At 36.3% G+C, this 60,948-nt stretch overlaps 2 protein-coding genes across 2 annotated transcripts; both read left to right on the forward strand.

Moving 5' to 3' along the window:
• Window positions 1-7,147: 7,147 nt before the first annotated feature.
• LOC144257008 (aldo-keto reductase family 1 member C1-like) lies at window positions 7,148-22,261 on the forward strand. The gene is made up of 9 exons (XM_077802931.1): window positions 7,148-7,231; window positions 7,845-8,010; window positions 9,354-9,472; window positions 10,165-10,242; window positions 10,680-10,802; window positions 13,350-13,456; window positions 13,973-14,138; window positions 20,408-20,493; window positions 22,219-22,261. The coding sequence occupies exons 1-9, from the start codon at window positions 7,148-7,150 to the stop codon at window positions 22,259-22,261; spliced, it is 972 nt and encodes a 323-aa protein (XP_077659057.1).
• A 21,030-nt stretch (window positions 22,262-43,291) lies between these two features.
• LOC144256813 (aldo-keto reductase family 1 member C4-like) lies at window positions 43,292-57,985 on the forward strand. The gene is made up of 9 exons (XM_077802267.1): window positions 43,292-43,408; window positions 48,040-48,207; window positions 49,030-49,146; window positions 50,008-50,085; window positions 50,506-50,628; window positions 53,651-53,760; window positions 54,017-54,182; window positions 56,517-56,599; window positions 57,795-57,985. Exons 1-9 carry the CDS (start codon window positions 43,325-43,327, stop codon window positions 57,835-57,837), a joined length of 972 nt encoding a protein of 323 aa, XP_077658393.1. The 5' UTR covers window positions 43,292-43,324; the 3' UTR covers window positions 57,838-57,985.
• The last annotated feature ends 2,963 nt before the right edge of the window (window positions 57,986-60,948 follow it).

Here is a 60,948-nt window from a genome sequence, read left to right on the forward strand (position 1 = left end):
GACAGGGCTATCAACTTCTTTCCTGAAAGCAAATTAACTCTACTACAAGTCACTGCATCTTATCTGGTCACAGACTTTGGAAGATACCAGTTAGCAAAGCTGTGCTTATCATCTCTAAGACACCTTGCCTTGGCATGCAGTGTAACCTCAAAAACGGTTGCTGAAATTAGACAACACACCTCAGCAGATCAGAGAGGTGACTTGTTCCTCATAGTGCAGCAAACATACCATATCTCTTAGACAGGTTTACTCCCACAACAAAAAGGCCAGAGGAAGAATAAGCTCTGGGTATTTTTCACATGAGTCTAGAAGTTCTCCCATCCACTCTTGGACCTTCCCTCTTCTCTGTGTTGACATCTTTAGGCTGGGAGCAGAGCACCCAGCACAGCAGCACAATATCCAATTTAGGAAAGGAGACAGCTCTTATTAAAATTGCCTTCTTAAACCAGAGGGATACTTGCAGAGAAGCCTCTAGCAGGATCCATCTCATGTGGCATTGACTAGGACTGGGTCACGCTCCCTTTGAAACAATGATCACATGTTAATGCCAATGGAATTAACATGACTGACTCACAAATAATCTGGGTGAAAGAGATGTTGGAAAGAACACAATCTCAGTTACTGAAGTCATAATGAAAGAGCAATGATTTATTTAGGTTTCTTTTTTTTTTTTTTTACCAGAATTGCCTAGACTTTGAATTGCTTGGGAAACTTAAAATCTTGTGATAGCTTAAGTTTTAATTCAACCCAATGTGTATGAGTCTTTTGGTTGAAGACTTAGGTTTAAGTGAATTGGTCTATATAAATAGATATGAAATGATTATTTCTCATTATAGATATGTTTCTCCCAGATAGTTAGTACAAGGACAGATCAATAGGTGAACAGGACAGGCCAGCAGTAGGTCTGTTAAAGGAGAAATGTAAGAGAGTGAGAAGAGTTTTCCAACTTTCATTTACTCTATTATTTTGTTTTCTAAATTTTTAAATTTTTTTTAATGAGTTATAGATGACATTAGAATGCATTTATGCACTTTGATATATCATGCATAGATGGAATATAATTTATTATTTTTCCTGAGTATACATGTTGCAGAATCATATCCGTCATGTAGTCACATGTATACATACAGTAATGATGTCTGTTTCATTCTTCTAACTTTCCTATCCTCACATCCCCTAACCTTCCCTCCCATCACTCCCCCTACCTAATCTAAGGTAATGCTGTTCTTCCCTAGTGCCCCCAGCTTTATTGTGAATTAGAATCTGCATATTAGAGAAAACATTCGGCCTTTTGTTTTGTGGGATTGGCTTATTTTGCTTAGCATGATATTCTCCAGCTCCAATCATTTACTTGCAAATGCCATGATTTCACTCTTCTTTAAATATTATTAAAATATTTAAATAATATTTCATTGAGTATATATACCACATTTTCTTAACCCAATCAATAAACGGGCTAAGGAACTGAACAGACACTTCACAGAAGAAGAAATACAATTGGTCAACAAATATATGAAAAACTATTCAACATCTCTAGAAATTAGAGAAAGGCAAATGCAAATCAAAACTACTGTAAGATTTTATCTCATTCCTGTCAGAATGGCAATTATCAAGAATATAGGCAACAATAAATGTTAGTGAGGATGTGGTGAAAAAGACACACTCATACATTGCTGGTGGGACAGCAAATCGGTGCAACCACTATACAAAGCAGTATGGAGATATCTCAGAAAAATGGGAATGGAACCACCATATGACCCAGCTATTCCACTCTTTGGTTTATATCTAAAAGACTTAAAAATCAGCATACTATAGTGACACAGCCACATCAATGTTTATAGCAGCTCAAATCACAATAGCTAGACTATGGAGCCAACCTAGGTATCCTTCAATAGATGAATATTATTTAGCTCAATGTTAACACTTCAGATTGTATGAGAACTTCTCAGAGGAAAGAAGAGAGACCCAAAGACTGTTGTAATTCACATGGGTCACAAATTGATGCTTGGAAACCTAGTAGAAGCCACAGAGCAAGCAACCTGCTTAACATGGCATGGTTACAGTTAAGATTTTACCTAGGTTACCCCAAGTATATTCTAGGCCTGAGTAGAAATTCTTAGGAAAAAGCCAAACAACTGGGGAGCTTCTGGTGTCTGCATGAAGAAGGACAGGTGATGTCACATATCTAGGGCAGAAATTTAAACTGAGAGAATGAAAGGAGTGTACCAAGAAGTGGGTAAGGCAACAAAGTCAAGATGATGGCAGCCAGAGAGGATTGCATTTTTACAGACGTGGTTTCCACTTGGAGTCTGAGATAGAAGATTTGTGTTTCTAGACATCATGATATAGATATTGAAAGTCTCTATGAAAAAGTAGAAAGATCTTCAATAAATGACCTAGTACTACACTTTCCCATATTACCTATATATTATATCAATATTCCTAATAGAATCATTAGGAATCCAATTGTTTATTGCCCCCAAATTAGTGATCTGCATCAATTTCCTCAAACTTTCAAACAAGTTGAGTTAAATTTTCTATTTCTTACAACAGAGCTGAAAACATCAGAACTCAGCAATTTTCAGTATTACACTCTTCAACACCTTATGCAACAAAAATAAAAGCAGCTTGTGCCTTTTTGGTTATTGATCTGTGTAATGTCAAACATTGTTCTCATCTGGAGTTCTAAGCTTTCATAAACTTAATATTTTCTTGTTGTTGGATATTTACATTTATGACAGAAAACTTCCATAGTATGGAGAATAAGAAAAAAAGCCTGCTACTTTCAGACTTTTCTGCAGCATAGTTACAACCTGACACCTGCCCTACATTTCAGACAAATTGTGATAAGCCTGAGTTAATAATTTGTTTTTGTATATTCCCTGTTAGACATTGAAATCCTAAGGTAGGAGTCATCTGTTTTCCCCTTGGAGCCCTTGTTAAGCCGCTGGGATTATCATCATGGATGTGCACAGCAGGCCAACCTCAATGGATCAGAGAATTTGGGAAAACTATGTCTCAGTGGAATCTGGGACTGGTGACCAGAGAGGCCACCCAAGGTCTTACCTATCAACTGTGAGATTTCTGATTCTTCTTTTCATATCTGCCAAACATTATAAAAGATACCATAGTCTCAATATAATTACTTATAAAAAAGAAAGAGCTGAGCTCACTTCTCACCTGATTTTTTGATGCAAATATATGCATATAATAGAGGAATGACTCTTTTCGTTCTCAGATTTAATAGCATAGAGGTTTATTCCAGGATAGAGTAAAATATCTCTCAATGCAGGATTGGCCAGATATATTTTAGACACAGAAGAGCTCTTTAAAATTTGTCATTTGAAGATCCAAAAATTGTTTATGACTGTTATAAACTCTTTATATAATAGATATTTACATATGGTCATAACATTTTATTTCTGTAATCTTGTCATTTCACTTTTTCTGTGATTTAAATTTGCCTGCAACGTCTCAAAAACAAAAATGAAAAAAACAAAACAAAACAAGATTCTATAAAGAAACAGAGTTGACCACGGATGTTGGTGAGTCGTTGACTAGCAAGGTGCAGTGGATGTGGAGCAAAGGTATTGTGATTCTATGTCCAGGACATCCAGGTAGAGTCTTAGGCACGTGGTACCATGTCCAAGTAGACCAACTATAGACTAGGATGAGTGCCAAAGAACATTCTGATCTCAGAGAGAACAGTGCTTGTGACAATGTCCAGGTATTGCAATCCAGAAAAGGTCAGGAGAGACCGTATCCCAAGTTTGCAAGGCAGAATTTTAATAGTAAATGGAATCATAACAGACAAGACTGGGGGCTCTCAGTGAGGTTTGTGGTACTGAGCAAAAACACTTTTAGCGAGGGCTGGTTTTCTGCCAGGAAATTCCTTTCTCTTCAATTTTCAGGGTCAGAGCTTCTCACCTTCTATAAGTACATACTTTTCTTAGAATACAAAAGTGAAACGATAATTGTAACAAACTGAAAAACAAACTGAGCAATCACTCAGGGCCCTCTTTTCAGAAAGACCCTATGGCTTCTGTTGCATCTTGCAAAATAATGTCCTAGAGCTCTCAGTTAATTTGCCTTCACTAAGCAATGTGACTTGGCACCTTTTCAGTGCACACTTTTCAGGATTGCACATTCATCAACAATGGACATTTTTATTAGAAAGCAAAATAAGAAGATTCAGAGTATATTTTGCAAATGAGAATGCTATTTTTTAAAAAATTTTCACCTGTAATGCTTTCTGTGAGGATCAAAATTTGATAGATGCTCAACTGTCCTTTTAAATTCTGTATATTTGCTTCTGTGTGGAGTAAGATAGTTCGTTTTTTCAAATAATGGGTGATTGAGAAAGGGCTTATCTTAATAAAATCAAAACCACAAGAAAATAGGATCTGTGTTAAAGGCAGGGCTTTTCAATATATACAATAAATCATGTTTTCAAATTATGATCGTGACAAAAAAAGTCAGGTCATTAAAATGCATGTAGGACATCCAGCCTATTCTCACTACTCAAAGAGAATGAGTACTTATAGTTTGTAGTCTTTCCTTTTGTATCATGCATATTTTATACACTTATTATGTTGTTGATTACATTCCCTGCTCTTTTAACTTAATTAAGAGTCCTTATTCCTATATTTCATAATTTATATTAATAAACATTCATGTTTGATTTTTAATTTATTAAAATATTCCTCTTCATCAGTGCATCAATATTTATACAACTATTCCAAAATTTATATTAATTTAATGTTATTCCAGTTTTTTTTTTCTTTTTGGGAAAATGTTGAACAAGGACATAAATCATATAAAGCGTCTAAATTCTGCATCATGCATATTAATGGTTTTCTCAAAGTTACCTAACAGGTTAAAGGTATGCAGTGAACTTTAGTCTCTGGTTACCTAGTGCATACTGACTTCCTGTGACTGTAATAATTTGTCTTCCACTGAGCAGAATGTCACAGTGAGTGCAGATGTTACTGCACACTTGTCAGGACTGCATCCTCTTGGGATGTGGTAGAAAAATTATGGAAACATTTTAACAGTCCTTTCAACATTTGGTTAATATGAGGCTTCAATAATTGTTCCATAATCCTTTTTAAAAATTCTTTGTGTGCATGTTCATGATTCATTCATCATATCCCATAACTGTGATCAAGAAGGGGCTTCAATGTGAGAAAAAATTCCCAAACCAGAACCAATCAAAATAAAAAAGAAGAGGGATGAGAGGTTTCCAGGCTAACAGATAGTCAATATGGTTCCATCTCTTATCATAATGCATGATAATATTTTAAGGAGAAAATTTATTAAAAACAAACTTGCTTTTATTACTGTGTAGTAGATCATTTAAAATTTTTCCATATGAAATAATGGACAGCAAGTATTGGATAACCATTAGACAGGCAGTTGGGGATGAGAATCCTATTATTTATTGCCATGTGAAGGCAGAAGAAGAAGCAGAATTTAGGCTGAGGAGTGAAAGGCAAAGAATTCCAAACATCAGTATGTGGAGCTCAATGATGGTCACTTCATTTCTGGACAGGGCTTTGGCACCTATAAATCTCAAGAGGTAACAGTAGGGTATTGCATTAAGGGTTCCAAAGAAAGTAGACAAAGGATGAATGGAATCCAATCTGGGTTGTCAAGGTACTTGCTTCCTATGTGACTCTGGGGGGCTTATATGGTTCTCTGTTTCTGTAGGCAAGAGATATTCCATGTGTGGGAGAAACAATGATCAGACATTTCTGTACATCACTGATGGTGTGGTCCCCTACTGAGTATTTATCAATTTGCTAGAATGATGGATTTTAGCAATTGGTTTTCACTGGGTCTGGTTTCTCTATTTTTATACTTTGCAATTTTTTTCCTTCCAAGAAAGCAAGGTTCACAATAATCTATGTAGCAAAAGGTACTTGACAGGAGAAGCACAGAATAAATGATGCTGATAACTTCCTTCCACTGTGAAGAAGTCTTCAGCATCTCACAGAAAATGCTGCACCTTGGCTGAATAGATTTTTTTCATGTGCTCTCAACTGCAGGGAATTTAGCTGAATGTATAATATAACATCTTGAGAAGTCAAGTGGCACATAAGAAAGATATTTCCAATTATTGGTCATCATTTATGTGTGCTGTATTGACAAATTACAATCTGAAGAGGAGTGAGCTAAGTTCACTAGAGTGGAACTAATTTTGTACTTTGGAAACTTAATTGTGTGATAAGCGATTAGTCTTTGGATATAGTATTTTTCTTCTGCATGACTTAAGGAAACATCCAGAGACATGAGAGGACATGTTTACATTGTAGGGCAAAGTGGCATAAAGTGGACCACTAGGGCTTCAGCTGTACTTCACGTGCCCTGACACTTAGGAAATTCAGGGCTAGTATCAGCAGAGGGTGGGTAGGACACAGGATCACATTCAGTTTGATTTCATGGAAAAAGAAATCTTCTGAAAAATTTAAGAAGAGAAAAGAATGTGTTTGATTTGCCTTTTTATTCTTTAACAAATGAACTTTCAAATCATTATCCAACCTTTGTAGACCATGAAATATTGTCATTTTCACTCTTATTATATCTTCCACAAATAGTGTGAATTAACTTTAAGGGCTCACACTAATGTGATTAATCCCTTACAACATGAGTACATTTTCTTATTTGTAAATCTATATCCTCACCCTATACATATTTTTCCAGCCAGTGTTTAGATCCATCATATATAGTTACAGGTGTGGGCCAGAGGTTACACAGCACATTGCTCTTTGTTCAAGAGCCTGTTATCAATCTGGCCCCTGGTTGGCATTTGGGAACTTTGATTTTTCAGTTTTTAATAACACACAAAGATCGTGAAGGTTCCTAAATGGCATGAAGATTGCAGTTTATCTAGGCATTCTTCAGTCATGTTCATAGTCCTCTTGTGCCAGGGCAGTGGGATAGGTTACCAAAAGACCAGAGAAAATACCTGGAGACTCCATATAGGCAAAAGTCCTTATTGAGAAATGCTTACAGGGAGGGTCCTGCAGTGACAGGCTGAACAGACAGCACCTGCCTCTCTCACATTGGTCCATGTAAATAGAAGCAGAGTGATTACTTCCAATTATAGGCATGTTTGTCCTAGAGAGTTGGTAAAGAAGTGAAAAAAATGAATTCCAAACATCAGTATGTGGAGTTCAATGATGGTCACTTCATTCCTGGATGGGGCTTTGGCACCTATAAACCTCAAGAGGTAACAGTAAGGGGTTGGGTTGAGGGTTCATAAGAAAGTAGACACAAGATAAATGGAATCCAATCTATGTTGTCAAGTTAGTTGTTCCTTATGTGACTCTGAAGGACTCACATGTTCTCTCTTTCTTCAAGCTAGAGCTATTCCATGTACTTGTTGACTGTACCTCTTCTTTTGAAATTTCAGCTCCTTTGTTGATTTTTGTTATTGTTGTGAAACTTTTTGAGTTCATTGTACATTTTTCAAATTATCATTTTATCTGCAGTGTGGGTGGCATAGATTTTTTGTCATTAACTAGGAGAATCCCAGACAAAGTAGATTTGAGGACATTACTACAACTATAGCACTAACACAAGACATGGGCAAAATTTGAGATTTGAGAGGATACTCCTTCTGCATATGACATTAAAAATCAATCTTTAGCTATTTCCTTAAATCTTACATATTAGAAGAATGGGCATTCAAAGTTCAGGTACTAGCTCCTTATCACATAATTAAGTAGTACGAAGAACACATTGGACTATAAAATAACTTCCTTCTAATAAATTCTCCACTTTACTCACTATAAGTTACTTCTCATAATATGATTCTCAAATACTTTTGTTTGTTCCTCTAGGTTCCTAATAGTAAGACAATAGAGGCCACTAAAATAGCTATAGAAGCTGGGTTCTGCCATATTGATTGTGCTTATGCATACCAAGTAGAAGAGGAGGTAGGACTGGCCATTAGAAGCAAGATTGCAGATGGCACTGTGAAGAGAGAAGACATATTCTATACTTCAAAGGAATTGTGTATACACGGTAAAAATTATTGCAATGTGATATAAAGAACGGAAAATTACATTGGGTGATCAGTTGTTGTGGAAAGTGATTATTTGTACAAAGTTTATTCACATAAAAAATAGAGTATCAAAAGCAGAGAAAGGGGGCTGAGGTTGTGTCTCAGTGGTAGAGAGCTTGCCTCACATGTGTGAGGCACTGGGTTTGATTCTCAGAACAGCATATAATAAATGAATAAAATAAAAGTCCATGAACAATTGAAAACAATTTTTTTAAAAAGCAGAGAAATATTATGTATTCCTACTCAGAGTCTACAAATTTATGACTTTAAAGTTCTTTAAATTTCTGACTCTCCAATCAGCAGTATGATTTTGTATTCCTTATGGAATCAGAATTATGATCAGATTATGGACTCATTATCTTCTGATTGACTTTTAAATTTTTTTCATCATTCTGAATATCAACATTTCATTTGTCATTATAAAATAACAATGTAGGAAATTTCTATTTGTAGTAAACAAGATATAGCTAAAGTATCTTGTCTATTAAGATGTTCAAAATGTGTTTCTCTTCAGTTCTTTAAATAAAAAATACTAATTCTTATTTTATGAAGTGAATGCATGAGTTACACTAAAAATAGCTTTGTAATATCTATGAACATAAATCAGAGATTAAATAATGCTATTATCTGATAAAAATTTTATGTCATTTGTAATTTCTTCCATATTTCAATTGATTGACTAATAATAGACAAAAATACAATCCAGTTTACATGAATAGGTCTGATTGATGGAAACCCAAGTTTTTTAGAGACTGTCTTTCTTGAGATCACCATTTTCAATGCATAGATACATGCATGTTCTAAACAGTTTCCTCAACTCTATAAATAAAAAGGATACAAATTCTTCTCCATCTGGTAGAATAACTAAGATATTTAGAATGTTTGTGTACTATTTTTGTAACTCAATCAAACATAATTTACATAATGGGCATTGTTATTTGAGAAAGAACTTTATCTCTTGGATCACTTCATTCTTTGTTCAGTAGGTATATGGAAAATAGCCAAATAGTAAGGTTTATATGTTCAAGACAGATGAAAAGAAACAAAGGAAAGAAGACAGTTATATTTCCCTCATGGCCATCAGTTTCCAACCAGAAGAAAATTGTCTCTGCATTAGGTAAAAGAAAACTCATGCATTTGTCAACAAATATGCCATAAATAATTGCTAAAAGAAAAACTGTAAAGAAATACCAACAAACCTGCTGGTATTGATGTCTAGATGAGAAAACTTTGTCAACAAAACTGGCTAGAGTATTAATTCCAAATTTCATTCTTTAACCTCTGCAGCTTTGGTCCACTTTTCATAAGCCAGATTTAGTCCGACCATCCTTGGAACAGTCACTGAAAAAACTTCAGCTGGACTATGTTGACCTCCTTCTCATTCATTTCCCTCTACCTTTGCAGGTAAGGGGTTTGGGTGTAACTTGTTTCCTTTCCACCTTCCCTTATCCCTGCATTCCAACACATTGGCTTCATTTTCATCTCATCATTTTTCATTGGTAAAAAATAATGCCTTGGGGCAGTTTAAGACTCATTGACGGTAACATTTGAGAGTTACTTTGGCTTTCTGACACCCATATTAATCTCAAAAAAAACCCCACCAAGATACTGACCCTGCTTGGTTCATATGCATGCTCCTGGACCATAGTATGTCGAGGGGCATAAGGATTTCTGATCTTTTCACCTGGGTCATGAACACAAGCCATTTATCACTGGATATCGAGGCTATGTTATTATTTATGGCCTTTCCCAATGAAGGAGAAGTGTTTTCCAGAGGAAAGTATAGGGGCTAAAAAAAATTAACAGAAGTTGTATGAAACCCCCACCAGGACCTGGGAAAATAGTATTTATTATACACATGAAAGATCTAAAGGATTAAGGGAATACCTGTCTCCAAAGGACATTCCTTTGACTTTAAAGTTCTTTAATTTTAAATGCAAAATATTTTACAAATACCAGGATCTAGAATATAGCTCCACCTACCTTATGAAAACTTAATGTCCCATGCACACACCCCCACCAAAAGTACCTGGCAGCATAGTTAATTGTTGCAACACAATTTGGTGAAATCTCTAAAATGATGGCTTCTATTCCAGTCTGGGATGTCATTATTACCCAAAGATGAACAAGGAAAAGCAATATCTGAAGCAGTGGATCTCTGTGACACATGGGAGGTGAGTACTTGGAGGAGAGAGTGCGGAGGAGCAAATTGGTAGAGGAAGAGTCAGGTCTGACCTGCACCTCTGACAATGGGATATACACCGCTGGACTTCCACATCCACGGCCTTCATGAGGGCTGTTCTGATGCAGTGGTTGGGAGGAAAGCATTACTGGAGAGTAATAGGGAGAAATGGTGAAGGAGTGAGGAGTGTGGGGATGGGCATCTCTTTCTGTCCATAGTCAGTAATCTCTACCATTTTCTAAAGAGGACACAGGGATTCTCTCTTGTGTCATTATGTTTTTCTCCCATTTTCTTGGCAAAGTTTCCTCATCTAGACATCAATACCAGTGGCTTTGTTGGTATTTCTTCACAGTTTTCCTCTTAGCAATTCTTTCTGGCATATTTGTTGACAACTTCAAGAGCTATTCTTCATAACACCTTCCTCCCCAGGCCATGGAGAAGTGTAAGGATGCAGGGTTGACAAAGTCCATTGGGGTGTCTAATTTTAATTGCCAACATCTGGAGATGATCCTGAACAAACCAGGGCTCAAATACAAGACTGTCTGCAACCAGGTGAGCACCCTCCGGCTTCTCTCCTTCTGTTCTTCCTGTGCTACTGCCGGGCTTCCATTGGCCAGCCTGTCCTGTGCGTGGTACCTTTGTGGACTAGAAGATTCTGCAGACAGAGCCTCTGTCTGTATGGGCTTACAGGATGCTTAGTTATGACTCTCCTTGACAATACCTTAGCGAAACGCTGGGAACATCTTGGGAGAAGCTGTGTTTATGAAGTCAAGAGAGGTAAAGGTGAAGGGAGGTAGAAGTTATTCAGACTTGGAGTGGTGGTCTTAACCTGAGCTACGAAGGATGACCAACCACAGTGTAGACAGAAGGGCTGTGGAGAGCACCATGTATAGAAAGAAATGGCATGAAAACATGGAGTGGGGCAGTTTTAAGGACACCGGAAATAAAGGCAGAGCAATGGAAAAGGTTCTTTCCTAGGGGGTTCGGATGTGTAATTTACATCATTTGGCTTAGAAGGAGCAGTTGTGGGGATACTAATAGTGGATGAAATCAACCCTGAGGGATTTTGAGCAGAACATAGACCTGACCCTGTGCCTGACCACATTTAGTTTCTCCTTCTTTCTTTCTGACATCAAATCAGCTATTTAAGCACATCTATTCTGTTCCTGGTTCTGTGCTCTAAGTTATTGTTTTTAACAAATTCCAGTCATGGAGTATGGGTCTTTGATTGAAAAATATAGCTTAAAAAATTCATGAATTTGGTATATAATGATATGAACCTTGTGATGTCCAGATGTAAATGCTAAAAGCTAATGTGATTTTAATACTAACCTCACCCTCATTTTTGACAATGCCCACTCTCAAGCCTTTAGAACATTTGAAAGGATGACACAGAACATCTGTATTCAACTATATCCAAAATTGTTGAAGTTTGCCACATTGTCACGTGTAGGTAGGTGATGAGGTTACAGCTGTACACACGCATGGAATATTTTGCTGAATGTCTTGATAATACGTCCTATGCACAAGTGTTCACTCCTATAGACCTCAGAAAACTTCTGCTAGGAATAAAGATCCTCTCTGCCATAGTCACCGTTGCATTATTAGATCTATGGAAATTATCAATTATTCCCTGATACCATATAATATCTGGACCACCTTCACATTTCCCATGGCTTCCCCAAAATGTCTTGTATACTTTTTAAACCAGGATATCATTGTGGTTCACACGTAATCTTTGTCAAGCTCTTTTCTGTTGTTCAAGCTCTTTTTAACCTAGAATTACCACCAATTCTTTTTCCCCAGGATATCTGGACAGGATTGGACAAATATTTCAGATTTGTTAGAGTATATTCTCATAATGAAAGTTTGTTTCTCTATTCCAAGTTTTATAAATTAGAAGTTAGGTCCAAATGCTTTATTACATTGGTGTTAACCATTTCCGGCAAGAAAATGTCACCATCATGTTCAGCCCAGGAGGAAGCACGTAATGACAGATCGCCCCACTGTGGGTGATGCTAATTGTGATTTCTTGGCTCAGCTAGTGGTAGCCAGATTTCCTTTTTGATAAATGTGTGTTTCCCCTCTTGAATTTATAAAGACCTGTTGAATGAAAATTGTCAACAGAGGAAATCGTGTTCCATGACAGATATGACACACTAATTGAATATCTATTGATCATTTTGTCTAAATTCATTTGTTATATAGGGGTTTGTGAACAATTATTTTCATTTTTAACTATTCTTTGTATCTGACACTTTTTGTGCAAAATTTCAACATATCAAATCAGGATAAACTGCAGGGCTGGGGTTGTGGCTCAATGGTAGAACGCTTGCCTAGCATGTGTGAGGCACTGGGTTTGATTCCCAGCATCACATATAAATACATGAATAAAATAAAGGTCCATAAACATGTGAAAAAATAAAAAATTAGGATTTTTAAAAAATGTTTTTAAAGATAAACTGCAACTTTTTCCTTTAAAATAGTGGAATCCTTAATAGCTTGCCTTTAATTATTTACATTGTGTAGAGTTACTGTAATAATAATCATCAGTAGGGGCAGGTATTTTTGTTCTCTCTCTCTCTATTACTATGGGCATTAACACCTCTATTTACAGTATGTTTTAGAAATGATCCTATTTTCTTCATTTTTGCTTTGGAGCAGAAATCTATTCAGCTATCACTAGAGAGATTCCTACCCATGGTACTTTGTCTTTCAGACTTGCCCTCATGAATCTTTGACCAAATTTTTGTTTTTGGCATGATTTGGTGTTCAAGGTTGGAAGAACTCTTTCCCCAATCCAGATCTGGAATTATGCATGTCTCCTTATAGTTGAAAAGGGTATTTAGCATCCAAGATGTGGTCCACAAAGTTGTTTCTTTTTAGAAATGCCTCAAAAAGAAAAAAAAATCAGGGTATAGTATAGAAGTACTGAATTAATATTTTAAAAGCACATTGCTACTTGATGTTAATTTTTTCACCTCAAATTTTATATTATAGTTTTTTAAAAAAAATCAGTTTCTGTTACTTTGACATTTTGTTTTCATATTAACATTAGCATTTAATAGAATCTGATACTTTCTGTTTTGTCCACCACAGGTAGAATGTCATCCTTTTCTCAACCAGAGAAAACTGCTGGACTTCTGCAAATCAAAAGACATTGTTTTGGTTGCTTATGGTGCTTTGGGAAGTCCCCGAGACAGATGGTAATAAGAACAAGAACCTCACTTAAAACATCATCAGTGATGAAATATTTCTATTATTATATTTCTATTATAATGTTTTCTTCCTTCTTTTCTCTTTTTCTTTCTATCCCTCTCCCTTTCTTTCTGTACTGAGGATTGAACTCAAGGACTCTCTACCTCTGAGCTACATCCCAAGCCCTTTTATAAAATTTTATTGAGATGGAGTCTTGTTAAATTGCTGAGGCTGATCTTAAATCTTGCAGCGCTCCTGCCTCAGTCTTCCAAGTTGCTGGGATCACAGGTGCATGCTGCCATGTTCAGTTTGTTTTGTAGGGTTACCCATGGAAGGGCTCAAGGAGAGGGGAGAACTTGGCGTTTGTGAGTTGATCCCCTATGACACTGATGCTGCCAGTCCAGCGATTATATTTGAGGATCCCTGGTCTAGAGTAGTCTAAACAGAGCTTGGTCTATTTTGGAGCCTCCTAACAAAGTAAATACTCAGACTCAGGACTCCGGTATCTCTGCCTTTTCTTCCAGGACTGACCAGAACACTCCTGTTCTTTTGGATGATCCAGTTCTTGGTGCCTTGGCAAAAAAGCACAACCGAACTCCAGCCTTGATTGCCCTCCGCTATCAGCTGCAGCGTGGGGTTGTGGTCCTGGTCAAGAGTTTCAATGAGAACAGGATCAAAGAGAACCTGCAGGTGTTGAGGGGCTCTGGGGTTCAGGGTGACTATGCAGTATCCTTTGCATGTGTGCTTTTAAACTCTCAACATATTTATGATGAGCTAGCTTCTCTGTTTTTGTTGATGCATGTGTGATATATTTCTACCATTTTCTTCATCCTGCTATGGCAATAGGAAGACAACATGACTGGAGATTATTAGGATTGGACAGAAAATGGAGGCTCTGGTTTCAATATTACGTCAGCAGTGTTCTGTGCAATCCTGTGCAAATTACATTTTTTTAAATGAAGTTGCTGAATTGGGTGATTTTAAATCTAATTTTTATGATTTTATTTATATTTCCTTGATTAGTCATAGTTTAATATTCATAAATTTATTCACTTTTAATTTTCTCTTAAATCAAGTGCCCATTGGTCTTTATCCACTGAAATATGTTATCTTTTTATTTTCAAGAGATCACTATTATACTATTAACTATACTTGCATAGCAACCTTCTGCAACATGGAAGTTAAACAATATTCATTTAGCTTACGGGAAACAATTACCCTTGGCTCCCCTGGATATTTCTTTTGCTTTGGACTGGGCTCTCTCATATATTCGCAGTCTCATATATATTCTCTGACGCATGTGCAGGACAGGGAAGTTCCTCTAGTTCAGGATGATTTTTTTTAAGCTTGGAATTATGTCATTTTCATGTAAATGACTGGAGCTGGAGAACTTTATACTAAATTAAATAAGTTTGACTCAGGGGTTCAGTATTTTCTTTCATGAGAATGATAGAAGTAGCTAAATCATATAATATAGATAATAGGGAATTACCTTTAACTTTTGCTTAAAATTTATTCAACATCATCAGCTGATATGGTAGAAATAAAGAAATCCTCCCAAATATCATAGTATAATGCAGAAAGTTAATCTATGAAAGGCTATGAATTTATCATAAATCAAGATTACTAAATATCCTCGTTTTCTTTTTCACCAAGGAATTTTTTTTTTATTAGAGCTTCATGGTGATAAATAGTAGTTGGGTTCATCCTCACATATGCATACATGCATAGAAATCGATTTCAGTTCATGATCTCTCCCTTTTCCCTCCCATCTCCCATTTCCTTTACTAGATTTCCTTTCCCCTATCTATTAATTTGTTTTTGTTGGTTCTTTATGGAATCTTATTATTGCCTCCCCCTTTTCTTTATTTTACTCTAGCTTCTGCACATAAGAGAAAGCATTCAACCTTTGAGTTTCTGAGTTTGGCTAATTTCACTAAGCATGATATCCTCCTTTTCCATTCAATTACCAGCAAACACAATTCTTAAAAATTTGCTCTAATTAGTTATACAGGATGGTAGAATGCATTTTGACACATCATATGTAAATGGAGTATACCTTCTCATTCTTCTGGTGGTACATGATGTAAAGTTTATACTGGTCATGCAATTATATATGCACACAGGGTAATAATGTCTGATTTCATTTTACTGTCCTTTCTTACCCCATGCCCCCTCCCCTCCCTTCACTCCACTCTGCTAATCCAAAGTATGTGTATTCTTCCCTAGCCACCCTGTCCTGCGTACTGTGAATAAGCATCTGTATACCAAAGAAAACATTTGGTTTTTGGTTCTTTGTGATTGGCTTATTTTGCTTAGCATGATATTCTTCAGCTCCATTCATTTCCTGGATAATGTCATAATTTCATCTTCTTTATGGCCAAATAATATTCCATTGTGCATATGTATCACATTTTCTTTATCCATTCATCTGTTGAAGGGCATCTAGTTTGGTTCCATAGGTAGGCTATTGTGAATTGAGCTGCTATAAACATTGATGTGGCTTTGTTACTGTAGCAAGCAGATTTTAAGTCCTTTGGGTATAAATTGAGGAGCGGGATAAGTGGGCTACATGTTTTGTTTTGTAAAATGTTAAATACCTCCAAGTTTTCTGAGGAATCTCCATGCTGCTTTGCATTTTGGTTACACTAATTTCCAGTCCCACCAGCAAAGTATGACTGTACCTTTTTCCCCAAATCTTCACCAATGTTTATCGGTAGTTGTATTCTTGATGATTGCCATTCTGACTGGAGTGAGATGAAATTTTAGAGTAGTTCTGATTTGCAGAGATATTGAACATTTTTTCTTAGATTGTTGGTCAATTGTATTTCTTCTGTGAAGTGTCTGGTCAGCTCCTTAGCCCATTTATTGATTGGGTTATTTGTTTTAATTTTTATTGTTAGTTTTTTGAGTTCTGTATATATCCTGGAGTTTAATGCTCTGTCTGAGGTGCATGTGGTAAACATTTTTCTCCAATTCTGTAGGTTCTCTCTTCACAATGATTGAATGTTTCTATTGCTGGCAAGAAGCTTTTTAGTCTGAATCCATCCCATTTATAGATTCTTGATTTGACTTCTTGCCCTTCAGAAGTCTAGTTAGGGAATTTGGTTCCTAAGCTTACATGGTAAAGATTTAGGCTTACTTTTTCTTCTATTAGATATAGGATTTCTGTTCTAGTGCTTACATCCTTGATCCACTTTGAGTTGAGTTTCATGCATCGTCAGAGATAGAGGTTTAATTTCATTTTGCTACATATGGATTCCAGTTTTCCCAGCACCATTTGTTGAAGAGTATCCTTTTCTCTATTGTATGTTTTTGGCACGTTTGTCTTGTATGAGATAACTGTATTTATGTGGATTTGTTTCTGTGTCCTCTATTCTGTAAAATTGGTCAACATGTCTGTTTTGATGCCAATACCATGCTGATTTTGTTTCTACAGCTCTGTAGAATAGTTTAAGATCTGGTATTGTGATGCCTCCTTACTTCACTTTTATTGCTAAGGATTGCTTTGGCTATTCTGGGTCTCTTATTTTCCCAAATGAATTTCATGATTGCTTTTTCTATTTCTATGAGGAATGTCATTGGGATTTTGATTGGAATTGCATTAAATCTGTGTAACACTTTTGATTGTATGGTCATTTTGACAATATTAATTCTGCCTATCCAAGAACAAGGGAGATCTTTTCATCTTCTAAGGTCTTCTTTAATTTCTTTCTTAATATTCTGTAGTTTTCATTGTAGAGGTCTTTCATTAAATTGACTCCCAAGTATTTTATTATTATCTTTTATACTATTGTAAATGGGATAGCTTTCCTCATTTCCTTTCAGAGGATTCGTCACTTATTTACAGAAATGCATTTGATTTATGAGTGTTGATTTTATATCCTGATACTTTGCTGAATTCATTTATTAGTTCTAGAATTTTACTGGTGGATTTTTTGGATCCTCTAGGTATAGAATTATGTCATCAGCAAATAGTGATAATTTGAATTATTTTTTTCCTATTCATATCCCTTTAATTTCTTTAATCTCTGTAATTGCTCTGGCTAGAGTTTCAAGGATGTTGAATAGAAGTGGTGAAAGAGAGCATCCCTGTTTTGTTCTAGTTTTTAGAGGGAATGCTTTCAATTTTTCTCCATTTAGAATGATGTTGGCCTTGGGCTTAGCATAGATAGCTTTTACAATATTGAGCTATGTTCCTATTATCTCTAGTTTTTTTAGTGTTTTGAACATGAAGGTGTGCTGTATTTTGTCAAATCTTTATGCATCTATTGAGAGATCATGTGATTCTTGTATTTCAGTCTATTGATGTGATGAATTACATTTATTGATGTCTGTATATTGAACCAACCCTACATCCCTGGAATGAACCCCACTTGATTGTGGTCCACTATATTTTTAGTTTTTGTATTTGATTTGCCAGAACTTTATTCAGAAGTTTTGCATCTAAGTTCAAAACAGGGATTTTGGTCTGAAGTTTTCTTTCCTTTATGTGACTTTGTCCAGTTTTGCTCTCACAGTGATACTAGATTCGTAGAATGAATTTGGAAGGGTTTTCTCTTTTACTATTTCATGGAATAATTTGAGGAGTATTGGTAGTATTTCTTTGAAAATCTTGCAGAATGTGGTTGTGAATCAGTCTGTTCCTGGGCTTTTCTTGGTTGGTAGGCTTTTGATTGTATACTCTATTTCATTGCTTGAATTGATCTCTTTAAATTGTGTATATACTCCTGATTCAGTTTGGGTAGATCATAAGACTCTAGAAATTTGTTGATGTCTTCAAGATTTTCTATTTTATTGGAGTATAAGTTTTCCAAATAATTTTTTTATTATCTTCTTTATTTCAGTAGTGTCAGTGTGATATTTCCTTTCTTATTATGAATTTAGTAATTTGAGTTTTTCTCTCTTTCTCTTCATTAACATGGCTAATGGTTTATCAATTTTATTAATTTTTTTCAAAGAACCTACTTTTTGTTTTTCCAATTTTTTGAATTGTTTATTTTGTTTTAATTTCACTTCTGGTTTTAAATATTGCCTCTATTCTGATGCTTTTGGTGTTGATTTGTTCTTATTTTTTTCATAGGGCTTTGAGATGTAATATTAGCTCATTCATTAACTGATTTTCTGTTCTTTTAATGAATGAGCTCAATGCAATGAACTTTCCTCTTAGCACTACCTTCTTAGTGTCCCAGAGGTTTTGATATGTTGTAACGGTGTTCTCATTTACCTCTAAGTTTTTTTTTAATTTTCATCTGCTATCTATTCATCATTTAATAGCATATTTTTTTAGTCTCCTGGTGTTGAAGTAGCTTTTGTTTTTTAGTTTATCATTGAATTGTAATTTAATTCCATTATGATCTGGTAAAATGCAGGGTAGTGTCTCTATTGTTTTGTATTTGGTAAGAATTGCTTTGTGGCATAATATATGGTTTGTTGTAGAGAAGGATGCATGTGCTGATGAAAAAAAGTGTATTCACTTTTGATGAATGAAATATTGATGCATGAAATATTGTCTGTTAAGTCTAAATTATTGATTGAATTTTTAGTTCTATATCTTTTACTTAGGTTTTGTTTGGAAGACCTATTAGGTGGTCAGAGAAGAAAGTTAAAGTCACTCAATATTATTGTGCTGTGATCTATTTGATTCTTCAAATTGTGAAGATTTTGTTTGATGTATGTAGATGCTCCATTGTTTGGGCCATAGATATTTACAATTATTATGTCTTCTTGAGTATAGTTCCCTTCAGCAGTATGGAATGTCTTTCTTTGTCCCTTCTGACGAATTTTGGCTTGAAGTCCACTTATCTGATTTGAGGATGGAAACCCATCTTGTTTTCGTGATTCACATGAGTGATATGGTTTTTCCCATCCTTCAGTCTATGGATGTTATTCCTAGGAGGTGAGTCTCTTGCAGACAGAGTATTGTTGCGTCTGTATTTTTTTAATCCAATCTTCCAGTCTATGTCTTAATAACAGAAAACCAATGATTTTGATTTTTTTCTAATAAATTTTCCTTCTACTTTTGAAAATTTCCCAGTGTACAGGAAAGTTCAAAGAATAATCTAATGAACATCTCTTACCTATATTTTTGACATCTCCTTCTGTGTATCCCATTTTAGAGTATTCCTATAGATCTTTGGAGCCATTAGTTTCAACATGCTAGCAATTATTTATTTATTTGTCTTTCTTTCTTTCTTTATTAATGAGGATTGAACCCAGGGTCACATAGCCACTGAGCCACATCTCCATTTTTTCCTTATATTTTAATTTGAGACAGGGTCTGACTAGGATGCTTAGGGCCTTGCTAAGATACTGAGGCTGACATTGAACTTGCAATCCTCCTGTATCCCAGGGACTACAGGTGTGTGCCACTATGCCTGGCAGTGATCATGCTTTTTTTTTTCTTTTTTGTCTTAATCTAACACTAATTTAGACAATGAGATAATTTTCAGTCTAGCTTTGATACTATTTGATGATGATAACATTATTTGTTTTGGACAATTAAGACTTCAATTATAGGAAAAATCTCTTTATTCTGATTACTAATAGGATTTAGAAATCCAGCTGTATCCACAAATGTTACTAAATCATATTGTTCAGAACTTAATTTAATCTTCTTTTAAGATATTTCATCTGTAGTATAAAGTGATTTCAGTGTATTATATAAAGACTTGGATTTCTCTTTTTCACATGGTGTTCTTTAACAGCTGAAGTGTTTTTATTGATATCTTTAATAACTTTTTGTAACTTCTCATTAATTGTATTTATTTATTTAGCTGTGTTCATGATCAGACCCAGGACACTGTACATCACAGGCAAGAGCTTGCCTAGCAAACAACCTCACCAGACCTTCTCATCTGTTCTAAAAATTGCCTCTGTACCATTCAGTTGGATGAATTTATATTTCTCAGATTGACAATATGCAATATAACAATAATGAAAATCTACTTTTGTGATAGGTTTTTGAATTTCAATTGACTCCAGAAGACATGAAAATCTTAGATGACCTCAATAGGAATGTTCGATACTACCCTGTTGTGGATGTGTAAGTAACTTTCATAAATGTAATGCCTCATTTTATTTCTGGGGATGAATAAAACATCATTGTTGAAAATTACCTCAATACATGGAGAATAGAGGCCAGTTTGAGTCAGGGATGAGACAAGAGCTTTTATGAATTCTTGTCTCAGATTCTTGTCAGAGCTCTGTTCTATGAGTGGAACCAGGGTCAGCATGGACTTCCACAAATGCACCTGGGCACTTCATATTACATGGAATGATTCAGATAAAGCAATATCGTTGCTGAATGTACACCTGTAAGTAGGTCTCTCTATCCTATGACTTTGTAGTGGATATACACTTTGGTTATCACCAATATAGTGTTATTAAGTATTTTTAAAAGCAGTTTTCTATCATCTTCTCCCATATCTCTTAATTTCTTATCAGGTTAAAAGCATTTCTATCAACCCCATGTTCCCAGTTAGAAAGTCTCATCTCCTCCATATAAAATTGTTCATCAGTCTTTCATTTAATGACTGATAGTTTCAAGTCCCTCTCTTCCTCTCCACTGCATATTTGCTCAGAACCCAGAAACTGCTTTTGTCTACAGAATAGCTGTCACCAGTGGATAAATAGAAACAGTGGGCTTTGATATTCTGAAATACAGAAATCTCAATGCAGAGGATAAAGAAGTGTTAAGAGAATAGAGACTGAAACTGAAGGACAGCATGGGGTGAAACCTCCTTAGTAAAGGGAATATACAGCTAACAAATGATCTTTACCCTTCCTTCATGATCTGAGGTTACAAAATCTGATAAAGAAAATATATTATGAAGGTGAGCAGGAGAATAGATTCCTCCTTCCTGTGAGAATTTAATTCATATTAGAAACAAATGTGATACTGTATGAAAGAGATTAGCATAATTTAAAATTGTATGTACTCCAAAATTTGTAGATATGTCATTACTAATATTTTTATTAGTACAGAGAAAGATGATGAGTTATGAGTTATGAATTATGAGTTATGATGAGTTATAATATAAAGTTATTTTCCTATGTAGAGATCAGAGATTGAGGAAGTGGCAAGCAATGAATAATAATTGCTACTTAAGTATTATAATAAATAATGATTTCTATATTTTACCTTGTTTGTAAAGTCTACACATCTCCAAATTATATGGTAAACTCTTAGGATTTGGAAATCTATGTTATAAATTTATGTTATAAATGAAATTCTTTCCATTTCTGAATTTAACAGAACATGCTGAGTGTGAAGGGCAATAAGTAAATAATTAGTGAATTAGCACAATGGAAGTGAAGTTGCTGGCAGTAATTTACACAGCCTGAAATAATGTTCTCATATTGACCAATGTCTGCAATTGTCCTTGTTCAACAAGGAAGGGTCATTTTCTTTGAGAAAATTGATAACAGGAAGTTTCATTGAGAACTGGAAATAAGATGGGAAGATAAACTACTTTCCTGTTCTGACAGATGTGAATGGGGATAAAAATATGTATAGATTTTTGCCTTGGTGTATTCTCGGTTTTAAATTCCAGGTGAGAAAATAGAATTTGAACAATTTAATTATGATTTCCAGAAAATACTTAATATAATGTCATGCTCATGAAATTAAGAAAGGCATAGCTTATAACCTTGCTCTAAGGAAACAAAATTATCAAACATGACCCAATGGATGATTTTGGAAATCTCTTTACCATTCTAGAAATGGAGTCACTGAACTGATATTATGCACATTTTTTTCTCATTGTAGATTTTATGGACATCCCAATTATCCACATTTTGATGAATGTTGACATGGAGGCCTTTGTCATCACTTTGACTTTAACCCCTGCTAATCAATAGTGATGTGGGAGACATCTCTGGTGGTTAGACACATCATTTCTAATCCATGCTGTTTGTCAAACTCACGTTCACTGGAACTCTGCTCACATATCAGGAAGAAAAGGGGCTAAATTTTTGTTGTCTTTAAAAAATAATGTAAAGTTATTTTCCTATTTAATACTAAAACCTCACCCAGCAGCAAATCTAGGTGAAATGTGGAGAGAAAGGGGTGGGGGAGGGAGAGGGAAATCCTAGCAATGCACATTTAATTAATGACTTAGCATAATTTGAATATGTAAACTTATATGGGGGTGAAAGAATGGGAAGAGGAAATAATAGACACCAATGATGGAACTCTAGAAACTGGAGTCTGTATAGAGGCATGGGAAAGAAAGGAAAGAGTCACAGAATTACTTAGTGTGCAATGTGTTTTAAGTAGTTGTTTTAATCAGCATTTTCACTGTTCTAACCAAAAGACCTGACAAGAATAATTTTAAGGAGGAAGAGTTTATTTTGGGGGTTCATGGTTTCAGAGGTCTGCATCCACAGACAGCTGGCTCTATTCCTTGGGAGTAAAGGTGAGGCAGAACATCATGGTGGAAAACTGCAGTAGAGGAAAGTGGCTCAGAACATCATACTAGGAAGTAAAGAGAGGGAGTGAGACAGAGAAAATATATACCCCAAAGGCATGGCCTAATGACCCAACTCATCTAGCCACACCGACCTGCCTGCAGTTACCATCAGTTAATACCTATCAGGGGATTAATGCACTGATTAGGTTAAGGTGCTCACAATCCCATCATTTCACCTCTAAGCTTTCTTGCATTGTTCACACATCAGCTTTTGGGGGATACCACATATCTAAACCATAATGGTAGTAAAAATGGGAGTTGTCACCAGAAGTGTGTCCTAGGCATGAGTACAATCCTATGGGAGTTGAGAGGGACAACAGCCTTGAAAGAACATATTTTTATAGATGTAGTTTTCTCCTTCCTTTCTGAGATGAAAGTTTATAGATTCAAGTATCTAGGGCCTATTGATATAATTATTTCTATCAGGATGATTAGGAAACTCAGGCTTGGCTGTCTCAGAATAATCACATAGCTAGTGTGATACACTAAATCATGGTCCCTAATTATCCTATGCCCAAATCCCTGGAGCCTGAGGATATGTTACTTCTTAGTATGTTATTCTTCTGTGACTGCACAATTACCCCTGGATTATTTATCCATAAAAAACATCTGAAATACAAAAGATGTACGGTAAGTTTTGTAGGAAAAATGAAAGAATGAGTGACACAATCAACTAATATAAATGCTCTTATTTGCTTTAATGATTAGGAAATTAAACAAGTTAAAAAGGTGAATATTTTTAGAACAAGCAAAGTATACTGGAATCATTGAATAAGTAATTATGTTAATAAAAGAAAGACATACAATCTATATGGTGATGATGACTTTAAGTTTATAAATAAATAAAACAAACATAACAACCCCATACATTTGCTTAGAGAAGTCATCAGAGAAAATGCACAACTGTTTTTTATTTTCTAAACTTTTGGAATTTGTGAGGATTATTTTCATTTTCCAAAAAACCAAACATCCTTTTTGTGAATCATTTGTTTTATTTTAATATGAGAAAAAGCAAGGAAAATAACCAGAAATCGTGGACCCTGCTTCCAAACCACCTCTACCAAATTCAGAAATCCTTGCCATCCTGTCTAGAAGGAGGAAACTCTGGTAGCAATGTCAATATATCAAGGTCAATATTCTTCAGAATATGAAAAATAAAAATAGGTGATGAATAGCACTGAATGAGGAGAATGGGTGTTAATTACATCATACTCTGAATCCATAAAAGGAGGGTTTGTGGGATGATCCTCTTGGGATGTATTAAGATCTTTGAATTTATACCCAAGTCCCTACTCTTACCCCAGCATACATAACACCCAAGCTCCCTCTTTATGCACAGACTGCACATTAATGCCCAGTTCCTACATCATGTGGATATAAACTCCAAGGTGGGGCAGAGTTTGATGCAGACTGAATGTTCTAAGGGGAATGAGAAGTGTCACCAAAATTCTGTGGAGCCTTAGGCACAGCTCTTATCCTTAGTTCATGGGCCTAGTGTCATTGAGGATGGTGTGGCTCTTTCCCACTATTCACTCAGCAACATACTGAGCACCCTATTTTTCTCTCCCTGTCCACAATAGTTTCTCCAAGGTTCAGATGTGAAACCTCCAGCCTCCTGAGTTTACTAGGGAAATCACTGGCTCATACACGGGGCTTTGGCCCAACCAGTGTTGGCTCTTACAGTTGGCAAGGATTCAAAGTTTCCCCAGTGTGTTTCCCACTGCGTTGAACAACAAACAGATCTCAGAGACTTGAGGAATGTTGAGCCCTACAGGAGAAGGAGGAGAACTGGGCATGGAGAAGGAAAGAAGGGTGGAAATAGAAAAGCAGGAATGAGAAGAGGGTGAGGAAAAAAGAGTGCATCCTTTAGTCCTAAGAAATAGCCATTCATCTGCCTTAATAAAAAAATTACTTCTGTTTTTACTTCACTCATTTGCCCTAAAAGAGACTTGTCCATTTGCAGAGAACTGAAAATATGAGCTCAGCAAAATTATCAATATAATTTTTGATAATGATTTGTCAGCCAGGTGTAATGGTGTATGCCTAGAATTGCAGCTAATCAGGAGGCTGGGGCAGGAGAATTGGCAAGTTCAAGGCCAGTCTGGGCAATTTAGTGAGACTTAGTCTCAAAATAAAATCATTAAAAAGAGGGGAGGGTGCTGGGGATGCAAATACATGGCAGAATGCTCCTGGGTTTGATGCTAAATACTCCATTAAAATTAAATGAAATAAAAATAAAAAAAGAAAAGAAAATTGTGTGCTAGCGTGAAAATTTTCCCTAGGAGAATATACTGTTTTGAATTCTCTAGGATGAGTTTACCACATATACCAGAAAAAGCATACCTGTGACCTCACTGAGAAGGCTGTTAGGAATAGGGGGGCTGAAGGGTGACATGGGTCAAGGATTAGAACTGGATGCTTTAGAAAACAGGGGAGTTGGGGGAAGCAGAGAAAGAACTAATACCTTTCTGTAGGGGAGTTGAAACAATGCTTTACCCTGGATGTAAAATTGGGCAAAAAACAAAGCCAGAGGTTGCCGCAGTCTGGCTGGGCACAATTCAGGAGCCACTTGTCAAAAGAAACTAACTTTATTTTTAGAATTACACATGCCAAACAAAACAGCTCCTCAGGAAAAACCCTCAGAGCCCAACTGCCACCACAGGCTTCCACAAGCCTCTCCCACACACCAACCACCACCTCCCCCAATCCTCCTGCTCTTGAGGCCGATTGGCTAGGTCGCGTGGGCGGAGCCAAAGAAGTCCCCCAATGAGCAGTTCCGTAGTCTGAAGGGCAGGGAAACAGCCCAATGAACATGACCGCAGAGGAGCCAATCAGCTAGATGTTGCTGGGGCCACTGTGAGCCAATCATCAGCTGGCAGCTTGAAGGGCAGGGAAACAGCCCAATGAACATCACCGCAGAGGAGCCAATCAGCTAGATGTTGCTGGGGCCACTGTGAGCCAATCATCAGCCGGCAGCTGGAAGTTTGCTGGCAGCTGGAAGTTTGCTGGGGCCCCTTTGGCTGTGGCTCTCAACAAGAGGTGTTTAAGAGAATCCATGTGGATTTTTAATTATGATATTTGATGGAATTCATAACCCATGGAATTTCAAGTCAAATGCAGCTCCTACACTCTTGATTCACGGAATGAGTGATATCTAAGAAACTGCCTTGATGTGGCTTCTCCATGAGTGAAGTGAAAACTGGGGCCATTTTTAACATGATTTTTTTTCTGCATTATTATTTTTTTTTAAATGCTAGTCGATACTGTATTAGCTCCTAGAATCCATTGGGCACATGCTCTGGGCGGGGGCGAGGTGGGGGGGTGACTCAGCAGTTTTAACAGACTGTGCAAATTCCTGGACTGTGTCAATATACAAGGGTGGAGATTGTGAAAAGGAAATCATTAACTTTGAAAATTGTTTGATTAGATTAAAGCTAGTTTAAATTGAAAAAAGAAAAACTATCTCAAAGAGTTTAAACCTGATTGAAATGTGTCACTACCAAGACAAGAAGCCCCAAAGAAGGGGAAGCTCTAGATTCATCCACTGATGGTCCAGATGTCCTCCCATCTTTTCCTGGGTCTTTCTTCTTCTTCTTCTGTAAACTACTCTCACTCTCAGGCTGGGTGAGGACAACCTCAGCAATTTCTGACCCTACAGCACAACACGATATATCAACTCCAAAAATTGGGGGCTAATTTTTAAAAAATTATTCTTCTTAGAGTGAGAGGAAACTTCCCTAGACCCTCAGAACAAATAATTTCACATGGCATTGATCAGGAATAAGTCACAACTAAGTCCTCCCACAATGACCCCCCAAGAGCAATGGAATTAACCTGAGTGACCTAACCAATCAAGTGGAGTACAATAGACAGTGTGGGGGTGGGGGTGGGGATGGAGAACCTTCTGGAGTGTTGCAATAGCAGTGAGAAAGTGATGACTTTCTTCATATGAGTTTCCAGAGTCACTGGGATTCCAGCCTGTGCCACCATGCCTGAAATGTCACCTTTGGATGAAGTGGTACATGTAAATAAAAGTGAACAGTTTGCCCTGGAGCAGACATACTGGTGCTATATGGTTGGTAAAAGGACAGGCCAAGAGGAGAAAGTGACAGGAAGCCACACCCAGTAGCAAATCCATACAAGAGATGTTTAGAGAGAAGTTGGGCTGTAATCAATGTTCATGTAACTGATGATTCAACCTGATTTTAATATGGAAACTTCTATGTGGGATGAAAGAATGGGAAGAGGAAACACAAGACACCTGTGTTGGCCATGCTTGATGAACAGGGACCTTGATAAGTGCTGATTTGGGAGAAACCAGAGTCACAGGATTGCTTCACATACAACACGTCACAGTCACAATTTCCCAGAAGAAGCAGTACAAATAGTAAACATGGAAGAAGTCACCAGAGTGTGTCCCAGGCATGAGTACACACCTTTGAGAGTTGAGAGTGTCAGTAGCCTGGACAGTGTGAGCTATCTGCATGAAGAAAGAAAGGTGATGTCAATGTAGCCTAGGCAGAAATTCAAACTGAGAGTAGAAAGGATGTGTAACAAGAAGTGGAAAATAAAATAGGTTCAAGGTGACATGTATTTTGAGGGAACATATCTTTATAGAGATGTGGTTTCCTTCATATCTGAGATGAAAGTCCAGAGTTTCATGTATCTAGGGCCTGTTGATGCAATTACTCCTATCATAAAGATTGGGAAACTAAGGTGTGGACACCCAGACTAAGCATATAGCCAATATAACAGGTAAACCATTGTCCCCAATTATTCCATTTGCAAATTCATGGGACCTGAGACTATGTTACATGACATGGCACAAGAAACTTCTCAGAGGGGATTAATTTAGGGACTATGACAGCAAAGATTTTCCTGGATCCTTTGAGGAGACCCAATGTAATTACAGTCTTCTAAGAAGTGAGACAAAGATGTCACAGGCAAGGAGGGAACCCTTCCAAACTCATTGTATGAAGATAGCATCATTTGATTAAAAAGCAGACGAAGACACCTCAAAGAACAAAAATTTTAGACCAATATCCCTGATGAGCATAGATGCAAAAATTCTTAATAAAATAATGGAAAAATTGCATATTTAGAAGATAGTAAACTATGATCAACTGGGGTTCATTTCAGAGATACAAGAATGTTTCAACATAAGGAAATCAAGAAATGTAATCCATCACATTGGTAGAATTAAAGACAAGAATCACATGGTTGTCTCAAGAGTGCAGAAAAAGCACTTGACGAAATATGGCATTTATTTATGCTCAAAACACTAGAAAAATTAAGGATAACAGGAACATACCTCAACAGTGTAAAATCTACAGATGCTAAACCCAAGGCCTAAATCATTCTAAATGGAGAAAAATTGAATGTCTTCCCTCTAGAAACTGGGTCAAGAGAGGGATGCTCTCTTTCACCACTCCTATTCAACATTGTCCTTGAAATTCTAGACAGAACAATTAGACAAAAGAAGAGATTATCTTTTCTTCAATGTAGGTTTTGGATCCTTTGTCTAGTAAGAGATAACTATGTTTATGTGCTTTTGTCTCTGAGTCTTCTATTCTGTACCTTTGGTCTACATATCTGTTTTGGTGCTAATACCATGCTGTTTTTGTTACTATAGTTGTGTAGTATAGATTAAGGTCTGGTATTGTGACACCTCCTGCTTCACTTTTCTTTCTAAGGATTGCTTTGATTATTCTGGATCTCTTATAATTCCAAATGAATTTCATGATTACTTTTTCTATTTCTATAAGAAATGACATTGGGATTTTAATTGGAATCACATTGAATTAGTATAGCACTTTGGGTAGTAGATCCATTTTGATAGTACTAATTTTGTCTGTCTAAGAGCATGTGAGATTTTTCCACCTTCTAAGGTTTTCTTCAATTTCTTTCTTTAGCGTTCTATACTTTTCATTGTAGAGGTCTTTCAGCTCTTGTTAAATTGATTCCCAAGTATTTTATTTTATTTTTTGAGGCTCTTGTGAATGGGGTAGTTTTCATAATTTCTCTTTCAGAAGATTCATCACTGATGTATAGAAATACATTTAATTTATGGGTATTAATTTTATATCCTTCTAATTTGCTGAATTCATTTATTATTGTTCTGGAAGTTTTCTGGTGGAATTTTTTGGACCCTTTAAATATAGAATTATGTTGTCAGCACATAATGATAGTTTGAGTTCTTCTTTTCATATCCCTTTAATTTCTTTCTGTTGTCTAATTTCTCTTCCTAGAGTTTCAAGGACTATGTAGAATAGAAATGGTGAAAGATGGCATCCCTGTATGGTTCCAGTTTTTAGAAGGAATGCTTCCAATTTTTCCTCCATTTAGAAAGATGTTGGCCATGGGTTTAGCATAGAAGCTTCTACAATGTTGAGGTATGATCCTACTATCTTTAGTTTTTGTTGGGTTTTGAACATGAAGGTGTGCTGTATTTTATCAAATGCTTTCTCTGCATCAATTGATATAATCATGATTCTTAAGTCTACTGATGTGATGAATTATATCTTTTGATTTCTGTATGTTGAAACAAATTTGCATCCCACTTGATCATGGTGCACTATTTTTTAAATATGTTTTTGTATGTGATTTGCCAGAATTTTATTAAGAATGTTTTCATCAATGCTCATCAGGAATATCAGTCTAAAATTTTTTTTCTTGGTGTGTCTCTGCCTGGTATGGGTATTAGTGTGATACTAGCTTCATAGGATGATTTTGAAAGGGTTTCCCTCCTTTTCTATTTCATGGAATAATTTAGGAGTTTGTTATTAATTATTCTTTTTCAGTGTTTTTATGATACTCCATCTACTCTAGAATTGTATTCAGTTGTTGGACAGCTTGATCACATGGCAAAAACATAATTTTAAAAGCAAAAACATACAAATGCTGTTATATCAAACTAAGACACTTCTAAATAGTATAGGAAAGGGGCTGGAGATGTGGCTCAGCGGTAGCGCGCTCGCCCGGCGTGCGTGCGGCCCGGGTTCGATCCTCAGCACCACATACCAACAAAGATGTTGTGTCCGCCGAGAACTAAAAAATAAATATTAAAAATTCTCTCTCTCTCTCTCTCTCTCTCTCTCTCTCTCTCTCTCTCTCTCTCTCTCCTCTCTCACTCTCTCTTTAAAAAATAAATAAATAAATAAATAAATAAATAAATAGTATAGGAAATAATCAGCAAAGCCAAGAGACAACCTTCAGACAGGGAGACAAATACTCCAAACTATACCTATGACAAAGGAGTAATATGTAGAATTTATCAGGAACTACAAAGAAGATTAAACAAGTGGCCAACAAGTATATTTAAAAATGCTCAGCCATCAGGGAAATGCAAATCAAAAACATATAGGGAAGTCAATCTTGAACCCCACTTAGAATGATTATTATTTAAAATTTCAAACAAGCCATGATAAACACTGGCAAGGATGTGGACAAGGGGTGCATCTTGCACACTGAGGATGGGAATGTATGTTACTACGGTCTTTATGGGGAACAGGATAGAGGTTTCAAGGTTCTCTGTTTAATGAAGTATTAGAGCAGATGTACTACCTAAGATGAAAAACAAATCAGAAAATGCCTACAGGTGAGAAGGCATTGTCTCAGATGAAAGATTTTGACCTTTGATAGTTTTTTGGATATCAAAACTATAGCTAAGAATTATGCATTCCAAAAGTATAAATTTTATATAAACTGATTTTTTAAAAAAATAATAATTGAATTGGGATGTGCCATGACTTGCACAGCCAATAATCCAGGAAAAGTGGGGCAGCATGCAGTGGGGGATTAAAAAAGGGAGACATATCTATAGTGAAAGATGGGATCAGGTGAAACATTATTCTCTGATGGAGAAATAAAGTCATAGAGCTAGCTCAGCACAATTATTATATGTGTTTTATCATCAAAATTTTTTTCTGTGAAAATTTTCTTCAAAGCATGCAGGATTGAATGTCAAAGACTAATGAGTAACCAATTATAATTATCAGCTTGCATTCATAATTCTCTATCCTTGGCAGCTTTGTCTGGACTCAGGGTCAAGACTGATAGTCCTGTGCCTATCACAGAACTTCCCTTAAGCAGGGTGTTATCAAAGCACCTGGGCAGTCTTGACCTGCACCTTTTCACAGGAAGTTCCAAGTGCAGATACTACTCCTGCTATAGGACAGAAAGTTTGATTCAAATCACCACTTCTGACATCTCCCCATTTTTTATTTTTAAAGTTCAAGTGATGAACTATTATTTGGAATTGTTGGATTTCTTCTTGGAAGGTGTGGGATCTTATTCTATTGTTGTAACACAAAATAGTATTAATAGCAAACACATAATTCCACATTGGTCCTTGATTTGGCAGCAGATATAACAAAATGGTACAGCATTGTATGTTTTAACATATTTCAGGGATTTAAACCATTTAAGTCATCAAGCATTTGTTTAGCAAGCCATGCAGGATCCACAAGATCATTCCTGCTCTTCTGAATATCCTGGATGTGATGATGTAACTCTATAAGGTCTAGACTGTCATTATTTCTCTGCCAAATGTCCACTAATTGATTTTTTACTTTTTCCAATCCCATTGAGAAACATTATATCTTGATGTTGTAACATAAACAAATTTATAGCTAGCATGGCAGTGAAGCCACTGTCTGAATTTAAGAGCAGCAAGCTCAATTTCTATATTTATTTACCATAGCTTCCAGGGCATTTAATTTAGTTTCTATATTGTTATCCATATCTACCTGATTTTGTAAGGCTTTGGGAGTATTTCAAGCCAACTATTTAAGAAAATTAGCATTTTGAATTCTTTTGGATAAGGCTATGGTGATGTCACAGCAGAGACCTAAACATATCTCTAAGTAACTATTTCAAATGTGATGAGATGAGGACAACACTGGCGTCTATTCAACTGGATGTGAATTTGTTGTAGGACTTGAGGTCCCAGCATCAGAATAACAGGGCTCTGAAATGTTAGCTGGGATTAAAACAAATGAAGGTTGGCTGAACATAAACACTCCTTGTCTTCTATTATACCTGGTAATGCAATTAGTCAGATTGCAACTTTGGCGATTTTCTTATTGACAAGTACTTTTTTGACAAGTACTCTTCTCCTGTCCTATTTATTTATTTATTTATTTTTTTAAAGAGAGAGTGAGAGAGGAGAGAGTGAGAGAGGAGAGAGAGAGAGAGAGAGAGAGAGAGAGAGAGAGAGAGAGAGAGAATTTTTAATATTTATTTTTTAGTTCTCGGCGGACACAACATCTTTGTTGGTATGTGGTGCTGAGAATCGAACCCGGGCCGCACGCATGCCAGGCGAGCGTGCTACCGCTTGAGCCACATCCCCAGCCCCCTATTTATTTTTATTTTCCTAGAAATTAAAACACAAGGAGTCTGTACACAGGCCCCAGGCCATAGAAGGGAGCACTTTACAGCTCTTGTCTACAAGATTAGTTAGGGAGCTGCTGGTATAATTGATGAAATCTCAGGCAGCTATCAAACTCCACAGATCTCTTTGCATGCTACCACTGCTGAAAGTCAAAATATTACTAACAAGTCCCCAAAGGGTCATCAATTTCTGATGTGTATGTCTCTTATCAACTCTTCAAGACCAATCCAGAATATATCCACCACTGCCAGAGACATTTTGTCACACTGGCAAAATATTGGCACTGTCAACCCATTTAGAAAAGGCACCCAATATTGTTGTAGTATAATTAGAGCAGTAAAGTATTGGTGGATTCTCTGTGGGAAATATTGTTATGTCATTGGAAGTTCCATTTTTGTAACTGACATATATTTTTAAATCCCAGGGGCCATTAATGTTGGCTCCCTGGCTTCCCCATATGCTGTCTTTCACAAACATGGAGGCTGGACATCTAGTACCTCCCTGCTAGTGGTCCATCTGCTCAGCCTTATGTGTCAGGCTCTTTAGTTGTTTGAACTTCAGCTTCAGATTCTCCATGATAATGGTAAACAGCATGCTCAGTTATATAGACATGATGAGCTGCACCTTCTGGGAAGACATCAGCATGGTCTCTACTCCAAATTATCACCAAATCTGGTCCATTCCATTATCCTGTTGGTAAGTCTCTCCCCCAGACTTGGCCTGATGGGTCCACTGCAGTGAGAGCCATGTGTCACTCAGCAGCAGTGTGATGCTCAGCATCACAATTCAAAAAATTTGAAACAAAGAGAGCATGACTCAAACAATTTTGTGGGGTTCTATCTCCCCCTTTTTGTTTTTGTAATTGTAACTTAAGGGACAAGTGAGCCCACTCTACAATGGCCTGGCCTTGGGGATTGTAAGGAATACTAGTTTGGTTATCAATATGATATTGATTACAAAACTGTCAAAAAGAAGAACTGATAGAAGCTGGGGTTTTATGCTTTTTAATTTGTAGAGGGGAACCCAGTACTGCCAAAGCAGCCAAACAGTGGAAATTATTTGGTGAGTATTTTCTCCTGTTATAGCAGTGTCAAAAATGAAGCAAGAACAAGTGTCATTACTAACATGGACATAGCACCGTTTGCCAAATTTAGGGATGTGAGTTACATCCATCTGTCACAATTGGTTTGGTCAAAAAACTTGGTGATTAGCCTCAGTAGGTAAAACTGAAGTCTGGACTACACAGTGAGGACACTGATGAACAGTTTGGTAAGCTTGTTCTCAGGCAATGTGAAAATTCTTGTGTAAGCTGAGAACATTCTGGTGATGTAAAGTATGAGAGGCTTGAGCACAGTCACAAGGAGACAACTGTTGACAGGCTGCAACAAGGAGATCAGCTGTAGCATTGCCTGTTGTTAAAGTGCCTGGAAGTTATGAGTAATCTCTGATGTGTCCAATAAAACAAGGATACTTACACACTTGAATTGTTTTCTTGTAGCCTATGGAATAAATGAAATAACTCTTCTGACTGTGTATGTTCAATGGTGGCTATTTCAATGTACATCACAACTCCTACTGTATAGATACAATCACTGTAGATATTAACGGGCTCATTAGCAAGATGAAATAAGGCATAAATGGGAGCTTGAAGCTCTGCTCATTGTGGAGAGGTGTAAGGAGTCTTCACCACTTTAGTATGAGCAAGACTATAGTGACTAGCCTTATTTGTACTGGAGCCATCAGTAAGTACTGTGACTGCCTCAGGTATCAGCTGAGCACATACGATTTTTAGGAAAATAAATGAGGTTATAGTAGTTAACTGAATAAGCTTATTATAAGGATAATGTTTTTCTATTTGGCTGGGAAAATTAGCAAAAGCCACCTGACAAGCATGTGAGGATTGTCAAGCCAATGTTGTTGTTGAACTGAAAAGGGTACCACAGTGAAAGAAGGCTCAGATCCCATAAATTGTACTACTCAATTCTTGTCATTATTAATAAGCTGAGCAATGAGATCATGTAATGTCCTATTAGTGATGCTCTAATACCTCAAATTAAATTAGATTGTTATATTGAAAGTTGTACTTTTGTAAGGCATTAATAGATAACAGTTATAAAGTTTATAAGGAAAATACAAAGTTAAATTAAAAAGAGTAAAAACATATTTAATTTATATGATAGCTATGAACCAAGAAATATGATTTTTATAATCTCAAATCTTTACTTCAAACTTTAGCTTGAGGAACACCTTCTTTTCAATCTTATATTTAAAGACTTGTATACTTGGAAGATATGAATATATCTAGTATACAAAGAAGTCAGTAACAACACCACAATTACATTGATGTTCTTCTGTTGATCAAGTTTAGTATAAAAAATTGGAATCTGAAATGTAACACAGTATTCTCAAGTAATAGTTATTGTTTAATCAGAGCTGTACAAACCCTAAGTCCATCAAGACTAGTTTCTCTAAATAATAAAATTTAACAGACCCAAGAAATTATCTTGGTAGAAAAGAGCACATTAATATTTTAAAAAATTCTTATTACTTTAACACATAGAGGATTAAACTTTTGGCTTAAATGTTGATTAAACAATGACTTTTTTAGAGTATGACCCTCCACTACAGATTCTGAAATTCTCTTTAAAAGCCAAACTTGGTTAATATAAGAATGTCAATGTAATTGTGGTGCTGTTACTGGCTTCTTTGTATACTAGATGTATTCACATCTTCCAAGTATACAAGACTTCAAAATATATAATTTAGAAGAGCATTTTACCAAGCTGCTGTTCTTCAAACTAAAGCTTGAAGTAAATATTTGAGATTATAAAAATTATGGTTTTTAGTTCATAACTATCATACAAACTCAATATGTTTTTACTCTGGTTATATTTTTCTTGTAAACTTAATAATTTTTGTCTGTTGGTACCTTACAACTTTGAATATAGCAGACTGAGTTAATTTGAGAAAATGGTCATCATCTATAGGACAGAGAGGATTTATGGCTCACTTCTGGTACTAATACTGACCCCAATTAAATGGAAGAGGTAAATAACCTAAAGTTGTAGACATTAAAGGTAAAACTGAGTACTCTTTAAGGCTGATGAAACTGGCTTGATGGATGTTTAAGACCAAAATTTGAAGACTAAAATTAAGAAGTAAAAGGGTCAAGAAAAAAAATAGCCAATATTTGGCTTTTACCCCCTGGTTTGGCTTGAACCCAGGGAACAATGGGACTTCTTTAAGGGCTTTTGCAACTCTGGGCCACATGACCTCCTGATGAGGGGGATCAATGAGACTCCGGAGAACAGAAAACTGATGAGTGCACATGCTACAAAGAGAAGAAGGGTCATTGAAAATAATCCCTGATGCTTCCAAGGGAAGCCATGTGGTCAAGAAGACCATGACCTATCTTAGGAGATGGTACTAGAGGAGCAAAGAGGTCACAATTTCCCAAGAGTGATCCCTGAGGGAATTCAGCTGATTCTTAACAATAGATAGGAGCAAGGTCAATTTGACCAGATTGTCCTTAAATACCTAGCAAAACAAATTATAAACAAGTACAGGCCATACCTGAGCATTTAAAAAAGACAATAGTTCTTTTAATGTAACTTAAGATGTACACTTAAGATGTACAACTAAGTGTTGTGTTTACATTACTGGTGACTCTGGCAATGTTACTAATATCCATAAAAATTTACATTTCCCAATATCGGCCATGCCCTATTTCCATGGTCTTGTCATGGAAACCACTTCTTAGCGCTTGTACCTCCTGGTGAAAAGACTGGTTTCTATCATCACAATGTACTTGTGCTAACCCCACCAAGAGTAAGTAAGAATAGAGTGCATAAAAGAGGGATTCTTAGACTGAAGTGCTTGATATCTATCAAAAGAGATTGTCAGAATCAGAAGCAATTTTTTTTTGTCAATTTAAAGCTTACAAATCTTCCTAGCCTCCTATGTAGACAATCTTGACCAGTTTGCTAGTACTATTATCTAGCCCTAAGTGATAGAAATAAAAGGATCTCTACTAAATATGGAGATTATGCCAATAAAAAGGTATTTTACAAAAATCAGATGACATTAGATATCTTAATTTCATCTTGCGGGGACATCTGTGACTTATAAAAACTAAGTGTTGTGTTTACATTACTGATGACTCTGGCAATGTTACTAATATCCCTAAAGATTTACATTCCCCAATATAGGCGATGCCTATTTCCATGGTCTTGTCATGGAAACAACTTCTTGGTTCTTGTACCTCCTAGTGAAAATGACTGGTTTCTATCATCACGATGTTCATTGACATGTTCCAGATGCTGCAACATTTATTTTGTATTTATCTCATTCCAGTACTCACGTTTTCTCATTTATCTCATAGAAACATTGATATCACAGACCACTTTACAACCTGTTCTTTCCAAACCAGACTTTTACTAGGGACCCCTCAACTGAACCAAAACATCCCTAAGAGGGAAACCAAAACTTCTTGCCTCATATCAAACCCTCTCAGCCCCAAGCAGCCAGAGCAGTCATTGCTCATTTGCCCTCATAGCATTAAGGGTTTGCCAAATAAGAGAGAGTATTGAGACTGGGGGAGCAGAACCATCAGTGTAGATAATGAATGACTGAGTCAGGAAGATGGGGGCTGATCCCAAAGAAAATGCTAATACCTGCAGAGCACATTCCCCTCCTCCAACCTGTTGCCAAGGTTACTTGCCTGCAGAGAAATGTTCCTTCCAGCAAGGAGTTGTTAATGAGTACACCCTTGGTGGCTACTTTCCTGTCCTTGGCCATTTCACCTTTTGGGAAGGATGGGAGAATGGTTCATGAGAAGAAAGGGGCAAGGCACCCCGCTCCCAGAGCATAAGCAATGGACCTCCTCCTCCTCAGAGTAGTCTTGTCTCTTTCTGTTCAATCCTTGAAATAAAACTTTTTGCTCTTGCCTTAGTGTTTCTTGGATGTTCAATCTTCAACACCACTGTAATGGGGAACCTATCCTGATTTTCAAGACTGCTTTCACAATACTTATAAATTTCACTCTTGTTATATCTTCCACAAAAGAAAGAGATCTAACTTTAAGGGCTGATGTTTATGTGAATAATACATGATGAGCATAATTTCTTATTTGTAAGTTTATATCCTTTGAGTATACACTTTTTTTTCCCAGCCAGTGTTTAGTTCTATCATATATAGATACAGATGCGAGCCAGAGTTGACATAGCACATTGCTTTTTGTTCAAGAGCATATTATCATTATGGCCCCTGGTTGGTATCTGGGAAGATTGATTTTTCACTTTTTTATAACACACAATGTTGGTTGATGTCCCTAAGAGGTATGACCAGTGGAGTTCATTTATGTATTCTGCAGCTATGTTCATAGTCCAGTTGTTGCAATGCAGTGGGATAGGTTGCCAAAAGACCAGAGAAAATACCTGGAGAACACACACAAGGCGTAAGTCTTTATTGAGAAATGCTTATGGGGAGGGTTCATCAGTGACAGACCTGAACAGACAGCACCTCCCTCACTCACATTGCTTTTCGAAGCAGAGCTTCCTCTTCTCTATGATGTTTTGTCCTGTGATCGCTGGTGAGATGAGTGACATTTACCCTTTCCACAGTGCCCTCACCAGGGAGAGAGGGGTTGTCACTTGCATTGTTTTTATTTATTCTTTTTAGTTGTACATAACAGTAGAGTGTATTTTGACACATTAATACAAACATGGAGTATATCTTATTCTAATTAGGAGCCCAGTCTTGTGGTTGTTCATGATGTGGAGATGCACTGCGGTGTATCCATATATGAACATAGGAAAGTTAAGTCAGATTTATCCCACTGTCTTTCCTATTCTGACCCCTTCTCCCTTCCCTTCATTCCCCTTTGGAGCTAGAGAATATCATGCAAAACAAAATAAGCCAATCCCCCAAAGACAAAGGCTGAATGTTTTCTCTGATATGGGGAAGCTAATTCATAGTAAGGGGGGGATGGCTAGGGAAGAATAGAAGTACTGTGGATTAGGCAGAGTGGAGGAATGAAGGCAGGTTGGGGGCATAGGAGTAGGAAAGATAGTAGAATGAATTGGACTAATATATTACCCTATGTGCATATATGTTTACACGACCAGTGTGATTCTACATCATGTACCACCAGAAGAATGAGAAGTAATACTCCATGTATGTGTGATGTGTAGAATACATCCTACTGTCACATATAACTAATTAGAACAAATAAAAAAATGATTGGGAAAATCAACATATGTTGGGTCGAAGTTTAAACTAAGAGAAAGAAAGGAGTGTACCAAGAAGTGGGTAACATAACAGTGTCAAGAAGATAGCAGTCTTAAAAGACCACATTTTTTGAGGCATGCTTTTCACTTGTTATCTGAGTTGGAAGTTTGGAGTTTCTAGGCCTCATCATATAGATAATAAGGGTCTGTATCAAAAAGTAGAAAGATCTGAAACAAATAACCTAGTGCTGTATTTTCCTATAATACATGTATAATATTTCAATATTCAAAATATAATAATTAGGAAACCAAGTATAAGTTGCAACAAATTAGCAGCCTACAACAATTACCTCAAATTTTAAAACTAATTTAGTTGAATTTTGTTCCTTACAACTGAAAGCATCCTATCCTAGCATTTTCTCCAATATTACAATTTTCAGCATTTAATACAACATTAAAAGAAACTTTTGCCTTATTTGATATTGATCTGCATAATTTCACATCATGGCTCTCACTTATGGTAATCAGCCTTCATAAATTTAATATTTTCTTTTTGTTGGATATTTAAATTTCTTTTTTTTATTAGTTGTTCAAAACATTACAAAGCTCTTGACATATCATATTTCATACATTAGATTCAAGTATTGGTATTAATTATTTCTTAAAGGTTTCGTAAAACTCCGCTGTATACCCATTTGGTCCTGGGCTTTTCTTAGTTGGTAGTCTTTTAATGGCTTCTTCTATTTCCTCCATTGTTATTGAGTTTAAATTATGTGTATCCTCCTGACTCAATCTGGGCAAATCATATGACTTAAGAAATTTATCGATGTCTTCACTCTCTTCTATTTTATTGGAATATAGGGTTTCAAAATAATTTCTAATTATCTTCTGTATTTCTGTAGTGTCTGTTGTGACATTGCCTTTTTCATCCTGTATGTTAGTAATTTGAGTTCTCTCTCTTCTTCTCTTCTTTAGCATGGCTAAGAGTCTGTCAATCTTGTTTAGTTTTTTGAAGAACCAACTTTTATTTTTGTCAATTTTTTTCAATAGTTTCTTTTGTTTCAATTTTGTTGATTTCCAGTCTGATTTTAATTATTTCTTGCCTTCTGCTACATTTGCTATTGTTTTGCTCTTCCTTTTCTAGGGTTTAAGATGAAATGTGAGCTCATTTATTTGTTGGTTTTTTCTTTTTTTGAGAAATTAACTCGAGGCAATGAATTTCCCTCTTAAAACTGCTTTCATTGTGTCCCATAGATTCCAATATGTTGTGTCTGTATTTTCATTTATCTCTAAGAATTTTTTGATTTCCTCCTTGATGTCTTCTGTAACCCAATGATCATTCTGTAACATATTGTTCATTTTCCAGGTGATGCAGGATTTTTCCTTCCTTCTTTTATCATTGATTTCCAGTTTCATTCCATTATGATCAGATAAGATGCATGGTATTATCTCCACACCTTTGTATTTACTAAGGGTTGCCCTATGGCATAATATATGGTCTATCTTTGAGAGGGATCCATGTGCTACTGAGAAAAACATATATCCACTTGATTATGGTTGATATATCCTGTATATGTTGGTTAAGTCTAGGTTGTTGATTGTGTTATTGAGTTCTATAGTTTCTTTATTCAACTTTTGTTTGGAGAATCTGTCCAATGTTGAGAGAGGTGTGTTGAAGTCACCCATAATTATTGTGTTGTGGTCTATTTGATTCTTGAACTTGAGGAGAGTTTGTTTTATGTATGTTGCAGCACCATTATTTGGTGCATACATATTGATAATTGTTATGTCTTGTTGGTGAATGGTTCCTTTCAAAAGTATATAGTGTCCTTCTTTATCCATTTTGATTAACTTAGGTTTGAAGTTGATTTTATTTGATATGAGTATGGCCACTCCTGCTTGCTTCCGAGGACCATGTGAGTGGTATGATTTTTTCCAACCTTTCACCCTCAGTCTGTGTATGTCTTTTCCTATCATATGAGTCTCCTGAAGGCAGGATATTGTTGGATTTGTTTTTTTAATCCATGTTACTAGCTTATGTTGCTTAGTTGGTGAGTTTAAGCCATTAACATTTAGGGGTACTATTGATATATGGTTTGTACTTCCAGTTATGTTTGTTTGTTTGTTTATTTATTTATTTTAATTTGGCTCCTTTCCCTCTTTGATTATTCCCCCCCCCTTTTACTGAGTTACCTCCCACTGTTGGTTTTGGGTCCTGTTTTTCATTTCCTCTTCTTGTAGTGTTCTTCTCAAAATGCTTTGCAGTGCTGGTTTTCTGGCTGCGAATTCTTTTAACTTTTGTTTATCATGAAATATTTTAAGTTCTTTGTCAAACCTGAAGGTTAATTTTGCTGGATACAATATTCTTGGTTGGAATCCATTATTTTTCAGCGTTTGAAATACATTGTTCCAGGATCTTCTCGCTTTCAACGTATGTGATGAAAAATCAGCTGTTAACCTAATTGGTTTACCCCTAAATGTAATCTGCCTCCTTTCTCTTGTAGCTTTTAATATTCTATCCTTGTTCTCTATGTTGGATATCTTCATAATAATGTGTCTTGGAGTTGGTGTATTAGGGTTTTGTATGTTTGGGGTCCTGTAGTCTTCCAGGATTTGGCAATCCATTCCATCTTTCATGTCTGGAAAGTTTTCTAAAATTATTTCATTGAACAGATTGCTCATTCCTTTAGTTTGGACCTCTATACCTTCCTCTATCCCAATGACTTTTACGTTTGTTTTTTTTTATGACATCCTATATCTCTTGGATGTTTTGCTCGTGGTTTCTTACCAGGCTTTCTGCATTGACTATGCTCTTTTTGAGTTGATATGCTCTTTTTGAGTTGATATACTTTGTCCTCATTATCCGATGTTCTGACTTCTAGTTGATCTAGTCTGATGGAGACAATGTCCAGGAAATGCAACCAAGGTAAAGTGTGGAGACACCATAACCCAAGTTTGTATTCACAGGAATAGTAGGCAGAATTTTAATAGTAAATGGAGAAACAGAAGAGAAGACTTAGGGCTCTCAGTGATGTTTGCTGCACTGAGTAAAAGAAGTTTGAGAGAGAGTTTACAGGTCTGGATATCTGGCAGGAATTCCTTTCTGTTTAATTTTCATAGTCAGAACTTGTCACCTTGTCTAAGCAAACACTTTTCTTAGACTACAAAAATGAAATATTTATTGTAGGGAACTAAAATACATACAGAAGATTTAGCAATCACTCAGAGTCCCATATTTCAGAAACACCCTAAGGGTTCAGTAGCATATTGTGAAATAATTTTTTAGAGCTGTCATTCATTTTTCCTTCACCAAGCAATGTGACTTACGACCTTTTTTGGGGCACACTTATTATGATTACACATTTATCAGCAATGCACATTTTCATTGAAAGCAAAATAAGAAGATTCAGAAAATATTTTGTCAATGAGAAAGATAAAAAGTCTAATTTTTTTCAATTTTAATTTGATTCTTTTTGTGGGCGGGTGTCAAAATTTAAACGCAACAGTCCTTTAAAATTCCGTGTGTGCGTGTGTGTGTGTGTTTGTGTGTGTGTGTGTGTGTGTGTGTGTGTGTGTTGGGTAAGAGAGTTCATCGCTTCAAATACTGTGTGATTGAGAGAGGGCTTCATCTTAACAAAATCAAAACCACAAGAAAATAATATCTGTGTAGTGTCCAGATATTTTCAATTTATATAATAAACACTTTTTTCAAATTATAAAATGAATAAAAAATCTAGGTGATTAAAAACTATGTAGAGTTCAATCCTAGTCTCATTATTCAGAAAGAATCAATACAGTTCATAGTCTTTTCTTTTATCTCATGAATCTTTTAGGAACATAATATGTTGTGGATTATAATATATTCCCTTGTCTTGTAACTTAATTAAAAGCCCTTATACTTTTATTTAATATTTTTTAATAATAAACATTCATGTTTGACTTTTATTGCTTCAAATATTCCATTTCATCAGTGCATCAATGTCTACACTATTCTAAAATTTGCAATAATTTAAGATTTTTTCATTTTTTTACTTTTTAAAAAAAATTTTTTTCTGGTTGTTCAAAACATTACAAAGCTCTTGACATATCATATTTCATACATTTGATTCAAGTGGGTTATGAACTCCTATTTTTACCACATATACAGATCCATTTTTTACTTTTATCAATAATGTTGAACAAGTCCATAAAAATATAAAATGTCTTAATTTTGCATCTTACTTCTTGATAGTTTTCTCAAAGTTACCTTAAAGGTAAAAGTTATAATAAACTTTAGTCTCTGATTGCCGATTGCAAAATAACTTTTTGTGTTTGTGTGCATGGTGTATGGTAGTTCATCATTTCTAATAGTGTACGATCAAGAAGTGGTGTCATTATGAACAACAACAACAACAACAAATTCCAATACCAAAACCTAACAAAAGAAGAGGGATCTGAGGTTTTTAGCTTAAAAATTGGTCAATAAGCTATCAATTTCTTAAAATTAAATTATTCATGAAAATTTGGTAATCATAAAATTTACTAAGAACAAACACTTTTTTATCATTGTATAGCAAATTGCTTAAGATATTTTCCATATTAAATTATGAACTGGTTCTAATTGTCTTCTCACATGTGAAATATTGCTTTAACCCCACTCCTCCTATAAAATATTGTGTAATCATTAGACAGCAACTAAATTGGTCAACCATTAGATAAACAGATGGAGTTGTGAAATCCAATTATTTAGTGCACTAGAAGGCAGAAGGAAGAACAGAACCTACTCAGGTTGAGGAGTCACAGGCAATGAATTCCAAACATCAGTATGTGGAGCTCAATGATGGTCACTTCATTCCTAGGCTGGGCTTTGGCACCTATAAACCTGAAGAGGTAACAGTAAGGGGTTGGGTTGAGGGTTCAAAAGAAAGTAGACACAGGATGAATGGAATCCAATCTGGGTTGTCAATTTACTTGGTTTGTATATAACACTCAGTGGGAGGGGGCTAAAGTGGTTCTCTATTTCTCCAGGCGAGAGCTATTCCATGTGCAGGAGAGACAGTGCTCAGACATTGCTCTACTTCACTGTCTGATGGTGGGGTCACCCATTGAGTATTCCAGGCACTCATGTCCTCCCACCAACCAAATGTCAGTGTATTGAAACAATTTAGTAGAAACATGAATGTCAGCACTTGGTTTTCACAGGTACTGGTTTCTGTTTATTTCTATACTTTGGTAGTTTTTTTCAGTCTTCTAAACAGACAAGATCCAGAGACATTTGTGCAGCAAAAGGCACTTGAGATGAGAAGCATAGAATCATTGACGGGGAATACTTCCTTTCCACTGTGAGATAGCCTTTGGCATTTCACAGAAAATGTTGGACCTTGGCTTAGTAGAATTTTTCATGTGCTCTTAACTGTGGGAAATTTACCGGAATGTATAACATCCTGGATAAGTCAAACTGGGACTTAACAAGGGTATTTGTGAATTGTTGGTCATTGTTCACATGTTTTATATTGGTAGATGACCCTCTGAAGTAGAGCAAGCTAAGTTCACTAGACTGGAACAGTTTTGTATTCCAATATCATTCTCTGACCACTTAATTGTGTGACAAGAGATCAATTCCCTGAAGTTTGAATTTAAACTTTTTCCTTCTGTAAGACTTAAGGAAACATCCAGAGAGCAATTGTAAGACCTGTGGCAGGACTTGGTTACATTGTAGGGAAAAGGGGCATGAATGGTTTCACCAGGGCTTCAGCCCTGCTCCAAGTGCCCTTACACATAAGAAATTCAGGGCTAGTATCAGCAGAGGGTGGTGGTAGGATGCAGTATGGCATTTTTTTTGATTGCATGGAAAAAAAAAACTTTTGAAATTTTTAAAACAGAAAAGAATGTGTTTAATCTACCTTTCTATTCTCTAATAAATGAACTTTCAAATCACTGTCCAAATTTTGCAGACCATGCAATAATTGTCAACTTTACTCTTATTATATCTTCCAGAAATGTTAGAGAGTTAGCTTTAACGGTTGATGCTTGTGTGAATAACCCCTACAGGATGAGTATTATTTCATATTTGTAAGTCTACATCCTTAGAATATACATTTTTCCCCCAGCCAGTGTTTAGTTCTGTCTGTCATATAGAGAGATGGTTGTTGGCCAGAGGTGACACAGCACATTGCTCTTTGTTCAAGAACATATTATCAATCTGGCCCCTGGAGGGCATCTGGTTACTTGGATTTTTTCCACAACACACAAGGATGATGGTTTTCCTCAAAGGGTACAAACAGTGGAGTGTATTTATGTATTCTGCAGTCATGTTCATAGTCCTGTTTTTCTAGGGCAATAGGATAGTTTGTCAAAAGACCAGAGAAAATACCTGGAGACTGCATACAAGGCAGGAGTCCTTATTGAAAAATGCCCATGGGGAGGGTCCTGCAGTGACAGGCTGAACCACAGCACCTGCCTCCCTCACATTGCTTTGCTAAGCAGGGCTTCCTCCTCCTCAGGACATCTTGTCCTGTGCTCATTGGCTGCATGAGCAACACTTATCCTTTCCATAGTGCCTTCAGTTCTATCCCAGTCACCACAGACAGAGGGGTTTCAACCTGAATGTTTTATTTGTGCCTTTTAGTTATACATGCAGTAGAGTCTATTTCAACATATTGATACAAAGATGGAGTATATATTAATCTAATTAGGATCCCAGTCTTATGATGCACATGATGTGGAGATTCATTGAGGTATCTTGATATGTGAACATAGGAAAATTATGCCAGTTTTATTCCATTTTCTTTTTTTTCTTATCATGTTTATTTTTTGTATCTATATGAACTCATGGATTCTTACTTTTTTCATTATTTATTTTTATTAGTGCATTACAATTATACATAATAGTGGGATTCATTCTGCCATATTCTTACATGCACATAATTTAATTAATTTCATTCCCTGGTAACTTCCCTTAGCCTTCCCACCTCCTTTCTCCTGATCCACTTTCTCTACTCTACTGATCTGTCTTCTAGTATTATAATTATTATTTTAATTAGTGTATTATAATTATATATATAATGCATTCTATATGTATACACACATAATGATTCCCTGTGGAACATGGACATGGCATAATTTGCTAGATTTCATTCCCCATACTTCCCCATGTCCTTCTTTCCTCCATCCCTCTCAGTCCCCTTCCTTTACTCCATTGGTCTTCCTTCTATTTTTGTGAAATTCCCTTTTTTATTATTCCTTCCCCCACCTTTTTCTTTTTAAAATATTTTTAGTTGTCAATGGACCTTTGTTTATTTTTATGTGGTGCTGAGAATCAAACCCAGTGCCTCACACATGCTAGGTAAGCACTTTGCCACTGAGCCAAAACCCCAGCCATACCCCACCTTTCCCTAGCTCCTGCAAATGAGAGAAAACACTTTACCCTTGACTTTCTCATTCTGACTTATTTCATTTAGCATGAGTTTCTTTAGTTCCATCCATGTACATTCAAATGACATAATTTCATTCTTTATGGCTGAATAAAACTCTATTGTGTATATATGCCACATTTTCTTAGCCACTAGTCTGTTGACCTAGGCTGGTTTAATAACTTAGCTATTGTGAATTCCTATCCTACCTCCCTTCTCTGCTTTCCCTGTTGTCTAATCCTCTGAACTTTTATTCTTCCCTATCCTTTCCTCCTTATTGTGTATTAGCATCCACATATCACAGAGAACATTTGACCTTTGCTTTTTTGAGATGGGCTTATTTCATTTAGCATTATACTTTCCAGATCCATCCATTTACTGGCAAATATCATAAAGTCATTCTTCTGTATGGCTATGTAATATTCCACTGTGTATAGAAACTACATTTTCTTTATCCATTCATCTGTTGAAGGGCATCTAGTCTGGTTTCATAGTTTAGCAGTTGTATTCTGATTTTGCTGTAGTATGCTGATTTTAACTCCTCTGGATATACATATAGAGTAGTTGTATAACTGGGTCAAATGGTTGATCCATTCTTAGTTTTTTGAGGAATTTCCATACTGCTTTCGAGAGTGGTTATACCAATTTGCAGTTCTACCAGAAACGAATGAGTGTATCTTTCCCCCTACATTCTCACCAACAGTTGTTTTTTCCTGTATTCTTGATAGCTGCCATTCTGTCTTTAGTGAGGTGAAATCTCAATGTGGTTTGTGTTTCCATTTCTCTAATTACTAAAGATTTTGAGCATTTCTTCTTGTATTTTTTGACTGTTTGATCTCTTCTTTTGGGAAGTGTCTGTTCACTTCCTTTATCTCTTTATTGACCTTTTTGGGGGGTAAGATATTCAAACTCATTGTATATTCTGCAAAATAATGTGTTATCTGCAGTGCAAGTGGCAAAGATTTTCTCTCACTCTGTGGGCTCAAGAGAGGGGTTTTATATGTTGGGCTGCAGGAAGCAGTGACATCGTCAGCATTAACTTGCTTAATTTGGTTATCTGATCAACATCCCATAGAGCCACTGTCCAGGCATACATGCAAAAAGCATCATTCCACAGGTAATATTAGCTTGCCCTCATTTCCACATGTATGAGAGAAAGTCAGAGTCCTTCGAGGTAATATGTGTATGAATGTACAGGACCAAACTTAACCTCATTATTCCATAGTTAGACCGTGTTTTTTTTGAAAAGGGACATGCAGGGTCATGGTGTTTTACTATCCTCTTTTCTCTCTCTCTCTCTCTCTCTCTCTATATATATATATATATATATATATATATATATATATATATTATAATATATTTAGAATTTTATGTATGTATATATAATTCTCTGGTAGACTGGAACTGTGAGATGTCTTAGCAGAGCGTATCCATTTAAACAGCCCCACCGAAAACCTTAGGAAATGATCTCAACAGCTTTTCTTGTACAAAATATTTTCCATGTGATTTCAAAATTCACTGTAGGTGAAATTTAGTATATTTTGGTGTCTTCATTGGGAGATGTTTTATAAGTACCTTGCACGTATGTCTTCTATACTCATTCCATATCCTCTTTTCCTTTATTAATATTCCTTAGTGACTTTGTCACATAAACGATAACATGACTATACCTGTGTGCTGTGTCCTATGATTTCTTGTAGAAAATCACTGAGCTTGAGTTGCTCCTGGGGTCCTTGGCTGCCAGTGTACTCAGATCTGTGTCTGAAAAGGCTTGCTGGATGCCAGATTCTTGTCTTCTAGGAAATGCCCAGACAAAGTAGATTTGGGGGTCATTATTCCAAATACAGAACTAACACAATACACAGGCAAAGTTGAGTTTTGTGAAGTTTCTGCTTCTGCCCATGACATTCAGTATTGCTTTTTGTCAATTTCATTCAGCCTTACAGAAGAGAAAATTGGGTATTCAAAGTCCCTTATCACACAATTAAGTTGTCTGAAGAAAACATTGCAATATAAACACTTCTTGTTTAGTGAATTGTCCATTTTGTAATGAGTAACTACTCACAATATGATTCTCAAAGTCATTTCTGGTGTTGTTTGTTCCTCTAGGTTCCCAAGAGTAAGACCACAGAGGCCACCAAAATAGCTATAGAAGCTGGGTTCCGCCATATTGATTGTGCTTATTTTTACGAAGTAGAAGAGGAGGTAGGATTGGCCGTTAGAAGCAAGATTGCAGATGGCACTGTGAAGAGAGAAGACATATTCTATACTTCAAAGGTATTGTGTATGTAGTGTAAAAATTACTGAAGTGTGATATGAAGAATTGAAAATTATGTTAGGTGATCAATTCTTGATGGAAGTGGCCATTAATACAATATTTGTTCACATATAATACCCAGTATCATAATAGAGAAAGATTATGAATTGCTACTCATAGTCTCTAATTTTGATATTAAAGTTCCTTTACTTTCCTGATTCTCCAATCAGCACTATGATTTAGTATTGGTTGTGGTATTAGAAAGAATTATAGTTTCATTATATCCTGGGAAACTTGCTAAATCTTCTCATCATTCTAAATATCAACATTTTACATTTGTGATTTTTTAGAGAACAATGTCAGTCAGTCTGTGGGTAGTAAACAAGGAGTAGCTAACATGTGTTGATTCATGTCTTGCATATATTAAAATGGTCAAAATGTGTTTCCTTTCAGATTTATACATAGAAAAATATTAATTCTTATCTTTTGAAGTGGATAGATGAGATAGAGTAACAATTAGTTTGTAAATTCTTTGAAACTCAATTCAGAAATTCATTATTGCTATGTGATGGAATTATATTGCTTGAGTAATTCCTTTGATAGTTCAATTGATCGACTAATAAAAAACAAAATATATAATCCAGTTTACATAAATAAGTCAGATGAATGGAAACCCAAGTCCTGAGGAGAACATCATCCCTGTGATCCACAGTATCTAAGCAAAATAAAAAAGAGAGTTTCAATGTGAAATGTTTCAATGTTTCAAATATTTCAATGTTTCAATCTTCCAAGTATGGGCAACATGTTAATCCAGTCCAATTTCCTTTTATTAACCTCTGCAGCTATGGTTAACTTTTCTTCGACCAGAGCTTGTCCAATCTTGTTTGGAAAAATCACTGAAAAAACTTAATTTTGACTATGTTGACCTCTATCTTATTCATTGCCCAATGGAGTTGAAGGTAGGAAACTTGCATCATGGAACTTATTTAATTTCAGCCCTCAGCATGACCATTATTACCATAGATGGTTGAATGAAGCTTCTATTATAAATTTATTCAAACTTAATTTATACGAATTATAGAAAGTCCTAAAGATTCAGATTTATTGTTAGAAGGGATCTTCAGAAACCTCCGTGTTTATTCATCCATTATGTCTGCGTTACTAGAGGTTTGCTTGGGTTTTGTCCTAGCTTTTTCCACTGGTTGTAAATGGGACTTTGGGGCAGTTCAGGTTTCATGGTCATTAGTATTTGATAGAGTCTCTTCCTCTTCCAGCATCAATCCAATCTTAAATAGAAACTTGAAACCATCTTAGGTGCACCTACATATTCTTGGACCCACATGTGTCCAGGTAGATGAGGAATACTGTTTAACCTGTGTCATCTCTGAAATCCATTATTTCTGGAGATCAATCCCATGTGTCTATGGACTTTCCCAATGAAAGACAGGCCTTTCCCCAGGGCCATGTGTAGGGACAAGAAAAGTAACATAATCCAACAAGGAGATCCCATTAAGATGACTGAAAAAAATCTTATTAAATTACACACACACAATTATATATATGTACACACATATATTTATATACACACACACATATATATAATTGAACATATAGAAAATTTCAAGTAAAATTATTCAGGAAGCTAAGCATATAAAGGTATTCCTTACACCTCCACATTTAAATAGCTTTTAAATAGATGAATATAGAGTACTGATCCATGTATTTTAGGAAGGCTTAGTGACCCATCCCCTAGATATATCTAGTAGCCTTGCTGTGTGTGGAATTCGGTAAGACTGCTGTGATGATCACTTCTATTGCAGCCAGGGGAAGAGCTTTTTCCACAAGATGAAAATGGAAAAATAATATATGACTCAGTGGATCTCTGTGCCACATGGGAGGTGAGTACCTGAAGGAGTGACCTCATAGGAAGCCCACAAGGTGACATTAAGGTCATGCTTTCTCCTGAAATTTTGGGTCTAGAAATCATTGTTTAAAAGAGTTTTTTGTTTGTTTGATTGTTTATTATATGGTGGGAAGGAACATATTACTGGAATGTGACAAAGGGAAAATAATGACACTGAGGACCTGCAGCTCCTGCCTCCACATGCAGTCATGTCTGATGCCCTAAGAGGACACAGGAATTCTTTTACTGGCTCTCAACACCTTCCCATATAATCTTTACCATTTTCCCCTCTTCACAATCAATTCATCAGCTTTGTTGTCATTCCTGGACAGTGCTCCTCTTAACAGTTCTGTCTTGCCTTCATAGTGACATAGTTAACTGTACATATGCCTCTTCCCAACCCCTTCCTCCCAAGGCCATGGAGAAGTGCAAGGACGCAGGATTGGCCAAGTCCATCGGGGTGTCCAACTTTAACCGCAGGCAGCTGGAGATGATCCTGAATAAACCAGGCCTCAAGTATAAGCCTGTCTGCAACCAGGTGAGAGCCCTGAGCCTCACTGCCATCTCTTAGAACATTTCTTTGTTTCTATATCACTGCAAGCTGTCCATTGGTCCTGTCCCCCAGTTCATTTGCCTTTGTGGAACAGAAGAGTCTAAGACTAGCGCTACTGTGCTGGAGTGTATGGAAGAGTCTTAATTGTGTCTCTACTGGGTGAATCCTCCTTAGTGAAAATAAGGGGAAGATCTTAGTGCTCAGTTTATGGGGAAATCAGGTGATGTAAAGGTGACCAAGAAGGAGAGGGGTTGTTCATCAGACTTCAGGGGCAAGGTGAGCTTGTCCTTGAGCAATGAAGGATGACTGAGACCGCATGGGTGAATGTTCTGCGGAGGGAATTTTGTGTAGGAAAGAAGGCCAGTACATAGGAATGGGCAGTGAGCAAGGGAAAAGACTGAAAATAGGAGATCAGTGGTCAGATTGGTGTGGAGGTTGGGTTCTTTCGTCCTTTTTATCTCTTACTTCAGCTTTCTGGACTCAGAGGAACATTTAACAGGAAAGAGTAAAGTAGGGCTTGTGAAAGTTAAAGGATTCGAGGAAGTTAGTTGCTTATGGTGATAATTGATGATGAATGAGACCCACATTCAGGAACTTTTCCTGATTGTACAGTTAGTCTTGTGCCTGAGCCCCTTTTTCTAGCTTTTCTTGATGCTTTCAGATATAAAATCAACTGTGCAATCACATCTATTCTGTGCATAGTTCTGTGCTCTAACTTACTTTTTGACAACATTCACTGTTGGAATTATTGTCTTTGATTGGAAAACAGAGCTTATAAAAATCATGAATTTCATATATCTTGATAGAGCATGATAAATTTCAAATATGTGTTAAAAACTGAGAAAAATTAGTATTAGTTTTACCCCTATATTTTTTTATCATGAATATTTTCAAATATACAGAAAAAGTTAGAGGATGATAGTGGGCATCCATATTTTCCATGCTTTATCTAAAATTGTTGACTTTTGGTTTCACTGTAAGATATTGATTTATGTGGCTACATCTGCATACTTATGTGTGATACTTTCTACATCACTTCAATGTAAATTGTAGACTAGAGCATATTCACTTTTAGAGACCTCAGAGAACATCTCCTAGGAATGAAGATGTTCTTTCATATCAGCTCAATTCCATTACTCTATCTAAAGGAATTTAAAGTCTCTCACAGCATCTATGTCCAGTCTTTATTCAAATTTCCCATTGCTTTTCTGAAATATAGTATATAGTTCTTCCTCTTTTTCTGGATGCAACTGTGGTTCACATGTTGCTTTCTGTCGTGTTTCTTAAGATCTTTTCACACAGAATGTTCATCCAGTGTTTTTCCACGTGACATTTTGAACCAGGATCTTTTTCAAACTGTCTTATTATATCGGTTAACATGTTTTTACATTCATTCCCATTTTCTATTAGTTAGGAGTTAGTCTTCTTATAGATCAAGGGCCTGCAGAGGAGCCAAGGCAGCCAGAGTGGTCCTCGGTTACTGGTTTTTGCATCATGCTAGTACAATTTCAGACATGTTGCTCAGAGTAGCAGGCCATGAGTTTATTAGAAAGTATAAGAAAGGGGAAAAGAGGACACTCTCAAGAGATAGAGCAAATCCTCTGAGAGGAGAGAGGGAGGGTATGCCCATCCTGCCTTCCAGTTTTATTGGGTGTTGCATGGAAGACTTCAGAGTCTTGCTCAGGTTCACTTCTTGCTTTTGATGACAATAGCATTGCCTCAGATTTTCAAGTCTCCATTGTGCATGTTCTTGCTCTGCAGAGAGAGATTTTTAAGTGTGAGTCACTTTCTTTTAATGGGTAGACAACTCACAAACCACACGAAGTCTGAATTTGAAACAAATCAAAGAATTTTATTTTGCCAATTTTACCTGACCAGGGACTGCTTTTGTCAGAGACCAAGTAGCTCTCTGAAAGAACATCAGCCACAAGTTGTTTGTGACCAAAGTATTTAAGGAAGAAAACAGAGAAGAAAATCATATCCCAGGAACTTTCCTATGGAATTTTACATATTGCAAGCAAGTAGAATACAAGGGGCTGTAAATGCTGTTAGCAGAGCAAAACCAGAAAACAATATCCTCCTTTATGGGGTCTATATCCTTATGTGTATGGGTCTACCCCAAAATAATTAAAAAAAACAAAACACCTTGAGAATGGCCTGTGTAACAAGTTCCTCACGGGAAGTAAGAAGATGGAGTCCCTACTTACTTATACTTGTCTACAGTTATTTCTTATACTTAATACTGTTCTAGTAACCTATTTCCATCTCTATATTTATCTGTAACTATCTGTATCTATATCAGACCTCTGAGCTCATACATTACATTACATTATCTATATCTTATTGTTTGCAACTTAAATCCTATGTCTTACTGTGATCAAATTGTTGTATTGTTACTTTTTTAAATCTTATAACTATGGCAGACTGGAGTAACTTAACATTACTAATTCTATAACACTTATCTTGTAATCCTATTATTTTACTAATTAATATTTCATTAACCTGTAATTTCTAATCTATAGCCTATAACCTATAACCTGTATTGATTAAATTCAGACTATAACATTCCCCTACACTGACTTGTTCGATTTGGAACTTGTTCTTATAGATGGTTAGGTGGAATTCTAAGCTTCCTAAATTCTGGAATCTGGTTTTATTGGCGTTTTTTGTTTTTGTTGTTGTTAAATGTATTTTTTGTTTTACTTTATTTTTTTAGTTCTTATTGATTTATTTATTTCTTACATACATAATAATAAATGGAGTGCATTACCTTCATAATTATCCATTCGCAGCACAATTTTTTTGATGAACAAATTTAACCAGATGTCACCTGAAGAATGCCTACCAAAGGTCTTTCAAACTTATCCTTATAAATCTTTGAGGATATCTCTTGATTTTGGCTCAAGTTTCCATTTTTTAAATTCAGCTTCTTTTTCTTTGACATTTTGGATTCATATTAACATTAGTGTTTATCAGAATCAGATACTTTCTATCTTGTCCACTGCAGGTAGAATGTCATGTTTATCTCAACCAGAGGAAACTGCTGGACTTCTGCCAATCCAAAGACATTGTTCTGGTTGCCTATGGTGCTCTTGGAACTCAACGATACAAAGATTGGTAATGAGAACCTCAGGGAGTAGACCTCCAATACCATTAATGATGAGCTATCTATAGTCTACAAGACTCAGAGTTCAAAAGGTCACTCTCAACTGACCCTGGAAGAGCGGAACATTTACATTTCTGGGAAGATCCCATAAGACACTGATGCTGCTGGTCCAGGGACAGCATTTGAAGATCCCTGTTTAGAGTGGGCTCAACAGACCTGAGGAGACTATGGGAGGAAGATGCCATAGTCTCCTGTCTTTCCTTCCAGGGTTGACCAGAACTCCCCAGTTCTCTTGGATGATCCAGTTCTTGGTGCCTTGGCAAAAAAGCACAAGCGATCCCCAGCCCTGATTGCCCTCCGCTACCAGCTGCAGCGTGGGGTTGTAGTTCTGGCCAAGAGTCTCAACGAGAAGAGGATCAAAGAGAACATTCAGGTATAGAGAAGGGCTGTGGGCACTGGGGTTGTTACACAGACTCCTTTACATGTGTGCTTCTTTGAATACTCCAAGTCAATATCCTCAGCATGTCCTCCATATGTAAGATTTCAGGTGCTTTCAGAAGTGTGTTTTCTTACTCTACAATGCAACAGGCAGTATAGCAAAATAAATTAGGATTGGATAAAGCACAGGTTTTCAGTATTTCTAGCCATGCATATGTAAACCTGTTCAAGTGACATCTTTGTTTTTTGTTTTTTTTTTAATATTCTGAAATGAAAATTTGGAATGGGTGATTTTTATTCCATAAATTATAATTTTATCTTACATTTCTCCAAATACTTGATATATTTTAATATTCATATATTTATTCAATTTGAATTTTTCACTGTTGACTGTCAGTTTATGAGTTGCTCATTGAATAGCTTGCTTTTCTTTTCATTTACAAGTAGGAGAATTTTATTAAACCATTACTTGGAGTAGTTGCAAAGAAAGCTTCCTCAATATTGAGGTCAATACAAAGAGCTTTTGCTACCTCATAATTCTATGATTTGCCTGTTTGCCTTGGCTCGGCCTGAACTCAGTGAATGTCTTTCAACTACCCTGGCTGCTTGGATTTTGTAATGAACTCTCCTATGCATTTCCAGAACAATGTGCTCCCTCTGCTTCAGTCCTGCTTGCTCTGTTCTCTGGGGTGTCTGAGCTCCCCTCCATAGAAGTTCACATCCACCAGTTGGTGACTCAGGCTTCATCTCATCACATAGCCCTGTCCCCAGGTAGTGAATGGATCATTGTAGAGCCTTCTCATGCCTCACCTCAGAATGGGCACATAGCTGCTTTCACCAAGTTCTAATGGTCACCTAGTTAGAGACCAGGCAATATTCTCGAGATAGGGAAACATACATGGTCTCTTAGTGAAAGAAGATGCAATTTCACCTAAGAAAGAGTTTGGATACTGGGAGATGTGAATTACTGGGGGTAACATTTTTTTTTTTTGCAAACAATTGACCATTTTTATATTCTCTGGATATATTTTTCAGATTTAGATATATTTGTTGAAATATGTTCTCCCCAATTCCACTTTGACTTCCATGCTCCTTATGCTATATTTTCATGAAGAGAATTCCTTGTCTTATTTTTGTCTTTATGCCTTCATTTTGTGGTTGATGAATGTCATATTTTTTCTTATATTGGGAACTCAACAGTATTATATTACATTTCTTTACAAAACTTTTATAACTCTTAAATTCCACATTTAATTCAACTGCAGTTTTTTTAAAATTATGAAATAAAAATCCAAATACACACATGATTTTTAAATGCCTAGCTAAACCCCCCAACAAGAGGATTTACATTTCTGACTACTTTTCTATTAAAAAGAATCACTTTATCATTGTTGATGCAGATTGTCCTTGTTTGCTTTATATTTCATTGGAGCTCTTAATAAATTGGAAAGAAACTACTTTTTGAAATTTAAAGATTCTAATCTATGATTGTGATATGAATTTCCAATATTTAGCTAGTCTTTAAACATATTGCACCAAACTTACCTATGAAGGCATTTGTGTAAATTCCGTTACATTTATTCATATAGGAGTGATAATTTTGATAATCTTTGAATAAAATATCCATTTTCATTTTAAGAATTTCCAAGTGTGCAGAAGAGTTCACAGAAGAATGCAGAGAATGCTACTCATCCAATTCCTCAATTGTTAAATTTTACTCTCTTGACATTTTTAAGGAAATTACCAAAGATTTAATTATCCATTTGTTTCAGTATGTTAGCAATTCCTGAAAATTTTCCATGTTTTAAATGCCTAAAATTTAGACAAAGTGATTCTTGGAGCTAGGTCACTTGTTTTTTGAGCAGGATATTATTAGTACCTTAACAATTATTGACATAAAAATGTTGAACAAAAGTCATTGTTGAAGTTTTTAATCTGTCCATTGATGGAATATAGAAAACAAACTGTATCCTTGAAAAATCATTGAATTATCTTACATAGTTCAAAACGTGGCCTCTAGAGTTTTCTGGGTTTTTAAAAAATGTATGACACTGTAATCTTGGAATAACATTAGCTTTATTTTGCTCAGTTTCTTTTTGCAATTTCTTTTTGTCTGTAGTCGTACAGTTTCTATATCTTATATGTCAAAAGTGATCTCTATTTGTCACCTGATATTCACAGACCATTTGAGTGTTCTTTTGATGTCTTTAGTAACTTTTGGAAACTTCTTAGATATTTTAAATGTTTCTGCAACAACATGATTTCATTGGATTTCCAAGATTTGCAATATGCAGTCTACATAGGCTAAAAACTTTCTACTGTGTGATAGGTTTTTGATTTCGAGTTGACTGCAGAAGACATGAAAGACCTAGATGGCCTGAACAGAAATTTTCGATATCTATCTTTGAAGTTGTAAGTAACTTTAGTATTCATGTGTCCTTTGGTAGTTATTTCAAGTCTTTCCCTCCTTTTCAGTACAGTTTTGATCAGAACCCAGACACTGTATTTGGCTTTCAAAAGGCTTCCATTGAGGAGAATATATGGTTGTGAATTAAAAAATGTAGACATCTCAACTCAGTGGATAAAGTAGTTTTGAGAAGAGAGATTCAACAATGGAAGAATGTGCAGAGAAAACACCCTTGTTGAAGAGATTAATAGTCATGAAAAAGTCTTTATTCCTATTGATGCATTAGGGTTTTAGAATCTGGCATTGGACATACATTATAAGTGATGGTCAACAAGGAATATATTATGTTCCTTCTGCCTGTGGGAATGTTAATTCATATTAGAAATTAATGTGGTGGTGTTTGAAAGGGGATTAGATAATCCATGGTTACATGTGCTTAAATATTGGCTGGTTTATTGTTATCATTACTAATCTTTTTGTCAATATAGATAAAATGAAGGATGAAGTAGGAACATAACATCAAGAGACAGTAAAAAGCAGTTGGAAATTCTTGTTACCTATTAAGTATTTCAAGAAGTAATGATTTTCTGTTCTATTGCTACTAAAGTATAGAGATGTAAATAGTATATGGTGAGCTCCAGGGGTTTGCAGGTCTGTCTTACAAACAACATTCTTTCCATATCTGAATTTAGCACCATGTCATGTGTGATGGGCAGTGAGCAAAGAAATTAATGAATTAGTGAAATGGAAGTGAGATGGCTAGCAATATACTGTACACCTAAAATAGCTTTCATATTGATCAGTATCTGAACTTGTCCTTATACTAAACATGGCATAAATGGATGTGTCATCCTTCATAATGTAAGTAAATAAATGTGGTACAATCTGTTTCTGCTTTCACTGAGAATATGAAATAAGAAAGGATTACTTTGGCAGACTGACTGATAGAGCTAAAGAAGATGAATATGAGTGAATTCTTATCTTTGTGAGATTTTTGTGTTCTGTTCTCAGGAAGGAAATAGAATTTGAATAATTAGTTATAACTATAAAACCATTTCCTAAAGCTATATTCATGATAGTAGATATGGCAGATTCTACAACCACCCAAGAAATATAATGGAGCTCCTTAGTGTCACTTCTTTTCCTTTGTAGAAATGGAGTCACTGAGTCTATGTCACACATTTTTATTTTTCATTTTAGTATGTCTGACCACCCGCATTTTCCATTTGCTGATGAATATTAATCTGGACACCTTTTTCCTGACTTCTACTGGTATCCCTGACTTCAATTGTGATTCCAGAGGTGGCTCAGATGCTGATGATTGGACACATCGCTTCTGTTGTTAATCCATGCTTCTTAGCAACTCACATTCTGCTACAGCGAAGTTCACCAGTCCAGTAATTACATTTTTATCAATTTCTGAAAACAAAATAAACTTGTTTTCCTTAAGATTCTTACATTCACTTTCTTTGTTACATTTATGACTAGCTTCTTTTTGACTCATTATGAACAAAAACTAATTTGGCTACCAGCCTATAAGCAGGTGTTTGGGGATGCTAACACATTTTTGGTGTGGAAATAGATTGGGGGTTCTCAGGCTCTAGGGAAGTAGTAATTGATATTTAGTATTCAGTGATTCTCTAGCTCATGGAGTAACAAGATAACACACTGCATTTAGGTCATGGTTCTTAATCTGCAAGATGAAGCAGTCCTGGCAAGGAGGAGCAGCAGGCCAAGGCTCCCTTCCTGCAGTTTGACGACCAGAGCTTCCTGAAACTGGGCGTGAGGTTTTCCTTTCAGAGGGTTGTCAAGGACGTGAGAGGGGATAAGACCTGGAATTAGCATGAGGATTCAGTTGTGCAAAGGTTGAAGAGGGAAGAGTGGAGCACTTCTCTGTTTGGGACTAACAGGCAAAAGGTTTTTCTTTTTTCCTTTTTGGTGCATATAATTATATATAGTAGCAGGATTCATGATTCCAAATATATGCATGCACATAACATCTGATCCATCTCATATCTCAGTAACTTTCCCTTTTTGGCCCTCCCCCTCCCCCTGAACTGCTTGCTCTCTCCTCATCTTCCTTCCATTACTATTATTTATTTTATGTGATATAAATGTACATGTATATTTATGGATGATTTGATTGATTGATCTACTTTGGTATATTTGTACATGGAAATAGCATAATAGGGTAGGTTTCATTCCCCAGTTACTTCCCCATGTCTTCCCTTTTCCCTTCCCTTCTTCCTCTTGATTCCCTTCCTCTACTGTGATGGTTTTCCTTTCACCAAATGGTCTTTTGATAATTATATTCTGCAGACAAAAAGAAACTTTTTGCATCCTTTATCCAATGCCAAACCTGGAGTCATGAATAGCATTAAAAAGAAAAGCTGAAACAATTTTAATTAGAATATGTTTGGAAATATTCATGTCTGTTAGGATGCATTTATAGGAAGGAATTTCATAAATCACTTGGAAATTTAGAATATAGAGTGATGTGAGAAAATGTTGGACTAGAAAAGCTCCAGTTTCTCCCATGGAAACAGCAGGAATCTATTAGACTCTGGTGAATTAACACTGTACATGTTCTATGAACACTCAGTTGTTGAAAGCAACAAAGAAAGCACACAATGAAGAAAAATGAAATTCAGAATGGTAGACAATTTTAGAGTGGGTGCCTGCCATTGCCAAAACCTACTTTGCACGGTGTGGTCTTGTTCCATAGGTGGTGTCAACAGACCTATCAATTTCTTTCCTCAAAGCGAAGGAACTGTACTGAAATTCACTACATCTTATCTAGTCACAAACTTTGTAAGATATGAGAGTAACAAGTCTGCGCTTATCATCTCTAAAACAACTTGCTTCTTCCCCCCAGCCAGGCAAGCAGCACAACCTCCTAGATAATTGCTGAAATTAGATGACAGCCTTCAGCAGATCAGAGAGGTGGGTTGTTACTCATAGTCCAGCAAACACCAGATTTCATGGCACATGAAACAAACAGAAAATAAATTCTAGGGTACATATAAATGGCACCTAACAAAAGGGGAGCCATTTGTAAGTACCTTAGAAATTGTTTGTCACAAAGTCTTTGTGTGCCATAGAAAAAAAGATGAAATCTGATTTTTTAAATTTTTTTAAAGAAAATAAACAAAATGACCACCAGTAGCCTTTCCCAGTGCATGAAAAACAGACCATTATTGTGCAAGAGTGGAGGAGAAAATTGAGGCCCTTTGAGACATTATGGCAGCTTCTGCGCACACCGTGGTCAGCCCTTAGAAACCAATGAGGCTTACGCTCTCCAGGGGGATTCATCAGCGTTCAAAGATTTGGAATGCTCTTGGATGCAGGCCAAATGTAGGTGGAGAATGGGTTTCAGGGGGGAAATTTGTTATTTTCAGTGGTTGCTTTTATTTGGCTACAACAAGACATAAAACCTAATAAAAATAACATTGGCTTAACCCTCACTGATATGTTACTCCTATCACAAAAAATAAAAAACAAAACAAAACAAAACAACAACAAAAACAGAGAAAGAACAAGCTCTGGATATTGTCCACATGAGTCTAGATATTCTCCCATCTGCTCCAGGCTCTTCCTTATTCTGTATATTGACATCATTTTCAGGCTGGGAGCAGACCCCCCACCCTCCACCTCCCAGCAACAGCAATATCCAGATTAGGAAGAGGAGCCACCTCTTTCTAAAATAACCTTCTCAGAACAGAGGGTTACTTACACAGAAGCCCCCAGAAGGATCCTTTACATCTGGCATTGACTAGGACTCGGTCACAGCCCTTTCCCCACAGTGACCACATGCTAATGCCAATGTAATTCACATGCGTGACCCAAAGATAATTTGTCAACAATAGAAGTCAGGGACCATATTCTTCTTAGACTTGAAGTCACTTCCCTGATTATTCTTCACATCCTCTAGCGTGGAGACTCCAGTGAGGATCTGGATGGTCTTCAAGGCACAGGTGACGCCCAGGAAGACGTGTGTGTCCAGATGGTCCCCCACCATGACAGTGGGCATTCCTTCCGCATTGATGCCGTACTCCTGCCACCTGCAGCCGAGGTCTAAGTGGCTGGGCTTCCAGATGATGATGGCCAGACATTGGGTGATCATCTCCACCCTTGGAACCAGACAGCCTGTAACCGTGATGAAGTGGCCTTTTGTCTTTGTTGGTGCCCAGAAGCAGGCAGCAGGGCTGCAGGTAGCACACAGCAGTGGCGAATTTCATGCAGCTGCGAGATGGGTTGAAGCCCATCACCACAGTGCCCAGCAATGCCTGGGCACAGTAAGCGCTCAGCAGACGCAGCGGGTGTCCTAAGGGCTGGCCTCCTTCTTCACCATGGC

Source organism: Urocitellus parryii, chromosome 9, assembly GCF_045843805.1.
Source record: "Urocitellus parryii isolate mUroPar1 chromosome 9, mUroPar1.hap1, whole genome shotgun sequence".
Lineage (NCBI taxonomy): Eukaryota > Metazoa > Chordata > Mammalia > Rodentia > Sciuridae > Urocitellus > Urocitellus parryii.

Bases quoted from the DNA above. Each gene is read 5' to 3' on its own strand.
- LOC144257008 (XM_077802931.1), top strand. From the start codon at position 7,148: ATGAATTCCAAACATCAGTATGTGGAGTTCAATGATGGTCACTTCATT. The intron at 8,011-9,353 runs AGGAATTGTGTA...TTTAACCTCTGC, and splicing joins AGACATATTCTATACTTCAA to AGCTTTGGTCCACTTTTCAT. The intron at 13,457-13,972 runs GTAATAAGAACA...CTTTTCTTCCAG, and splicing joins GGAAGTCCCCGAGACAGATG to GACTGACCAGAACACTCCTG.
- LOC144256813 (XM_077802267.1), top strand. From the start codon at position 43,325: ATGAATTCCAAACATCAGTATGTGGAGCTCAATGATGGTCACTTCATT. The intron at 43,409-48,039 runs GTAACAGTAAGG...TTGTTCCTCTAG, and splicing joins GCACCTATAAACCTGAAGAG to GTTCCCAAGAGTAAGACCAC. The intron at 48,208-49,029 runs GTATTGTGTATG...TAACCTCTGCAG, and splicing joins ACATATTCTATACTTCAAAG to CTATGGTTAACTTTTCTTCG.